Here is a 66,375-nt window from a genome sequence, read left to right on the forward strand (position 1 = left end):
GGATGCCTCCTAACTTTGCCAAGGCTGTAGTGCGCGTGGAGGTGCAGGATGTGAACGACAACGCTCCGGTCTTTGCAAAGCCATGGTACGGACTGGAGATGCCGGAGAACCAGGCCGCTGTAGAGCTTTGCTTTCTCAAGGCCACAGATCCTGACTTAGGTCCTGGGGGAGAGCTGGAGTACAAGATCACTGGTGAGAAACTGGTATTGTGTGTCTAATCCAAATATTGTATTAGAATGGTTTTAAAGAGTGATCTAGTTCACCATAATTACTGTAATTGCTGTACGAGGGTGTGTCAAATGTGGAAATAACAATATCCTGTGAGAGACAGGGAATTTCTCTTGTTTTTTCAGGCTTTTTAGCAGCTTAATCTCTTTTTTATTAGCCATCAGGTTTCCATGGACCATTTTCTGTAATATCTGAAGTTCTACTGACAGTGTTCCAGAATATATTTGGTATATAGTAGAGAGGGGATACATGCAGCATTTGGACCAATGTATTGCTTTTGACAGTGCTCTATTCCTACCATATGAAAGATCAGATCTCCGAACACTTACCCAAGACACGCTCCTGACATTATTCTGTATTATTTCAAATATAATATATTCCATAAACCTCTCTGGAGCACATTCAAACTCTGACTTAAGTGCAGAGTTGGCAGAGATGCTTTTAACACTGGATTTTTAAAGATTTTTTTTTTCTACCATATGAATCCTTCAACCAGCTGGGGACCCTGATGGAGATTTCCACCTCCACGCCAGCACGGGAGCCCTGTCCACATCACGCGGCCTAGACAGGGAGACCGGAGCTGAATATACTCTGGAGGTGGTGGCCACGGACCGAGGCAGCCCTGCTTTCAGCTCTACTGTGACAGTGGAAGTCAAAGTGCTGGATGTCAATGACAACAGCCCTGTCTTCACCAGAAGTAGTTACTCTGTGGAAGTGTCAGAGGATGCTGCAGAGGGGTCCAAAGTCCTGGAGGTAAGCGGAAATGGGAATTCAACAAAAGTCTTCATACGTCAATAGTACTCATGTAACCCTAAAAAATATATTTGTCTATTTCCAGGTGTCCGCCACAGATGCTGATGATGACCTGAATGGGAAAGTTCTGTACTTTCTAAGCCGAGAGGCGCACGGAGCGTTCGGTGTGGATGAGAGCTCTGGTGCTATCACCACATCCGCACCTCTGGACCGGGAAAAAAGGGCGTCATACAGCTTCCAGGTTTTTGCTGTTGACCTTTCACCTGCTGAACCCAGGAACACCTCTGCTCAGGTAAATGATGGGTTAGATGTTGAAGGTGTTCAGTTGACTCATTGTATTGAAAAGGTTTTGAATTTATGATTCACATGTACGATTTAGGAGATTTTAATTTTTTTAAATCTACATTGCATTGACAAGAAATTAGCAATTCATTTTGCAATTAATCCACATGTGACCTCTTTCTTCTAGGTGGCAGTCACCATCCTAGATGTGAACGACAACACTCCCTTCTTCCTCCAGGATCCGCTGGTCATCGAAGTGTCCAGCAGGCGTTCCCAGCGGGTTCTAGCCACCATGAAGGCCGAGGATAAAGACTTTGGAGCCAACGGTTCTGTTTTTTACCGTTTCGCCATGCCAGTCAAGGGCTTCAGCATCAACTCCCTGACTGGTGAGATCCAGGCCACCAAGCCACTGGGGGATCTGACCCAGGCTCAGAGGACCCTGATAGTGGAGGCCATGGACCAGGGCAGTCCAGCTCAGTCTGCCCAGGGAGTGGTGGTGATTTACGTGAAGGATGTGGAGTACAGCGGTATTCGCTTCTCTAGGAATGCCAGAGACGTCAGTCTACAGGAGAACGCCATGCAAGGTCTGACATTAATACTGTATTATTAAGGATTAGAATTATCGTCTCAGACAAATTTTCTACCTTCACACTTTACTCTCTCTGCTGTCACTGTTAAGGAAAATGTCCTCTGCTCTTCCTCAAAAATTCAGGCACTGCTGTGGCTCAGGCTCAGGCTCAACACCCGGATGGCACACGAAAGGGTATTAACTACAGCCTGTTCAGTGGGAATAGAAAGCAGGCCTTCCGCATCATCTCCTCATCAGGTGAAACTTCAAATAAAACAAAATCATTTTTAAGTATTATGTCCCATAGATGTAAATGAGATGTGGATAATAGAAAAACTATAAACACAAACAGTTAAACGAGACATTTGATTATTTCATGACGTGATGATTTTTGTCAAATCTCCAGGTGAAATCATGGTGCAGAGCTCCAAGGGTCTGGACTTTGAAGACGCCCCCAGGCTCCGTCTAGTTGTGAAGGCTGAAACGTTGTCCTCCACATCTTTCATGGCTATCAACTTGATCCTGCAGGATGTCAATGACAACCTTCCTCGCTTTCAGCTGCAGAACTATGTGGCCTACATGAGAGAGGCACAGGGATATGAGATGCCAATCATACAGGTACTTCCAAATTTGAAAACTGAACAATAAACTAGAAGGCCACTCTCAGAGCGCAAGGACGTTTTCATAAGTGAAAAATAATGTATCCGTATGTATCCGTCCTGTGGTTTGGATCCACTCCAAATTTATTGGGTTCTTCGTTCGCCCATGATACACCCTTTCACCAAGTTTCATGGAAATACGGCCAGTATTTTTTTTGTCATCCTGCTGAAAAACAGATAAACAAACTGAACTGAAAACATAACCTCCTTGGCGGAAGTAATAATGCAAAAGTCATACAGGTATTAGGCTTACTGGAGTTTTCCCAAGAGTCAAAATTCATTTTCATCATTCTCTCTTTTTTCCCTCTCCTCTACCTTCTTCCAGGTGATGGCGGAGGATGTGGATCAGGGCCAAAATGGTCAGGTGACTTACTCCATCCAGTCATCAGGCATGAGCGGCCTGTTCAAGATCGACCCGATGACAGGAAGCATCACCACAGCGGCCATCATGGACCGTGAGATCTTTACCCAGACCAAGTGAGAACAGATCTGCGGTTGAATAAACCTCTCCAACATACATTCTATGTGCACATTTTGAGGAGAGATATATATTTTAACTGCTCAATGGCGTGTGTACAGGCAAAGTCAATTTTGTATACATCATTGTATGTTTCTGTTTACATTTCCTCTGTCATCACCAATATTAGAATTCCACTTTAAGAACCACACATGTAATAAGACCCGCTTTTTTCTGTCCACCCACAGGCTTGTAGTTACAGCAACTGATAGAGGAAGTCCACGACTGGCTGGTTCGGCCACATTGACAGTGATCATTGTTGACCAGAATGACAACAGTCCCACTATTCCCTTGCCTCAGGAAATCCGGATCCCAGAGAGTAAGGACTTAAATTTGAAGGAATTTTGATCTTTAGCTTACTGCAAATACATTACGAAACAAATTCTGTCACCAGACAGGTGGGTTTATGATGAATGAACATTATAAATACTGCAAAAACATTCTTTTATCCACAGGACGTTAAACGCAGCTAACATGTTTTTGTTCAATCTCTTTCTCTACCTATCAGATATGTTGATTGGCACAGAGATCACTCTTGTGACAGGTAACGATGTCGACTCCAGTCCTGCCCTCTCCTACTCCTTGCAGCTGGACCCAACAGCCTTAGGCAAGTTTGGGATTCACCGCTACAGTGGAGGCGTATCACTCACTGCCCCTCTGGACTTTGAGGAGAAGACGTGGTACACCCTGACTGTCAGAACCACAGACAGCCAGCACCAGACTGAGGCTAACATTACAATACTGGTGGAGGATATTAATGACAATGCACCTGCATTCACCCATGATCTCTATCAGGTAACGTGGCTTATAAATCTAAAACGAATGCTCTGTTTAATTCAGGTATATTGATCATATATCAAATTTAATGCGTGTTGTAAGAAGTCTGATGTGACCATTACATCCTACTTGCTGCCTGAAATTTACAGAATACGTGTGTTTAATTTTTTTAAAAGTTTGATTGAACTCAATTCAGAAACAGTTTCTCTGCAACAGACTACAGCAGGAGGAGAGCATTGCACTTGTAGACATGTACACACACACTGTAAAAAAACACATGTACAGTCCCAAGGTGCACACAGAGGGGGTGATAAAAGTTAACTGCCTAATATTGACTGGGGAAAGGTTGCAGAGATCAGCCTCTATAATATTTACGTCTTTGTCTCAGGAAATGACTTCAACATTAACACAAGGAAAGGAAAAACAGGAATTAAAATATGAAATACAATGTTCCCCTCTGTGAGTTTAGTCCCTGTTCACTTTTGGGAAATGTATTACAGTAGTTAAGCAAACTGTTGTTGACTTATTTGTTTATTTTGCCCTGATGCTCAAATGTTGTTATTAATATCTATGTACCTCAGGTAACTCTGCCTGAGCACACACCACCAGGAAGTGTAGTCATCACCGTAACAGCGACTGACAGGGACTCTGGAGAGAATGGAAAGATCACCTACAGAGTGACTTCATCAACCCAGGGGGGTTTCTACATTGACCCCAACAACGGTAGACAGCACTGGCATCCTCCCTGATATAGTTGAAATCCCTAAGTTTCCAGTTTCAATAGAAAGTAATATGTAATTCATTACATTTTGAAAGCAACTTCCCCAGCACAATGTCTGAATCCCTCTTTTTGCCCTCTGTGTCCAGGAACCCTGTTCATCAATCACAGAGCGGAGTTCGACCCTGAACGTCCGTCAGTCAGTATTGTCATTGAAGCTCGTGATGGAGGGTCGCCTTCGCTCTCCTCCCTCACCACTGTCCAGGTCCAAATCTCTGATGTCAATGACAACGCTCCTGTGTTTCACCAATCAGATTACAAGTCAGTCTACATTTATTAGATTCTGGATGCGTTATGATTTAACCCGAAACAGCTGGCCTTACAAATGGGATGTTTTTCTGTCTTCAGGGCTACAGTTTCCGAGGATACCATCCCAGGGTCAACAGTTCTGACTTTTGAGGCCTTTGACAGCGACCTCTCACGAGAAAACTGTGGCTTTGACTTTGCTATTGCCAACGGAAATGAGGGAAATGCATTCCAGATCGAAAGCAGTGTACGGTTCCTGGAGGGGCGTGGCTTTCAGACAGTTGGGACTCTGCTGTTGGCTGAGGGGCTTGACTTTGAAACCAAGCCACTTTACAACCTCACAGTGGTGGTGTCAGACCGTGGTGTGCCCCAGAGGAGCTCTAGTGTTGCTGCGGTGATCACCATTGGCGATGTGAATGATAACCCTCCAGTGTTCAGCAGAGCAGAATATGCTGTGTCACTGAGTGAGGGAGCTGCCGCCGGGACTGAGATCATACGACTGACTGCTACAGGTGGGCAAAAGTCTTATCTTTTTGTCCAGTTATCTCTCAATTACTATTCCCTTTGCCAATATTCCTCTCTTACTTTGTCTCCCAGTTAATTCACTATACTCTGTCTTTGCCTTTTTGCCAGACCCAGACTCAACTCCCCATGCTGAGGTCCAGTACACTATCAGCTCTGGTGATGAAGTGAACTTGTTTACCATGGACCAGTGGACTGGAGCCTTACGGCTTCAACGAGCACTCGACCGTGAGCACCGGTCCACACATATTGTCATCATCCAGGCCACAGATGGGCAGGGTCACTTTGCACTAGCTCCAGTCATTGTTGAGGTCAAAGATGTAAATGACAATTATCCGTTCTTTCCTGTGGAAGTCCTGACAGTCAGTATCAAAGAAAACCAACCAGCAAACTCAGCTGTGACAGTTCTACATGCCATAGATCATGACACAGGAGTTTATGGTCAACTCAGGTACTACATCGTGGAGCGGTCTGTGGCGGGAAAAGACAGCTTCACTGTGGACCAGAACTCTGGAGAAATCAAAAGCAAAATTCCATTTGACTTTGAGAAGGTCAACTCCTTTAACTTTGTAGCAGTGGCAGTAGATTCAGGAAACTACTCAGCCACTGTAACTGTTCAGGTGTTCGTCACAGGTGAGGATGAGTATGACCCACTCTTCACATCCTCTGATTTCTCCTTTGAAGTCCCAGAGGGTGCTAAGAAAGGCCAGAGCATTGGCCAGGTCCAGGCAAATGATGAGGATGAAGGGGTGGATGGTATTGTTCTCTATTCTCTTCCCTCCAGCTCTCAGTACTTTGATGTAAACAAAACCACTGGGGTCATTTTCCTCAAGTTGGACGGCTCAGGCAGCAGCAGTAGTAGCAGCGGCTCTGGCAGGACCAAACGGGAAACCAGGCTCATGACCGTGGATGTGAAAGCTCACAGTCCTCTAGATACATCTCGCACCGCTTCAGCCCCGGTCTCCATCGATGTCACAAACACCAACTATGGCCTTGCCCCCGATGTCAACATCCTGCTGATTAGCATCATTGCTGCGTCTCTTGGTTTTATCGTGTTGCTTGTGATCATGGCTGTGGTGGTGTTCCTTGTCAAGTCACGCAGGAGGAAGAAGGCCCAGGATGCAGGAAACAGAACTGTAGCCTCAGGAACTGCTCTGCAGAAATTGGATGATTGCAACTCAGGACCAGGAGGGGAGAGGATCTACCACCAGGCCTTGCCAGGCTATGCTGGAGAACAGGGTGGGGCTGGTGGTGGACCCTACACTAGAGGGGGTTCTCTGGATCCTTCTCACTCCAGTGGAAGAGGATCAGCTGAGGCAGCGGAAGATGATGAGATCAGGATGATAAACGAGTACCCCCGTGTTGCCTCCATCACCTCGTCTATGCAGGAGCACATCTCTGCCAGAGGACCAGACTCTGGAATTCAGCAGGATGCTGATCAGCTCTCTGATATCTCCTGTGAGCCTGCTGCTTTGGAAGGCAGCACCTGGTTCAAAGGAAAGAAACTGGGAGGCAGTCTCAGTGGGACCTTGCTCTCTGGCCAACTCCCAGTCTATAGGGACGAGGGAGGAGGGTACCTAGGAGTAGGCCGCGGCCTCAACATTTCCCTCCCCAAGGATTACTCCTTCCCTGAGGATGGCAAACCTTCAGTGGGTGGTTCCCTCACAGCTATCGTTGCCAGTGACGAGGAGCTCCGCGGAAGCTATAACTGGGATTACCTACTCAACTGGTGCCCTCAGTTCCAGCCTCTGGCTAATGTCTTCACAGAGATTGCCAGGCTGAAAGATGAAACTGCCCAGCAGAGCCAGAATCCTCGCCAACCCTTCCAGCCCAAGCACAAAATGGATCCAAAACCTAGAATTGACCCTCCACCACTCATCACATCAGTGGCTCACCCAGGGGCTATGTCAGTCCCCCCCAAGGTCCCTGTCATTGGACGGACATTCCCCCACTTGGCCTCACTCCGCAGGTCCCCTATCAGTCACGAGGGATCCATTTCATCAGCAGCAATGTCCCCCAGCTTCTCCCCTTCACTGTCTCCTTTGGCAGCTCGATCTCCAGCTGTTTCTCCCTTTGGTGTCAATCAAGGGCCCTCAGCATCCATGATCAGCACCAGGGAGCCCTCACTGGACCAGAGTCCCGATCGCGAGATGAGAATATGATAGAAAAACTATTTAAGGAAGAATTTTAAGACAGACAACCTGAACAAAGAATGATGGAGCATCCTTTCGACTGTTCTTTTTCATGGAACAAAAGGAAGCAAGTGGAGACATCATTCTCAGAAACCATTGTTTTCATCATGACAATGAAGGTTTCCCAAATGTCCAGACAGAAATGTTGTGCCGTGTCCGACCATATGAATTTTGGACAATAAACACCACAAAGACATACTTAACTCTGGTCTCCTGGTAGAATATTTGCATTCTTTCAAGTACTTCCTTTGGTCTGCATTGTTACAGGAATACACAAAAGTGGAACATGTGCCTGGGTTGACAGGACCAGCCCACCCTTCCATACCAACAATGACGCAGATCTCAATGAACTGATCAGGGTTTAGAGATAAATTGACCTCTCCATGGGAATGTGCACTTACCATGCCCTGCAGTCGGAGATCCCTTAGTGTGTAGATAGTTAGATGTGTAGTTTTCATGTTACCTCGCTGGCTGGCCAGAGAGCTAAGGACCTTGTTCCTCTCTTTGTGTCTGTGGACATTTTTACACTCCAGTATTAAACTTATGTGGCCTCTTTAAAAAGGCCTTTGGACATGTATGTGAATCCCATGGACTGACAAACGGTGTGTGTTCACAAAGACACTGATTCTTTGAATTGGCAATGCGTCACACAGTGGGACAGCAATGGAGATTATTGTTTTTCTCACCAATTCAGATGACACTTTTTTTTTAAACTTTTTTTTTTATATATTTTTATATGAAATTATGATTTCAGATCCAGAAATGCCATTATTCCAACATGGAGGGGTTAGTGTTTTTGTGTATTTGCATATATGTATATTTGTATGTATGCAGGCTACGCTATGTACTGTATGTGTCTCCTAGGTTTTTAGAAACTCTTGTGACAGTTCTGATGTGAGTGAGAGGGAGACTTCTGTGTTTTTAACATTATTTATATGAAAAAAAGGACTTGCTGCCACATTTCAACAGTAGGAAACCAAGCACAGCTCACACTATGCTGCGTTGTTACCTTAAGATTTTTTTCTTTTTTTGTCAAATTGTAGATCATCACGAATCTAAAACAGCAGCTGGAAGTAAACCTGTGATCAATCTTATTGCCTGCTTCTCAAGCAGTTCATCACTCTGTCGTTATGCACAGCAGCACATTCCCTTTGTTATTCAGGGTGAACTCAATTTGCTGATCAACTCTGTCTTTGACAGAAAGTGTTTCCTAAAGTCAATTAACTTAACTAACTTAAATGCATTTTACTGTGAAGTTGTTCGTCTCAGCAGAACAAAAATAACATGCAATGTAAAGGCTGGGATTCTCATCAAGAAAGTGGCATAACTTGGAGAAATGTAGCACATGAGCCAGACAAGAAGGAAGCAAACGTCTGAATGCATGAGCCCTGATACATTTAGCAAGCGGTGTAGTAATTAATTTCCATCTTAACTCTCTTTTCTGTGCATTTTATTGGTGAGATTCGCTCATCTAGATTGTCACCGACATGATGAGGTGTTTTTTGGTTCCATGTGTTTAACTCATCATCTGCACCTTCTTTTTTTTCTCACATTGTTCAGATCCAGTTGTAGCAGTCTGCTTGTGTAGCAAAGGCTTCAAGACTGTCTTTGTCATTCTTCAATATGTATATATCCCTCTGGTCTGTTTCTAATCTTTTTAGGTAATTGGAGCATTTCAAAGGTATGGCTTCTACCTATGTTCTTTGTTCAACATGACTCTACAAATCGCCTCATGTGAAGCTGGCACCGGTTCAGCTAAAAGCTATGCCACAGACCTAGCTCCAGCACAACATGTTCTCAACTCATAATCAAGGTGTTTCAGAAACATTTCTGTGTTGGAGGACCTCCATTTGGAGTCCAGTTTGAGATGAATGCCAGTGACTGAGCAGTGGAGCAATGGCAGAAGGAAAGAGCTGTACATGTATCTAAAGCAAATAATAAATTCCTACTGATCTCTTTTGACAAACTGGAGTCAGACTCTTCTTTTTTATAATTCAAACCAAGGCTTTGAGGGAAGAACTGAAAAACAATTAAAGTTTAACAATCTTCCAGTTATCTTAGCTGTGAATGGTAACTTTGAAGAGCTGGTGTTAACTTCAGAGTTTTATGAGAGGGCTGTTACTGAAAGGAGGGGCAGACTTGGCTTTTGGGCAAAATCATAGCAGACCTTATGAGGGCAGTGGGCCAGGAGACAGAGACTTACACCCAGTATGGTCACCATCTGATCATATGATCAATTTTAAATTTGGTTTGGTTTGATTGAATCCAAGTAATCACATTTAAAAGAATGATTTCCAACATTGTTTTTAGAAACCGAGATGGACAAAAACAAAAAAGAAAACTGAAAAGAAAAAAAGACACAATACAAATATATAGATTCAATTTTTTTGCAAACTAACAATTAAATTAGTAGACATTAGGCTACAGAATGGCACCCACTGTAGTAGACTGAGGTCATCTATATCAAACCCCTGACTTGACATGATGTGTTTAACTTGGTATCACAAACATACTAATATACAATACATAAGACATTTGATTTTTATATTCTGCTAAATGTTACAATGAAATCTGAATTTACATCCTAAAAATGCTCTCCACAATGTGTTTCTATCACAAGATAGAGTAAAGTTCTTCAAACGTATCGGAGAAACCTGAGATCCAGCCAAGATCCAGTCGCCAGTGGATTCAGTTCTTCCAGCTCATATAAAGGCATATGATGTTGATGTAGCTGAATAATTGCAAAATGTTTATTCATATGGAGCACAGACGTGTTTGCATAGCTGCTGGGGATTTCTGCCTCATTTGGTGATCACACACAGCCGTGTCGTGTTTCTGTGGCTATTGTTATGTACAGAAGGAGCTGGACATGGGCTTTGACAAGGTGCAAAAGAAAATGCCAGAGACAGAAGCTCCTGTGGTAAAGTGAAACATGCACAATACTTCTTGTGAAATGAGAGGTGATGACGAATTGTGATACTAACTATATTTGAATGTTGATCATGCTATTTATATAGTGTACAAGCTTACATTTGTAGTCAGCTGAGGTTCAATTATACACTTCACAGAATAATGAACATATAACTAAAATCTTGCCTGCAAAAAAAAAAGCTTGCTGCCCTCACTTACACACTCACCTCAACACAGCTGTGTTTACAGCCTGCTGTCCCAAAACTTCCTTTGCAGCCAACTCCTTCACTAACCCCACACATCTTCGAATAATCATACGCACACACATGCACACGCACACACTTATAGGCTACTACACAGTGACACACATGGCCCACAACAATCTCCCCAGCTGATATTGGCCCAGATCCAGCTCCTACAGGCACATACTTGGCAGGTTATTTCGTCAAATCTGGGACAAATCTCTCTGGAGCAGAAGTCCTTTCCCTGGAGATATTGTTAGCCAAATTAAAAAAATTGTTGGTACAGTATGATACTTATGTGTGTGTGTGTGTGTGTGTGTGTGTGTGTGTGTGTGTGTGTGTGTCATACGGCTGTATTGTAGGCCTAATGTTAATATGTGATACCGTGGTGATCAACTGGAAAGACACAATACATACATCTCCTTCATCAGGTGTTCTAGTAATGAGCACCATGGTACTGGAAACCTATTGAACACTTGAAATGACCAAGTTATGAAATTAGTCCTTTTTTACTTAAAAAGGTAAATACATTTTGGCAAGAACATAGACTTATGTCAGTGTGACATTGTGTTTGTGTGGGTGTGTGTGTGTGTGTGTGTTTGTGGGTGTGTGTTTCGAGTGGTGCGTTTATGTGCTGTAGAAAGCTTGGAATTTCTATTCTCCAGTGATACCAGACATGTTATTGTGGACTGACGAGATACATTTCCCAGATCTTTTGAACACGACTTGCTCTTCAAGAAGGCTATTTGTTTGTTTGACTTTATTGATGAAACAGGCTACTTCGTAACAAGACAGAGTTTGGAAAACACACAGACAGTTTAAGGATTCTAAAAGCTGAAGATCCCATGTTTTCAAAACAGTAGGCTATATAAAAATGTATATGTATTTAATGGCAAATATTTTTGTAACTAGACTTGTCAATCTTAATCTGAGCAATGGGTTCCTTAAAAAAACACATTTTAACAGTATTTTATCTCAAACTTAAACTTTTGTACTTTAGTCAATAATATCTAATGTTTTAGATATATTACTATAAGTATCCCAAGTAGCCAAATACTAAGGTTTAAAACCAAGTTTGAAGGAGCTTCAATATGCTCAACATCTTTCTTCTGAGTCAGCTGAGACCTCTGACACTATCACTGTAAAATGTTGTTTTAAATGTTTAATATTTCACCTAATTTAACTTCCATTTACCTACTCTACAGGAGATTAGATCCATTTTAATTTAGCACTGTTTGCGCTTTCAAAATGGAGCACAAATACAGAATTTCAATGTAACATTCAATTGTTAAGAAAGAAAGAGAAACACAATTATGTACTAAAACGTATTCTCCACTCTCGGGAAAACATTCCAAGAAAGCACAATTTGTTAGAGACTATGTTTTTTTTCCAGTGGGTGTCTGGGTAATCTGCAGCTGCACTGCTGGAAACCAAGCCTGTAAATATCATGTTAGACTTGGCCCGTGCTGTAGTTAGCATCCAGGTGCTCTTTCATTCTGACTTCCATCAGTTCAACTTCATTAAATGATGAATCATTACATGCATATTAATGTGCAGCTACTAAAACACTAACTATACAAGCAGCTGTTACGTATAAAGTATTGTGCGCTGTATATTACAGACAATCATTGACGCACCGCAGCAGATGAGACAGTATTCATAAATGTAGGCCAGTGCACACACTGAAAGAGGTGGAAAAACAATAATAAAGAGGAACAGCTCTGAGAGTAGAAATCTTAATTGTAACGTTTAGCTGAGATTGCGGTCCTGCAGGGATTTGTTTTTCATTGAGGCATAATAATGAAAAACTGTTGTTAAAGTAAGTGCCAAATGTGGTGTCTGTTGTGCAGCAATATTGCCTGTGTTTCATGTTGTTATGAAAAAGACTAAAAGCATCTGAAAGATATTAACTATGTTGCCTGGAGTCCTCTTTCCAATGATTACACTTAATTCAGTCTGATGAAATACTGATAACAGCTGACAGCTGCTTTAAAGCCATCGAAGATGGATGGTTGGTCAACAACCTTACATGAACAAATTCTCATGCATTCAACTGATTTTTTTGTTTACTTGTCATAAGGAGTAATATACCTGAGAAAACAGTTATATATAGTATAATGTCTTCTGTGACCTCCGTGAGAAAATGTAATTCTTGGGACTTAAAGCAAGTGGGCATTTAGGAGGCAGGAAAGGTCTTGATTGTATTATGGGAAATATAGGATCGGTGTTATTGTTGCTCGACCCATAATGGGACTAAAAGTCAGGATATCTTGTCCTTGGGTGCACAGATTTTGACCACTTTTTCAAATTTGTCCATAGTGAGTCCACCAACTTTGAAGTGCAATACTAAATCACCAGAGTACCGCTAAAAAGTATTTTGGCCTTTTCATTTCTACGTTTCATGAAATCAAAAGTATCAATTTGAATTTGGCACAATAAGGAGATTGTCCATTTTGCATATCCTTTTATTTGAGTAAGCAACATACAATTTTACTTTACGGTAAGATAGGAGTACCTTAATTCAATAATCTATTCATTGTGTCCTCTTCACCCGGAAATTTCTTTGAACAGATTCCCAGAGCTACAAACAGGACCCGTGGAAGTCGGCTGAGGTAACTTCTGCTCCAAGGTCAGGCGGGCCCCTGTGAATCTGTTCCCCCTCTCTGGTATCCCCCACCCCAGGAAATGACCATGAACACATACATCCCTACACACTGACATTCAAAGGCTCTCAGCGGTACCTTTGGGGCCAAAATCCAGTTTCATGCTGTTTGTCAGTTGTTGTCTCTGCTGGTGAAGGAAAAGCTTCTCACTGTTCTCCATTGCTGTGTTTTTAGAGAGATGTGTGTGTTGAGACGCTGCGATGTCGGTGCACACGTCTATGCCTTCTTGTTGATATTGTCAAGTGGTAAACTTCCACTCATCAACGTAAAGTATATTACATCACTGCAATCCAAGACGTTCATTAACCTAAAGAACTGCAGAAATATCTCAGAATTATTTCTGCATCGCTTTTGTGCTCTTCCACTTGCGTGACTAAAAGGATTCAAGGAGGAAAAACAGTCACCGGGGCGCTCTGGCTCATGGCCTCTGAATTGCTATTTTTAGTGAGTTTTCACTTTTTTTTTTCTGTGGCGTCAAGCTTAGAAAAAAGAGACGGGAGAAAGGAGCCAGCTGAGTCAGTGTGAGCCTGGTTCTCATTTGTGCTGACCTTGCTTTACAGGACTCCCTCACTAGTGTCACTCACACCTCACACTGCAGGAGGGAGCAGGGTGAGATAGGAAAAGTTTACCCCAGTACTTGTTGGGTTTTAGAAGTACAGTCAAATTCGGTGTAATAGAGCCAAAATAACAGGCCCATAAACTCTGCTGCATTGTTAATTACTGAGAAATTACAAGAATGGAAGAGAATAATTCCGCTGAAAGTTTCGTGCCTTTTTAGCCTTTCTAATTACCATTTTGACTGTGTGTTTAATGCGCATTGTTTGTACATTGTTTAAAAATAGCAGCATTAATCAAGTTTTTAAATGTTGAAAAAATAAATTGTTCTCTGGATTGCAGCGCAGAGCAATCAGTCGGCAAAGCAAAGTCTGAATGGATGAGAAAAATACAATGTGCTTCTAAAAACTGCTCATTTCCCCACAGCTCCCGAGTGTTCCCGTGTGAGAATGTGCAGGTGTGAAAGACTCTGGTGAGAGCCCAAACATTTCAGTTTATGGTCAGTCAATCAATCTGTTGGCTTTTAGAAGGCTGGAAGTACCTCAGGCACGACATGAAATATGGACTACATATAAACATCCATGAACTCCCCTTAAATGTTGAGACTCCGTAGTATTTGCATTATTTTTCCAGTTGTTAGATACCTTGTTCTCTCTTGCGGGAATTTGAGCACAGTTTCTTTTACAAGATGATAAGATAATAAAATTTCAATATGTGAAATAATGAACCTAAATAAATTATTAGCTATCATCACAGCCACTCTCAGCGTCAATGGTCTGCTGATAATCTGACTTTCATAACTTTTTTCTCGATTGGTAGCATTTTGAATAAGTGTACTTATTTCACTGGAATAATGTCAGCAACAAAACAAAGTACAACACCAGACAGAAGAACCCCAAATAGCCTTGATTAACCTTTTGTTCTGTGTTGTAGCCCTCCACAGCTTTTAATAATAAAGAGCAGTTACACATGTATCATGAGCTCATGTTCTGTGCCTGTATGGGCCATTCAACACTGTCCAGGTGGTGGCGTTGCCAGCCAACACATTATAGGGTGGGGCATCTTTCTAATTCGTAATTCTTTATTTGCATGAATGACGAGTTCAAAGGTCGTGTGGATGGCACCCAGTTGGAAAGTACAGAGGAAAGGGAGGGAAGCTGAGTAAGCGTTTGCCAGGATTATTCAATCTTCCCTGCTCTGCAAAAGTCCTAATGGACTGCATACTGCTCTCTCTGCTCTGTTTCTCCCTGTGTTTCTACAGTAGACGACTGCGGCAGGAGAGCTGGTCGTGGTCCTACTGCCCGTCAGCCTCTTAGTCAGTGAGGATTGTCAGGATGTCAGCAGCAGCTTAGTCTGAGTTCGCAATAAGGTTCGGAGTCCTGAATTGCTTTTTTTCTTTATTCGTCTGTGTCCATGTGTCAGTTTTGAAACCTCACCGTTTCTTAGTCTACTTCTATCCATCTCACCGGCCCAATACTGTCCCCCTGTCTTGATGTCTTCCAGCCTCCTTTGTCTGCTACATTTGTGTCCAAGATGTGAGCCAAAGGTCTGAGGGAGATACCGAACTTAAGAAAACAAACACTCTTGGCCCTCAATCGGGGAGGTTAAACCAACACTATAGGCAAAAAAAAAAAAAAAAAAAAAGCAACAGGACAACAAAACCACTTCTGCTCAGTACTGCAAACAGAAAAGGGCACTTTGAAAGAGAAAGCCTTTAAAAGGGAAGAAGCTGATTGTGGTGGAGGCGAAGCATGTTTCACATTACCAGCCATTATGTTGATTTATGATTGCTAGATTGATAGACTGCCTGAGTCAAGCTTGTCCTTAAATCTATCTACAACGTTGCACCGAGTGTTTTCAGCATTTTAAAACACCACAGATCCCCATGGCTCTGCACATCACGTGCACACCTGATGTTTTTTCCACTGTGTGCAGAGCGTTTCCCAAAGCTCTGTAAGGAGGTGTAGGTCACTGACCCCTCAATGTCAAGGAAACGTCAGGCATTATCCTATGCAGGTTTCTCAAATAAAAACAATAAGGACAAGCTTTACTTGTGGGGTTACAGCCGGCATTCCATCCAGATTATTCGTCTGCTACTCAGTCCGGAGCAAAATCTCACGCATGTAAACCTTCCTAATGGATTCAATAGGAGCGGAACAAATCAACGGAGATCTCAGAGCATTCACTTGGTCGTACACAGTGAAAACAATAGCAGGAAGTAGCTGCTTTCCAAAATGTTCTCTGCAAGTGTCCTTTTCAATTGATTTCCATGACTGTCATCTGACAAGATTTATTCAGACAAAATTGCATAATTAGTTTCCTGTAGTGAATAAGCAACTTGTGTTCACTCAGTTCTGTTGTGATTCTTCACTAATTATTTGATTTATTCGCTGCCATTTTTAAACAGCTTTTGTCTTTGTGAACTTTTGCCTGTCAGTCTGAGTCTCTCCATGAGACTGTGAGAAGTACAGATGTGTTATTGCTTGGCTTAAAGGGAATGTGCTCAGACACAGAAGCACAGAAGCAGTCAAAAGTTAGATTTGCAGGGGCATCGGCAGTAGTTTACCCTGTAATCATCATCATTTACAAGTGTAATAAATATATGGACATAAGGCAGAGGAGCCCCTTTTTATTCATGTATTCTTCCTACAGAGCCACAGAGGTGCTGCTTCACATCTAACCACATGAACCTTAACATTGAAACTAACTTAAATTTTTGAGGTCATGTTTTTCTCCCTTGCTTCATGTATTGCACTTTACTGATGATTTCTCCATTCTTCTTCTTGTCTTTCTCATATGAATTCATATGCAACAATTCTTCAGCAGTGATTTACATTTGATGGCTCATTCATTGCCACATCAGGAAATACTGTGATGTTCATGGAACTGAATTTAACATTCAGAGGTTTACAGTACCACAGTAACAAAGTGAGGTAAAATGCGCAGACAAGATATCTTTGTGAAGTTGGTGAACTGACCATTTTGTCTTTCACCCATCAAAATATCTCAAGACTCTCGACATCTGAATGCAATTAAAGTCTGTTGTTTGGAATTGATTTAAAAGAACACATACTGTATGTTTCATTTTCAAAGCAGGTTATAGTACTCACTAATGTCCTTTATAACAAACTTTCACTTCCTCAGCTTGTCTCCAGACCGAAAATATCTCAGCCAACCTCCCGAGGCTGATTGTAGAAGAACCGCTTCATCTCTTCATCAGCCTTCAAGTCTCAGCTTCAGATGAGTCTGCCCAAAGAGGAGAAGTAAAACAGGGAATTAGGGAGTATTTTGTAAGGAGGAGATCAGTTGTATGGAACTTTTTGGCCAAGATGAGACGTGAATCAGGCTTATCATTGACACAAGCCAACTGCTTGTCGTTTCAGCTTAAAGCATTGGACTGCTTAAGTACTCTAGGCACAGAGAAATTTGCACTTTGTTTAGATTAACTTGGAGGGGGAGAGTATTGCTAAGCAGCAAGGCTTATAAAGCAGCAAGGCTTATAAAGCAGCAAGGCTTATATTCATATTATTTGCACTTCAATAAATTGACTCGTGTTTTTTTTTTGTCAGACACACTTACAATAGCAGCATCATCCTCCTTCGCTGAGTGACTGAGGTGACAGCTGAGGAGACCGGGAGGGATTTGACACGGCTTCCTGAATTATGATCTACTGAGCGAAATGTTACACTTTTTCAGTGGTTCAGATATCATATCATTATTCATGTGGTTTACTTTATTCAAAAGGACATAGCTTAGCATTTAGCACAATCATTGCTTATGTGTAGACAGACATTAATGCACATGTTTAGACTGGCTAATTACTCTTTTGTAAATGTATTATGTGGCTTAAGTAAAATCCCAACATGGCCATTTTGTGGCCTGCTTATCGTATTCTGTGTTGGCAACATCAGTGGAATAGTTGACAACTGGATGGCTGGTCCACATCCAGTATGTACGTGTGGTCGTGATTCACAGAACCCAGGCTCGATCTGGTGAGCATTATCAAAGCACGCAGTTATTTTTTTATATGTTGTGTCTTTGCCATTATTGTTTTGATGCAGGTAAGACTGATGATACACCAAAATGTCACACCGACTTTAATAAAAATCAGCAGGGAAACTGAATGTTCCAAGGTACCCATTATATAATAAATCATTACTGTAAATGGCAGCTAAGTGCTCCTTTGAAAGGTCTGAGTCACCGCAGCTGCCAGTAGTAGTAGTAGCTGAATCAGGATACTGTGGCTCCTGTGTTTGATTATAACCCAGAGTCTCAGGGCTCCACATCTCTCCCAGGGTGTCTCACACAGGCTGTTTTTGTGAAGAAAATAAGGAGAAAGGGACAATGTGTTTTGGCCTGCATGAGTAATCAAACCACATTTATTTTCTCTTGCACGAAAAGGAGCAAGACGGAGGGGGGATTGCAGCACTGCAGGGACGTAAAATCATAAGGATTGACAAGGCTTTTGGTTTGCTAATTACACAAAAATAGTTTTCTGGCTGATAATAACCTGGATTACGCTCACTGATTCATAACAGCGCTAAGCTTTGCGTGATACTTTCTCCGTAAGCCATTTACGTGCTTGAAAGGTCAAAAGATCCAAAACTGGATTGTTCCAGCAGCAGTGGGTGGCCTATAGTTGCAGATGTAATGAGCAACATTTCAACAAGGTTGTTTTTTTGGTTTATTCTGATAATGAATGGTTGAACTCTGGAAGAATTGGTTTGGCTTCTTAACCGATGACAGCCTCAGACCACATAATAGCGATATCAGGCACGGTGAGCTGTGAATAATAAAGAGTTATGGGGGTGCTGTGGATATCTTCGAAGTGTCCCCTATGGCTCCCATATTTTCTGTCATGTCCAGAAAGTAGACTCCCTCCATAACCTGAGCATGGAGGGAGCCTCAGCATTCACTGCCGCCTCCCCTATTGAGTATTCTGCTGCTAACTCCCATCTCCCCAAACTCTTATAGAGATTTAGATGGATGCATCCCGGTATTGCACCTTTCCAAAGCCCCTTTCTATCATACTTACAATTCACTGTTGTTTTTGAATTCTAGTTTGGAAAAAACAAGCGCTGGCTGCGTCTGGCGGCAGGGAAGGAAGGAAAAAAATGAAGGTATTTTTGCAAGTCAAGTTTTGTTAGTGTAAAAGTTCCTTGACATTGGTTCTTCTCACCCCTATTTGATTGTTGTTCGGCAAATCTTACTGGATTTGGATGTAAGCTTCGCTGGCTGAATGGTTAATAGTGAAGCGTAAACATGACTTAGAGCCAGGGGAGTGGATACACACAGTGCAAAGTGGTCCACGATATCTTTTTTTAATTTAAATATCTATATAAATATTTAAACATCTTTATCTTGATTTAACCATTGGGTCGGTCATGCTGACATGGAGAAAATTGTAATAAGTGTACTCACTTGGCAAATCAAATTCTTTATAACTCCTGTGAAGCTCCTTTTTATCCCTATTATATTGATTTAAAGGTTTATTTAGGATATTGATTTATGGTTACCGCCGTAGTCTTAAGACAGATAAAATCCTGAACAACATTGAAAAGGTTTTGCAAATGCACCAATAACTAGCAAAGGTAATAAGTAAAACTTGGTTCATGTTCAGATTTGTTTCTTCATAATCACAAGAGAAAAGTCTGCTGCTGAGCTGAGATAAAGAGATTTAAATCTTACTGATGCTCCATGGTGACATACTATGTTCCACAGAAAAATGAAGACGCCATGATCTTTAAAAAATCAATTGTCTTCACGAAGTCAGGGCACCATTTGTCTTTTGTGCAGTTTACGCTGGGTAGAGGAACATCCAGCTTTGAGACATTTCAGCTCACTTTGTTAAGTAGCAGTCAGAACACCAGCACTCAGCACTGCCGTTGCTATTTTCAGACATACCACGAAATACAAAACACTGCCTCCCCTCACATTTGTGAAGAACTACAGGGGGGATTTTTGACAGGAGGCAAGTTTTGCCTTTCGCCCCCCTCTTAACGCTGAACCTCAGTCCGCCTCTTTCTCTCGCTCCTCTTGGCCCCTGCTGCGTGAGTCGTCCAGGTTGTAAAGGATATGGGTTGTGGTTTTACATAGTTCAGATGAACTGAATTCCTGGCAGCGTGGCATGTCACTCGGAGGAACAGTAAGATGTCAAGGCCAGCGAGCCATGAATGAAGGAGGGAGAAAGAGTGGGGGGGAAAGCCCATGAGATTGTGTGTTGGAATAAGATGGATGAGGTGAGAATTCAGTTACAGTATAGAAGCCAGCCAGAATGAAAAAGTTTAGTTTTTTTTCTACTGTTTTGACATCAAGAATTTTCAGCTTACTATGAATTATTTTCCACATCTGCAGGTAGTGAACGTCTAAATGATCAGCTTTGTTTCAACATCAGGCAATTCCAGCGTTTTGTTCAACTGCAACTGAGATGTATTGTGTTCCTAAAAGGCATGACTATAGTTTAAATTGTGAGACATTTTGAATAATACTTTCTTGCCGAGTGTTATATGAGAGGATCGATACCACGCTCATATCTGTTCATTAGATATATTACCTTAGCTTAGCATAGATACTGGAAACAGGGAGAAATAGCTAGCCTGGCTCTGTCTGAAGGTAATAACTCCGCCTCGAAGCACTATAGTTAACATGTTATATCTCTTTTGTTTACTTCGTACAAAAAACAAGTAAAAAATAGTCGTTTTACATCTTTGTACATGATCACATTCGGTGTACAAGTTAAACATCCCAAGGTTAAAGGCTAATGTTAAAGTGTTTTCAAATGGCAATATAGTACAAATTTGATAGAAGTTGAGTATAAGTTTTAAAAGAACAAATCGTATAGCTTCTGGTGTAGTTAAAAGTAATAAAGTCATATCTAACTCAAATATTCAATCACAACAACCTTACTTTTTTTTTTGTTTGGGGTATATCTAAATAATTGCTCCAGGTCGTCCCTATGCTAACAAGCATACTATTCTACTCAACCACTGAACTACTCACCTTTCAAAATGGTTGAGGTGCAGGGAACAGCCATAACCAAGGTTGCCATCACTCAATTTCTGGCCCTTCGTAGGGAAAAAAGATCGAGGGCGGAGGAGGACAACGTAATCCTCGGGGCAGCAGACTCGGATTTGTGAAAAATACATATCATGGGTTTGATGCTTGAACTAGATCCAAGTCGACCAACCTCGTGAATGGTATAGTGCGTGAAAAGAGTTGAATTCATAGCAGCAGAACAACGTTATTCCTGTGCTCTTGTTTCCCACTGAATAATGGGCATACATGGGAGACTGGTCACAAAAGAATAGCTTGTGCCATTAATCACTGGCTAAAAATAAAACTCACACAAGCACAACTATAAGTGATGGAGAAGGTGACCAAAACAGAGTGAGTCGAAAACAGCTTAATCATTCCCAACGTGTGTGTGTGTGTGCATGTGACTATACGAAGCACATACAGCAACTGTTGTTCAAAGAGAGATTCACTCATGGCTCAACCTGCATGTGTTTGGAAAACCCAACGCACCACTGATTGTACTGTATTTAAAACTAGCTATAAATACATATCTTTTTACAGTCTGCTTAAAACTAAAGTCAGGCTATGAGACACTCACACACTCTTCCCTCTCAGGCCTGTCGGCGTCTCACGTGGAGGATGCAGACGGAGGACATATCATAGATACTTGTTTTCTGTTCTCTCTGAGTTGAGATCACGCAGTCGCACACTTTGCGCAGCTTGGTGCCAAAGTGCATTGTGCATTCACGCAAAGATAAATACAATGGTTGGTTATTTGCCTGACTTTGCTTCTCGGGGTCACATTACAGATGTGCGTGTTGCAAACATCATTCTTGTCATCTGAAGGGGGAAAAAAACAAAATGTCTCAGTATTGTAAGCTGTTACTGTAAGTTATTGTGTACCAGTCCGACAACACTGTCAACTGACCTCTCATGAACCTCACACGCATTGTTTAGCTGCAGCGTCGAGCCAGACATCTTATTGTTGTTGCTTTTGGGGTTTCTCTCACGCTCACCCTGTCACCGTGGAGGGTCTTTTCAATGTCACTCAGCTGACCTCACACAGCGAACTTTATGTTATGAAGCATCATGCTCCCTACACATCTTTGTACAAATGACAGGGAATTCAAATCTGTATACGAGTTCATATTCTTGTAAGCGCAGGCAGGATTTGTGTGTATGTTCTGTATCTGTGGTTCGAAACCTCTTGTTGAAGGCACAGAAACACAGGTTGAAGGAAACTGGAATGGGCTCAGAAACAGCGAGCAGAGCGAACACGAGTCCAAGACTTCAAGTGGAAACTATTCCAGACTAAAGTCCCATCTGCTTTCACTTTAGAGTCAGAGTCCTAAACTAAATAAAGATCCCTCCTGAACCCTTTTATTGCCATTTTCATTCCTTCTTTCTATCCATCCTTCTCTCTCGTAGACTTTTCTCAGTATCTCCTATTCCTAGCAGCACAGATTCTCTTTGTTACTTTGAGGGAGCTTCAGAGAGTTGAATGTGAGCAGGCTATACTGTATTATACCGCTCTCTCTCTCCCTCTGGTTGCAAATAAAAGTGTCCCGTGGTGTTAAAATGAGTTAAAAGGTCCCCAGTAAAGGCCAGATCTGATCCCTCTCATATGCAACTCTCTTTTATTGATGTGTACCTTACCTTCATGGCTTCTTGTTATTGGTGCATATCTGCTGACCGGTGTCTCTTCCTCCTGCTAAAGTTTTTAACATACTATTTTTTTGTTTATGATGTTTGAGTCACAGGGAAAAAAGAAAACATGTTCTTTGGAACAAACGCATGATTAAGCATCCCCGCCAATGAAGTGCTTTGAAGACCATTGGATCAAGAAAAGTTCTCGTCACTGTTTTCTGAGGCTGCATCACATAAATGCGTGTCTCTGAGGCCACGACGACATATATCAAAGACATCTTTTTAACTTTGTGCACTTCCCAGCAGCGCAAACAACCGCAGACTAACATTAAATATTCCAATCATTACACGAAAACAATTGTTGAGAGCAGTCTGCGCTCACAGGGCGCTATCATAACGAATAGCTGCCACACTAAACCAAGACAATCCGACCGAATCCACACCGCAAGTTTATGTCCCGTTAAAAGCTCGCATGGGATAAAAAGCACTGTAGCTCTGGTGCTGCTGGAGGTAGACCGAGAGATGTTTGAATCCATGTTTAAGTGTCTGTGTTTTCAGCGTCAACCAAGGGAGCTCCTACACAGTGAATTACATCCATCTGCTATTGTCATTCCAGCATGCTGCCTCCCCACGCCTCTCCCTGCACGATACGGTTTTGGATTGTCACACTCTGCAGCCAATGCAATCACTGGGCTAACCCCCAGGCATGCGCTGCAGCCCGTAGCCAACAGAGGCCATGTTTTTGTTTGTCAAAACAAACACTGTCCATTTTTGATGTTAGGTTTGTTTGGGTTTCAAATAACAGACACCAACGGAGGGATTGGAGTTGTTGGGCACTGAACAAAGACTTCTCCATCCATACAAATAATTCAAAAAAACGAACGAAATGCTCCTTGAGTCCACACGGATCTGAAGAGGCATGAACAAAGAGATTATGATGCATTTGTGGCTGACCGCATATCCCAAAGAGACATTTACTGTATATTTATGGGGAGGTAATTCTGTTGGCTGATGTGCAGTCTAACTGGCTGTCTCGGGCTGAGTACTTTAGGTCAGTGGAGGGCAGACTGAGCTCAGAGAGCTTCTGCCTTCTGGCTGCGTCACATGTGACCTCATGGTGCTGGAGACATCGACAGGCCTCCCATCTAATTCTTCCCATGGGACTCTAAGCAGCCACACAGGGTGCATGAATAAGTCATGGAGCATAGACGTCTTTTTATCTGAGGGGGATGCTTCTCTTTCTGACTGCGATCCCTTTTATTTCTCTGCTTCTTGCTTATTTGAAATTCAGAAAAAGAGCCACTCTTCATTAAAGCAAAATCAGCATAATGGTTCAGCACCAGGTTTCTTTTAAGATATGCACACTTGCCTTTCTCCTTCCCTCTCCTCGATTCGTCCTTTGGGTCCTCTTGTGGTGAAGAGGACAATTTATTCATCTATTGATTTACTTTACTGTGAGGGAGGAGGATTTATCTGTGGACTAAGTCTGTGTCTCGGTTGGTTACAGTGAGTGTTGTACGAATCACATCAAATAGATAACTTAGTTCCCTCGTAGAGTGAAGTGACAATTTGTATTTCATATTTGTATCTAAGTTTTATATAAAGGAACAGTGTCTAGCAGTTAGGGGAATCTACTGGCAGAAATGGAATATAATATTAATAAGTATGTCTTCTATAGTCTATAATCTCCTGAAAATAAGAATCATTGCATTTTCGTTACCGTAGAATGAGACATTTATACGGAGCAGGTCCTCTTCATGGAACCGGCAGCCGTGTTTCTACAGTAGCCCAGAACGGATTACAGAGTAAAAGCTAAAGTCCACATATCAAGTTTAAAGGTGAAATGGATACACATAGTGTCTAAAACATACAGACAAAAAGTCATCAAGAAAATGGTGAATCAATATTTAAAAGAGAGAAGAAGAAAAGGAGAGAGATATGCCTTCGTTTCTTGATCCATTTGATTATTGAGGCGCTGTCATATTGAATTGAGAATTGTTTTTCAGTGTTTTTTTTAAATTTAGTTCTTCTATCCCCCAGGGAAGAAGACCTGCATAATGTGGGTATAGAGGTCAACGGTCAAAATACAAAGTGCTTAAGAGAGGCTAGAAAGGGCACAAGGATGATTGACTGTGGGAGAAAAGAAAACTAGGATGGTAACTGGATGCCCCTTGGAACTAATTTAGGTATAAAATGTGCAGAAAATCAGAAAGAGCATTTAACCACCTTCAAGTTCAGAATGCAGCATGACTAAAGAAAAGAAATACTGCCTCAGTGAGTTCCTTTGTTTGTATGTCACATACCAGAAATGACCCCACACACCTGACTTTTCCTGTCACGTGTGCAGCAAAATCATATATTTACTTTTTTTTATCCAACTAAGCAAACAAACCAAATCAGGATATAATGAGTGACAATGATGAGTTTGTTCGATTAGTGATGTCTTTGACGTCTGAAGCCATTTCATCAAACACTAAACAGATGCACATTACCATTGGAAAGAAGAAAGAAAACCCTGTATAGCCTCTTCACTATAACCGTATCTTAAGTATTAGTAAATTAGATGTTCTATCATATCAGCTGATAAAATGTGTCCGCATTTTTTTTCAAATAATGCCGTCTTGCTTTTATTTATATGAATATTTGCTGGCTTGGTGTTATTCAACAGATAAAATTCTGCGTATAACAACAAGCAGCAAAACGTAATTTCAGGGGAAAGAAATCTAGAGCAAGCAAGAAAATATGAGCTTGGCAGGGAGAGACAAGATTGGAATATTTAATCATGGAGACAGGAGGTAGTAAATCAGGGTTATAGTAAAACGTGGAGTTTGCGTCTGGTGTTTGGTTGGTTTGAGTGTGTGTGTGTGTGTGTGTGTGTTTGTGTTTGAACACAAATGTAAGCTGGTCACAAATCTGCCCATCCTGACATGCATTTATGGCAAAAAGAGGACTCCTCAAGCAACATGTGCATGTATTTTGAGTGTAAATGTTTTGCCAAGTGTGACTCAAAAACACAATCTGTTTTTCATATTTATGACATTTGGCCAGCTGAGAAAGGAAAACTTGCGCTGGCTGGTATTTATGCCACAAATGTTGTCTCTGTCACTAACAAATACGTCACTTTGTGTGCGTGTGCGTATGTGTCTCCCATGATGCATTCATCAAACTCCAAAAGACGATACGAAATAACAGGAATAGATGGAAGTTCCCAAAGTTTATGAAAGAGTTCATAAAGGGGTTTTGAAAAAAGGACATTGAAGTTTACTTTGTGCTTCTTGGTTATAATTCAGGATAAGAAAAACCGTCTTTGCTGCATGATCTCAACGCTGGCAGTCTACTAGCTGAGCGTCAAGCAGTCAAAGGTATTAAACTGGTTCTTAAGCTTCCACAGATGGATATACAATGGGAAGGCCCTTCTCTGCTTTACCCCAGATACACTGTACATAATCTTAGATGAGGTAAATGTGAATGGGGTGCACAATAAACATTTCTTAACTGTAAAGGACAGATGTCTCCGTAGCATCAGCAGCCATTGCAGGGGTAAGATGAGCAGCTTTCACAGTAATCCACAATGAAAGGCTCTGAGGCGCCATGATGAGCAGTGCTATAAGCTGCACTCGCCCAGAATAAAGTTGAGGCTGTTTTCTTGAACTTATTTTTCTTTAGGAGGATAAGGATTTGTGAGAGAATGTGGGGATCACTCTGGTTTTATGGCTAGTTTTGATTGGTTTAGAACAGTTGATCCAGTCATGCCATCTTCGTAGGGTCTCAGAGGATGGAGAGGAAGGAAGCAAAGATCATACACTTACTTATTACAAGATCTCACCAGAAAAGTGTACCACAATGTGTACAACCATAATTCAGGGCAGAGGGAAACCTTCTTAAAAACAAAAAAAAAGTTCATCATGAGTTCAATAAGAATTCAACACAGGTTTGACCAGCTGTGCATGACTATGACCCTGGGCTGCAGTCAAGTGACACACACACGGGGAGAAAGGACCGCTTCAAGAATAAGTAAAAGAAAATCAATGAATACAAGGTGGTTTTGTTTTAATAATATAATAATAATAATAATTAAAAACGTCTGCCAATGGAACAAGCAAAAATGTGCTTGATGATATTGCTTGGAATAAGATAGAGATATTTAGGTCCCTATATCACACTGAAATGTTACTTGTGATCGTGTCTAGGTGTTATGAGAAATTTTGACTTGTAATTAGACAAATATACTTGGTAAGATTTTGCATTTGTTGCAGTAGGGCAGTTGCGCAATCATCACAGCAGCTACAAAACAAATCACTTGGAGGAACTGGAGTCTGGTGTCTTTTGTTCTCATCCAACTCAAGTTCACAGGTTTTCATACACTATCTCAACACCCTGAGATTTAGTCCAGCCAGCAGAACTGAGAGCAAAATTACACCGTGACCATATAAGGACAATATGTCTCCTGATCTGCAATCTGAAATGCAGCTGTGTTTGTGTGTGTGCGTGCGAGTGTGTGCGTGTGTCTGTGTGTGTGTGTGTGTGTGTGTGTGTGTGTGTGTGTGTGTGTGTGTGCTCAACCCTTTTAGAAAGTGAGGACATTTTCACTTCTTCAAAAGACATTCGTCTGGTTAAGACAAGGCATGAGGGTAAAGGTTAGAAATAGGATTATTTTCCGGTTTCAGGTTCGGTGTTGGGGTTAAGCATTGTGATTGTTAATGTCATGGTCAACATTATGGTTTGGGGCTATAGGGAACATGTCAGTGAGTGTCCTTACATGTGCTTGTGTGAGTGTATTTCACGATGTGTTTGTTGTGTTTATTTTCTATCTCAACAGATAGTAAATGTGTGTGATAAAGAGTAAGAGAGCAAGTGGGATTGTGTACATATACACAAGCATATACAGTATATGTAATATATGACTTTTATTTCTATTTTTCCTGTCTTGCTATTTACAATATCGTGTCACTATCCCAAAGACAACATTGGGTTAAATCCCCAGTCTCTGCCTGAGTTCCCAAAAAGGAATCAATGAAAACTCTCAGAGTAATGTAGTTTCCCCATTTTACAACATGTCAGAATCGTGCTGTAATGTTCCAAGAATGCAACAATTTCTCATCCACTAGAAGCTTTTCTGGATCCTCATGTGCACAGCGTTTCTTAAAGGGGCCCGGGGATAAAACATGGAATGGGTTTGGATGGAACACAAGAATGAGAAGAGGGAATATCAAGAAAGTGTATAATCTGCAAGTGGGAGAGAAAGCAGGTGGTTGAGTGCTCGCATCTGACCTGTAAAACTCGCTTTCAGGATAACGGCAGCCTGCTGTGCCAAATCTGACTCACTTTTGATTCAGGGTCACAAATGTGCTCAAGCCTGAAACGTATTTGGGACTGACAAGTAGACAGAGGCAGACACAGTGACATAGATACAGAGGCCAACATTTTGGAGGTAGGGGACTGTGGGATGAGTCTGCCCTCTTCGCCTCTTCATTCAACAGATTTGACAAGTAAGTTCATTTTGATGAGCAGTCTTATCCACAGCAGAGAGGCTTAGGGAGTGGTCATCATAATTAAATCCTTATGACCTCTCTATAAATTAATTATCTTGGGGAGTTTACTTCCATGTGAGCTTGTGTGTCTTCCATAGTCTGTCCCCCATCACAGGTAACCAATCATTCCAATGCTGCTGCACAAAGTCCTGTATATTTGTAGTTTTTGGCCAGTTAAGTGATAGTGATTGATTTTTCTTCTTTTAGGTCTGTTGTTTCTGTGGACTGAATGATTTTAAAACCATTAACACAGCATCCTGTGTCTGCAGATAGATGCCAGTTTCTCTTTTGCAATCACTTCAGCAGCAGCTATAAGGCTGAGGCCAACAACTGGCTTTTACTTTATGTATTATCATCATCATCTACATCGCAAATTAATGTAAGGGGAGGAAGAGCAGCAGCACAGGAAGGGAGATAAGGACAGTAAGGAAGAGCGGAAGAAATGATTTGTTTTTTTTGCACTGGGGGGAGATGGTCTTGTCATTTTAAAGGGTTTCGACGGGATGTTTGCTCACCCTCTTAATGGCTTAAAGGGACTGAAAGCATCTATCTTTCTCTCCGCGCATTTCGGATGGGGGGGGGGGGGGTCCAAGAAGAATGGACCCATTCTGCCCTGTGACTGATTATTGCACAAGCTCCAACAGATATGCCCCAGCAGCACACATGGAGAAATACCATTATTAAAGTAAATATCACAATGGAATTTCCATTACACTGACACGATTTGGGGATGGAGTGCATATTACTAAAATCCCATGAAACCAATTTACATTTTAATGCACTCATCAGAACTTCAGGAGAATGGGATTTTGTGTTTTCATAACTTAACAAGACAAAGTTCATTCCTCGAGCTGAAGAATTACTTGTTGCATGTAAGCAGACTGTGGATGTATTGTCATTACAGGGTTTAATCCAGCTACTTTACATCAATCTCTTGTGACTTTGTGCATATGTGCATGATATAAACGGCACGTATTTACAGTATAATTACATTCCTGTAAGACTAATTTGTCTCTAGAGCAAGATATAGTCCAAAGACAAGTCATTGTGGATGTATTGTGAAAGAAAGAATGAAATAAATGCTGTATAGCCAATGGAAGTCTATGCAAAGCATACTGTAGATAGAAATAGATAATAAAAATAAAAATAGATGTCGAGAGAAGGTGCATGCATCGACACACTCGCACAAATGCACACAAATCACCCTTTAAATCATTTAAGCTAGCTGCCACTGAGCGTGACCAGTGACAGCAGCCTGTCTGCCAGGCCGCCGTCATGTGGAGCCTGGCACTGGGGTTGACAGCCCGGGCCTGAAACACGAGGACCACATGGATCTGGAAATCTCTTGGGGGGCTGGGTAGGATCCTTCTGCACCTCTGTGTCCCACACATCTGGCCTGCTTGCAGTGTTGTTACGGCTGGAGGTACACAGGGGTGATAGAGGCGCATTCTGGGGCAAGAGATGAGGTCGTACACAGTACAGACCCGTGCAGCTGTTCTGTGGTTTATTGCTTTTTTTCCATGTGCAGATTTTTTAAAGACCTAATAAATACGGGAAGATTAATCTGGCATATAATAAGTGCTTCATTTATCTGTCTGAAGGAAATAAGGATCCTTGTCATTATTAATGTGTGTATGTATCCGTGCAGTTGTATTCTTGCTTGCTAATAGTTGCCTGTGATCACACCGGGCCTGTCAGTGGCCTGCTTGACATGAATTTGGACATTATGCTTGAAGACAAATGCTCCAGAAAGGCTCATATTGTGCAGTTGCTTGGTAAACAGACACATTCTTGGCATCTTGGGCATTACTTACTGCAACTTTGGATTTGACATTAAATGTGGCAACAGTGCACAAATGAGTAAATATTTTGGCAGTGTTTGCAGGAGTAAAGGTTGACTTTAAGATTTAGTTGCCACTCTTTGCTCTTGCCAAATAATTTCCTACAGATGTAATTGTTATCTTTGTGATATAGCATCAGAGCTACTCCTACTGTTGTTGAGGTCATGTATTTATATGTCTTTAGTGATGGGATGCCTTCAAGACTGAAAAACATTTAAAATGTCTCTTATACCGCAAGTACAAAAGTCCCAATCTTTACCGTTGTTCATCTGTCCTATTTCTGTCTTCTTTTCTCTTTTTTTCCTAACAAGCATCTTCCAGCTGACCAACGTAATGGAAAGCTCGAGGCCAAACCACACTGGACTCAACGCACATTGCAGTCACTGATGGGTCTCATGAATCTGAATGATGTAAATGTCACCAAGCAGCTCAGACAGAGACCACAGACAAAACCAAGAGGGACAGTGTCTGAGTGTGTGCCTGTAAAGTAATTGTATTTGAACAGAGCTGGTCGGTTCTGTGTTCAGAAGTGTATAACTCATAGAAATGTTGAGCCATGCAGCCGCACTCATTCCACCCTTATACGTACAATGTCTCAACTCATTAATTCCCTGGAATTTATTATGGTAGGTTTATCATTTTCTGTCACCAATGGGAGAAGCAAAAGTGATGCTAAAGTTTCATAGCAGTTTAAGAGAGGACAACATGACTGAAACACATTTCCAAGACAAAGACCAGCATGGAATGTCTGAGAAAAAAAAGGTGTTTCCTCTTTCATTGTTAGTGGTGGACTGCCTCATAAACCCAGTGAACACTTGGTGTTTCTGTGGCGGCTCGTTTGATTACGGTCCATTTCCCCTCTCCCACAGCCCCACCAGGTGGCTGCCCGGCTCTCCTCTGTGAAGCAAACCCACCGTGATGCCGCAGTGGTCGAACCTCCTGAAGGCCCTGAGGTTAGATCAGGGGCTTTCGGGCTCACTGGAAAAATTATGGGTTCGTCAGAACAATTTCAAAGAACAGAAAAAGATCAAAGAGGTGCCTTTAAAGTCCTGCATTTGAAAAGAGGATTCCTCAGAATACACAATGTGTTGGAGGTCCTCTAAACTCCTAAACATTGCATCGACATATTGGTTTGAAAGGGATTTTTTTTTTATGGTCCTGGTCAACTGCCTTTGCTGATCATGCCATGTTTTTTTTAACTCTGCACATGAATTCAATGTAGACATTTACGAAAATGTATGCATATATGTTTTTTTTTTTTTCAAAAGACACATTTTGTGTTTGCGCCTGGCTTCTGTAACAATGAATCCCAAATGGATTTTCATATTGAATTGGATGATTTATTGTTACTTTTGCAAGACCATAGTCACTGCTTATCGGTTTAGCAATACTTCTAAAATACATTCAACAGTTTTACGCTTTTTCCTTTTTTATTCTCATTGGAGATGATTCCAGCATGAGCTCACTTCTCTTTAAAACCTTGAGAAGTCAAATCACCTGAAGAGTCCCGTAAGATGTCACCTTCAGAAAAACAAAAGCTTAGAAAAACCTTGACTCTTATTAACTACTGATTAACTACAGCTGAAGTAAATGTTTATGAGATAGCTCTTATTTATTTTCCTTTCATATGCATTTTTTTTCTCCTTTCATGATTAGGCCTATGGATCCCCTGTTTCCTGGTGGGATTAGTGCAGTTACTTTGATGTGCGCTGTGTCCTGCTTAATGTGTGTAGGCAGGCTTCATACGCCTGTGCGTGTGGCAGGGTTGAGGTGAAAGGGTACGTGCAAGCCCCCTTTTTACTCTGGCAGTGTTTAGATGTAGTGCGTGACCTACCGTGCACCATAAAAAAGCAGATTCAGGAACAAATACAGCTGTAAAACAGCAGTCTTGGCAACTAAGGCAAACACTTCTCTGATCACAGTTCGTTCATTTGGCCACATCTGCGTCTTTGTGTGTGTGTGTGTCCCGTTATGCGAATTTATGTAGTTCATTTGTACATTAACAAGTTACGGTGTGTTCTGCCAAGTACAGGTAGCTGATTTTAAAACCAAAACAAACTCAGGAAGCATTAATAACATCTCTGGCACATGGGTACATTGAGTGTTTCCAACTTTGCAAAAGCCTCCATAAGAATGACCAATTCTTCATTGGAGAGACAAACTAAAGCGATATCATGTTCAACATGCATCAGTATTAATACCATTAATGTTTGAGTTATCAATGTTGGTAAGAAACTTTGTTATCAGACTGTCAGTTGAGGTTTAAAAGTAAAACACAACTTTGGGATAAAGCCTAAGTGTTCAGGTTAATGTTGTATTATGTGAATTTTTAGAATTACTCTAAAATGATATCTAAAATTTGGCCATATAAATATGTATAGCGTGAAAGTTTATTCTTTACCGTGGAAACATAGTTTAACAAAAAACTTACCTTCAGGTCCACTAATCACCGTTATTAGAGCTTTCAACTCAATATCATGGAATTCCTCAGCTCAGTTGTCATATTTAGGACATTTGACGACAACTGAGTTATTGCTTCTGTGACTGCTGAGGAGACTGCTGAGGCTGTGTGATGCGGTTGAAAGCTCCAGAAAAGCTAGAAGATGGGCCTTGAGTTAAGATTTTTTTTGTCAAACATGTAAATACGGTGAAACCATATTTAACCATACACATAACCAGGATTAAAAATACAGAAATCTGCAAAGTGTGGAAAGTTAGTCTGCTGAAAATGTGTTTCTAACTGTGACTGAATAACATTTCAGCCACCTATCAATGGAAGCGGAAGGAAAGGATTTACGCCACTCAGCTCAGAAAGCTCCTGTGCTAATATTACTGAACAACACACACGCTTAAAAAAAACAGCAGCACGACATCCTGCAAGGAAAAAGAAAAACCTTTAAAGCTAACGACCTGTAATATTTACCCAGGGCGACTCCTGACTGGCTCACTCACAGCTATAGAGGTCCCCGGACACATCAGGGCAGAGGCCGGTTGTTTTTTTTGCTCCTGATGCAGAACAGATGAAACTTTTTGGACATTTTCTTTTGGTTGCTATTGAAGATTGTGCGATCAGTTTTGTGGTCAGTCAAAAATATTTAGACAGTGATATGACCCTAAAAATACGGCGTGTTTGTGTGTATGTGTGGCTGCTTCACAGGAATTTGTCTACATGAATACAATATCTCAGTGGAGCACACACAGCTTCAGTGTTAAACAACCACTGAGAGGTCGAACACTTTGTTTGAAAAGAGGTTGGGGTGTCTCTCCACAATGTAAACACCTCAAACAGAAAATCAGTCTATTAGCAGCGTTTCTGATTAGCTGATGAACAAAAGCAATCAAAGGCTTGCTTGGTCCCTTGGAGAATATACATCAATGTCATTTGTTCAGGGCCTGGTAGTGATTGGCATGTTCATTAAGTGTCCTGTTTACAATGAGCTGACAAGCCCACATGTGAAGTCAGCAGATGATTCTAAGTGGCTCCGAAAGGCTGTTAGTCATCCAGCAGATCATGAAAATGATCATAAAAACTGCTGCAGTCATCATCATGTGGCCACTTCGTTTTTTCCTAAGAGAGGCTGATTTGAAAAGCCTCATCAGCTTTTGAACCGAGTCGTCTCTTTGATGAAGAGAGTTCGCGCAACTTGTTCGTCAGCAGTGGCTTATATGAAGTCTGCTCTTTGTGTATATACTGTAGACATCGTTCTTATTTGGCTGTACTGTATTTATGTTTGGGATTTGGTGCCATCATGAGGGCACATTAGGTATAGGTGGACCATCACTGATTTTTACTCTGTATTTATTGATTTTGTTGGGAGGCAGTATACTAAATGTGTGCTGCACTAAAAATGTGAAATGCAATCATTTCTGATTTGTTATGTTGCTGGTTGTGCAGAAAGTGACTGCGTGAGACTTCCCCGAAGTTTGCGTGAGTCTTTACGTGATTCAACAGGTGAGTGACGAAAACATCCCCTGATTCCAGTAACTAGTCCTGCTGAAGCCAAGCTCATGCTTCATGTGGTCGCTGACTAACTCAAACATAAAAGACTTTCTACACCACTTTCTGCAAACACGACATTTACTGGTTTATGTGAGTGTGGTTCACTACCAATCAATCCTCTATGTTCGTGCTGTCCCATAATGGTCATTTTAATTATATTAGTCACAAATGGACACACTTTCCTGTGATTTTGCAGCAAGTGAGAATTTATTTGATGTGTTTATTCCACGCACTACAGTTCCTCCACGTGTAAGCAAGCGCACATAGGACTGAGCACAGGAAGTAAGAAGTATAGCCATGAATTATGGGCCTTGATTTGAAGTTCAGGTGGTGGAGTTTTGACTGAACTGAAACTCACCTCAATAGCACATGCTGTGATAGATTGATCAAAAAAATCAGCTGTTTTCATAGCATGTCTCTTTTTTTCATCTTACCCTCCTGTTGGAGGGATTTATTTTAAGTAAAAAACGACATGCTTTTCTCCTACACCGGCCTGCAATTGAGCATGAACCTATTTAGGGTTAGGTGTCATTTGTTTAGCCATTTCTTGTATGAATTGTATTCATTTTGCCATACTTGGCTCTCTCATCTCGTGTAAAACTCATAGAACTAAAGTAATTGTTGCATGTCGAGGAGACGAGTTAATAAATCCACTCAATCCAGTAAATCAAGACTCACTGTAAAAGTGAATCGACGGCTATAATCTGGGTGGACAGCACTGCACACATCTGCAGCAGCAGCTGTGGCTAATTTTGTTTCATGTGATTATATTGTCTGCAAAACATTTGTGTTGTTTCTAAGTTGTTTAGGATAGAGAAGAAGACAAAGTTGCACAAAAACGCTCCACCGTGTACACTGGAACAGGTAGTGATCCAGGCTGGCAACCAAAGAAAACACACCAAGAGCTGGAAAATTCACACTGTTTTCAAGCACACTTCCATTAGTAAAACATTCCCATATGGCAATTCACGCCCCTTCCAAAAAATAGCATGAGAGTTTCCTTTGGCTCCACACTTCTTTGAGTGTCCAATATTCATTAATAAAACGTTCACTCTCTTCCTGGCTTTCACTTTCCACCTCCTCCCTTAAACTCTGATTGACTGCAGAGGCTGTTTGAATCCCCTCAGCCCTCCAGTGTTTGTAGGATCTCTTCCAGCACTGTTAACATCACTATGGTTCATTCATCGCTCACAGCATTGAGTAAGAAGCGTATGCTCCAAGTGCCCGCATTAGCACAGTCATTGTGTTGCATTGTTCTCTGGCATGAGATCAATATTGTGACAATGTGTACAGTGAGTTGTATATGCGGCCTGTTGCCACCCTGTTATTCAAACATGACAAATTAGCTTTTATTATTTGTTTTTGATATATGAGACTCCCTGTGAAGCAGTATTGATACTAAAATGAAGTATATGGAATCCTCGCAAAAGAAACAACGAAAATAATAAATTTAAATATGAATTCAAGTTTTGCATTTACAAATAACATTAAGGTTTCATAATATGTGTGTTTCAGTGATAAAGATCACACAGGATCTTTATGAAAATACTCAGTACACTGAGAGAAAAGTCACAAGACAGTATTGGCAGTAGTTCTCCTCAGCAAATCACATACTCACACTTACCCACAGAGGGCAGTATTATAGTTATGTTTAGCTTTCACCACAGCCTGAGGTTGGAAATATCAAGCAGTGAGGACGTGTACAACATGAGAGATGATGAGTCAGCACAGCTACTCTTAAAATTCACTGGGGGCATGTACAGTACAAGGAGAAAGAACAATATAATACTATGGAGTGAAATCAATTTCAAAATGGTCACAAATGAATGTATTACATGATCTACAAATGAAAAAAGGTTTACAAATGGGTATGACAATTTTTGCATAAATTTAAACCAGATATGAATCAAATTCTGTGTGTTCTGTATGAGGTGCATCCTCCAACAACCCTTCACTGAATATGTATCGGTCTGGCTTATAATAAAATTTATATCACACTAACCATTATATAATCATTAAGATTAATTCAGATCCTTTATTCATTTTCAAAGACAAGTTGGAAATGTCATGTCAGGCTTCAGTATCTTCATAGAGTAAAGAAACATCACAAGATGAGTTATCCCAACCTTAAACCTTTCACTTGTGAATTTTGAAACTTGAACAGACTTCAACCAGTCCAAACTAGGGAGTTTGTTCCCATACAATGGGCAGCATATTCTCCTTTTCACACAACTAATTTTCCTTTATCTGTGAGGATGAAGCAGCATAGCCCTTTGATATAAAAACATACATTCATACCCTACATAACAATTCTAAAATATGTATCTCAGACAAGCTTTAATGGGCAGGGCCTACAGGTCACTGTGTATCCCAATTATATGATCAAAGAATGTCCTTAGTTAATGTTGACATCAGCCATCAGCCAGCAGTTTGCTAAAACGTGCATACATCACCTGCAGGATGCTCTCAAAGATGGGTCATAGGCGTGTGAAGGAAAAATGAAGACCTCTCACTCAGTTCCAATTTCTAGATACAATCCCGAAGTGTGAAGGGTAAATGTGCTCAAAATCAGCTGTCAATTAATTTTGTCAATAGCATCAAACTATCAAATAAGCACATTACCCTTAATTTAAACTACTTAAATGGGTATGCAAACATATCATTTGTTGTAATCAAAATGTGTGGAAGTTCAATGTTACAGGCAATTCTATTTTAATAATGTCAATATACACTTTTTTATAATCAGGCAACTGGACTGTATTATACATTTATGTAATATGTTCATTTATACATGTATATAAAGACGCGTGGCTGGAAGGTTACCTCTATGCTCCAGAGAGCACCATGTCAGTGTTTTGCCTTTGTAACGAGTGATCCATCTTCTCCTAAATAGACGTGCTTTGGATCAGAGCGCGTCCGTCTGCAAAATGAATTGTACGGTGTCGTCAGTTCCGTAAAGCGTTCCTTCTGGTTTCATTAAAGAAAATAAGATAGATACGAAGACAAACGCAGTAAGAACAAGGCTTTACCCGACTATGGCATCAACATATTCTTAAACTAGAGCACTACGTTGTTTCCCACGGGCATTTTTTTGTTCCCCCTCGGACTGACCACAGACACAATAGTCTCCTCTAAGCCGCGCGCATAAACCGGGATGCACTGCCGTTAGCCCGTTTTATTAGCTCGCTCGCTAGCTTTCCCCCCCCAACTGCTCTGTTTTTAACGACGGGACCAAGCATACCGTAAGTCAAACCGCTTGAAAACGACAATATTAACGTTGCATTGTGTCTGTTTGTCATTTCTACATATGTTAATCAACCAGCTTATACACAGTGAATCCTAGGTTGTGTTTTTGACCAGCTTCCTCCTAACAGCTGCTCATGTGACATAGAAGCAGGCCTTTTTTCTAGAAAGCATATTCTGCTTCAGTATGACATTCATAACCGGTTATGTCTTTACTTCCCGGATAAAGCCCCTCTGTGTTGGGCAGATTGAGCCCACCGGGGGAGGCCTGCATCTAGAGTTACCTGCTGGAGAGAGAACAACTGTACACCTGTGCTGATGCACCTGTCGGGGCTCCCAGGATCTTGCAATTTAATAGTAACCTATATCTTACCTTATATAATAATGATAAAGAACATTGTCTCTGTTATAGCACGTGTTCTTCAAGTTATTTTGGAAGCTGTCCGTTCCTAATTATAGGCTGTTAATGATTAATACACAAGGTAATGCCTAAGCTCCCCCTGTTGCTGTTTCATATTGAGTCAGCCTGGTTTAGGTGGTTCGTCTAAGAGACAGAAGACAGTGGATTGAGGGACTTGGCACTGTAGCAAGATCAGGGCCTTCATGTAGATGTTATGCAAAGCAGTACTTTGTTGCTCAGTCTATGATGACCTTTGTTTCCCTGCCTGTTCTGCAAGTGAAAATTCCAGCGTATCTTTATCTCCTACTTTACCTTGAAAAGAACAATTCATATGGAGAAGATGGACATTTTTTTCCGTCCCAAATATCTGACGAGTGCAGTGAGATGTCTAGTGTTGAGTATTGTTGGGCAAGAGAACCAGTACTTCAAATGTCTTAAGTCAACAGAGATGTTGTCATTCCTCAGGATATGGACTGGGCACGGCCCACAAAAGCCCACTTACAATAGGCGAGGTCAGAGCAAATGTAAACAAGCGCTACCTCCCTTCAAACAACGTCTGGGACGTTGGTGCCAGCAAGAGATTTAACCGCCATAGAACTACCAAGAGTCAGCCACATGGTTGCAAAGCTTATTTTTAACTAATCAAATGTGTTGCCTTAGTTTACTTATATAATACACACAAACCGTACACTCATTTTGAGTTATGCTGCATATATCTGATTGCTGGATGCATCCTGTGACGGGATGCACACACACGCACACAAATACAAATACATACAGTACATTCAGTGATTGTTGGAGTGAATACACTATTTCCTTCCAAGCCCAAAAATAGGAGCTAAATTACTGCTTGTCCAGCCCTTTCATGCTTATGCGATTGCACATCTTGAATGTACGTGTTTGACCTATTAGAATGACTAATCAGTGTTGATCTAATCCTTTTGCTATCTCCCCACTAGTCTGTGTTTTTAGGGAGTGGGTTCTGCTAACATCTGGACCTTGTTAACAGACTGTAGAGTAGAGTGGCCACTTCAACAGCTCACTGTAGCGGCGGTGTTTTAGCGTGGGCCTTTCATAGGTGTGCTGTATTCATGCCGAGCGGTAGCCTTGCTCTTTGAAAACCACCTCCTCGCTTATTTGTGGCAATTATATTCCCATCTGCCTCATGATTTGGCTGTTTTGACTACGCTCTTTGCTCCGTCCTCTACAAATCAGGATTAAGGCCTCGCTGTTTTTCCATCCCTGTCTTTTTTTTTCTGACATCATTTACATATGTCAGTTTGTTGTTTCAACACGTTATCTTCCTCTCTCTCTCTCTCTCTTTCTTTCACACAGACATAGTGCATTATGACAGACAGCATTATGAGTAAAGCTGCCACAATGGAGATTCCTATCAACAGTAACGGTGACACAGGGACCCTCCCAGAAGATGACAGCCTTGAACAGGTGGGTCACAGTTATATATCGCCCTACTGTGTGTAACCTTTTGACACCAGCCTGTGTAGCTGTTGTCAACCTATTTAAAGCTATTATTACACACACTGTTAAGCATTTACCCGCTTGCAACCCCAAGCTGACAAAAGATAATGTGCACACTCAAAAGCAAACCAGTGAGACAGAGTTGTTTATTTTCTTATTCATGTACTTGTAAGTAATGTATCTTATTTGTCTGCTCAGGATAAATACAGGACTGTCTCTGCAGCTTATATCATTCACATGAGCGCACATGAAGAAAATGAACCCTACATTTAAGCCTGATGTCATTACGTGGTGGTGCGGTTGGTTTAACCCAGTCTGACGGATTAATGCGAGCCTTCCGTTGTTTGAAGTTGTGTTTCGGGGTATAGTTCTCAGCTATCAGGAGATCAGCTAAGTGAGTCGACCATTCACACTACCACAGCACTACCCTGTGATAATATGCAGAGTACAGTTTAAGACTAATCCTATTAGCAAATAGAGTCTCCAACACTGGCTGTATGGCTGTGGCCCGTCACTTGTTGTTCTCTCATATTGCTTTAATGTATCTGTATTAACCTGAGAGCAGGATGATCATTCAGGAGATTTGCTCCGGTCCTTTTGTAGTGATTTAAATGCTGTATTCTCTGCCTGGGTTTAACTATTATTGTGTTATGTGTTGCCTGTCGTACACAACCACAAGTCCTTGTATTACGTGGCTTGCTTGGATACATGTGTGGAAAGAACTGGGAAATTAGGTGTTGTAGTTTCCACTCTCCTTGGGAAGCAGTTGTTCATGTGGCCTCATGTTCAGGGTTGAGGACATACTTCTGTGCTCTATGCTCGGTGTTGAACTGAAAAGCTAAACTCTCAGATGTAGGTGCTCATTTACAGAAGAAATAAGCACTTGTTTGCCTCCTTCAATATCAAAAGAGACTGCTCTATCCCAAGTGTATATTGCCAACATCATGTTTCCATCACTTCCAGTCAGTGACAATGAAACAGATGAGTTGTAGAGTACGTTAGGTGGAACCGGTTTTTCCCTTCCCTGCGTCCTAAGGCACACCTTGTTGGACAAACAGACTGGAGATCCTGGAGGATTCAGGTTATTTGCTCACCAAACCATACGTGACTCCACTCGAGTACTAAAAGGAAAAACCCCTCTACCTTCTCACCAACATCGCACGGTGAAGCACGTATTCAACCGTTTGGTGTTGTTTACCGCGTTCCCGTATGAGAAGCGTTCGGCTGCCCTTGTTTCGGTGCTGCATATTAAACCAGTTGTCATAGCAACTCTGCAATTAATCTGAAACGGGCTGTGCTTTTGTCCTTGGGTGAAAGCCCTCCGAAATCAGATTGGTATCTGCTGTGCAGCACTCACTTTAGAGCCGCAGCAGCCTTGTGTCGCTCTCAGCACATCGAGACGAATATCGGCAGGTTGAGGACGAGCAGAAGTCTGGACTCAGATGTCGTAGCGTTGAACAGACTGCTAGCTCGACTGCTAGCAGCATCAGTGTCTACTCGGTGTCTACTCAGACAGTTAACGTTACTTTAAGATGTCCTTTTATGCTGTTATACTTCCATAAGTCTACCAAACCTCACTGCTAAGATATGACTTCCAATATTATTGTTTGATGACTTAAAGGCTCTGTAGTTTTTCCTTTCATCTCAAGGAACAGACTCTATTTAAACAAAGTGTCCAGAGAGGATCAGTGTCTGCGGCAGTGTTTCGGGCATATTGAACAGATGCCAGAAAGAAAAAGGAGAAGATGTAGTTACACAGGCTTTGTCCATCATGTTCATGTTAAGTGGCGACAGAAATTCTACTTATGCTATAATAAAGACCATTTGTCCGAAAGGTTCCACGCAACCCATAGAATTTTCTTTTCTGGCCACTCAAATTCTGTGTTTTGTGTGTGTGTACTCGGTTCCATCTTGATTGTTTTCCCCTCAGTGTTAACGTCACCTTTTAATGTCTGTAAACGTCTTGTTAAAAAACATCTTTATTTGTGCAGTGCAGAGCTCAACAATACAGATTGCCCGATTTGCCCGGGGCAAGTAAAACGGCCTGTCGTGCTAGTAAATCTGGAAACTCACTTGCCCGATCTGGCAGTGGTTAAAAAAACAATAGTGAAACGCATTGTGGAGCTGAGGATGTAAGTGGCTACGAAGTGAGCCATCTCGCTTCCTTCTCATCTCTCCACATGCGCTGTACCAACTTTAGTCTTGGCTGTTATTTAAGACCGCTAATAAATAAAACTGTTTGTATCGGGGCAAGTCAAAACTGACGTCAAGCAAGTAGATTTCTGACGTTGAAACCTGCATTGTTGTACAACACTCTGTATTTTCTTTTTCCCAGTGACAGTGATGAAATAATATCACGGCCACGCTGTGGTAAGCTACAATGTCCCAAGCGAAACACGTTCACCCCGTGGACGAGAGGATCCGCTTGAAGCTTCAACATAAACTAGCTAAACGATGAATCGTGAGCTGCTGTGACATCAGTCATCACTGCTCTCCATCTTACATCCCGGCTGTTTGTGGACATTATGATGATTTATTTTGTCATTCTATCTTGCCTCATGATTTCAGTCATGGATTTTTTCTTTTTGTCTCCTTTCTTTTTCCTATTTGTTTCTTTTTGTTGTCGTTGTTGTCGTCGTTGTTGTTTGTCGATTCCCCCTCCATCTCTGTGCAGGCTGCACAACTGCAGTGGAGCTTAGATGAGAAGGTAGGGAGCTCCAGAGGCACCAGGGTGAGCAGGCCATTCGTCCATTTGTGTGTGTTGGTGTGTAGTACTGCTCAGTGGTTTGACTTTATGCGGCGTTAAATTGCCTCACAGCACTACGTCGGTCTATTTCACAAAGTGAAGCAAACCACTGCGCAGCTTGAATTGTGCCGCCTGTTAACTCGGCTCCTACTAACTCTAGATAAAGTCTCTCAGACCTGATGTGTGTTGAGAGATATGTCCCTCAAATTGAGTAGTATTAACAAAATAGCTGGCATCTAACACTTAGGCCTCAATATTACAACCTGTTTCCGTTTGATTATTCATAATCAGCTGGTGTGTGTTGAGCTAATACAACCTAGATTCTGTGTGCACTTGATGTGTGAGTGTGAGTCCTTCATTTTAGCGGGTGTCGGGGTTGGCAACACAATAATGGCGATGTACTAATACTCATCGTGTCGTACTACTGCTGAAATAGTACCCTGAAGCAGAGCTTGGATACATTTTGCGTATCGTACTGAAGATTCCTCGTTTAACCTCCAACAGCACAAATCACAGCAGTAGAACTTTTACTTCCTTCTGGATCAGACATGTTTGGGTTTGCTTACAAAAAGGAAATAGTTCACTAGAGCTTAGAGTTTCCTTATCACAGACTTGCGTTAGAGTTTCAGGAAGTGTAATGTATGAATGTTTTGCTCCAGTTTACGTTGTCGAATGGACCATATCTTTGCCCATAGTTCAGTGCAACGTCTGTAGTGAATTAAATAAGTGGCTTGCTTACAACACAGGCAAGAGTTAAACACTCTAAAGTCTCGCGCATAGTTTTCCAAAGTGAAAAATCATTCCAGTACAGATTTTTTTTATTTTCCATAAATTCCTCACAGATGTTATTTATTTCTTTACTGGCTCATAAGATGGATCGTAACACAGTTCCCCTCCCGATCCAGAGCTTTACTGAAACCTGTGATTATTTTTGGGAAGGAGGAAATAGTTTGCAGGAGCGTTTCCTGCCGCATAGATGGTCGAAGTCACTGCTTGCGTTAGACTGTCGTAGCGGTGGTATTGTCGTCCTCTCGCTCGCTCCTATCAGGGCAGGAGATTCAGGTTAGGTTGATTATTGACTGGGTACTTTTGGTGTGTTTGCCGTCTTTCACATACTTCATAGTTTTTCCTGTTGGCTTCCAGATAAGGGGTTACATTTAGACACTGCCTTAAGAGTGTGTGTACTGACTAACCTCTAACATAGTAGTGTTTGTCCCCCTTTAGTGAATAAGCCTCTAACCCACACTGTCTGAATTTAACACTCAAGTGATAATCTCCTGTCTACGTATCCCCCCCCCCCAAACCCCTCAATCCTTCCCTTCTTCTTGTTCTTTTTTTATTTTATTTTATTTCCCCACTTAAACTTTGCAGGACCTGCAGCAGGTGATGGTATCGGGTCCCAATCTCAACGAGACAAGCATTGTATCGGGCGGTTATGGAGGAACAGCGGAGGGAATCATCCCCACCAGCTCAATCAAAGGTAGAGTCCCACTTCTCTCTTCTTCTCTCACTGATCTCTGATACCTCTTCAGTCTCCTCCCAGCTACGTCGCCGTTCCACTTTGACTCGACACTGTGCTGCGCCTCTGCCTCCGACGTTATTCAGCGAGTCTAATGACGGTGAAGTGTTTGGTTCATGGGGCCTCTCATCATTCTTCCCATGAGATCGTCCTGCGATTCATTTGTGGTCAATTTGCACTGATTCCTCCCTAGCTCGCCGTAGCCTCCACTGCATCTGAAGATGTGCCTTTGTGGTCTGTGGTACTCACTTATTTATGGTTCTTCTATGCACACATATGGGAGGGAGCAGGAGGGCCGAGTGAATGATGAGCTTTATTGATTTTAAGAACCACATGAGCACAAAAGTGTTTAGTCTGATCGTAATGTCAGCCATTTATATCTACGTATGCAGAGGGTCCTTTTTCATGGAGTCTGCTATAGTGATATAACACTATGGTTTAAGATGGCGCCATTTGTGTCAACCACCGTACATTACCTACAGGCTTGGCACACAGATAAGTTCTAGTACTCACCACTAGGTGTCCAACACACTGCACCTTTTAATGGTAAAACCAGGCTTAATAAAAAAGCAAAAACAAACCCTTTTTTGGGAGGAATAGCAGGTCATCAGGGTATTATGCCACAGAGAGCTGGTATACATCTGAAAGACTGGAACCTGAAGGTTAATGCGAGATGCAGCACTTTGTGACAATAGTCATAAATCTGATTTAAGAATTTATTAAAATAAATTGTGAAAGTGAATAAGGGTTAAGAACATTATAATGGAGGTACAGGATGGCCATCCCTATGCTCTATTATGCCTCATAGTGGTTGAAGCAATTTTGGGGTTGATACCAGCTTTTGGTCCAAAAAATGCATGGGATTAACATAAAGTGCACGTGTGTAAAGGGGTAACTCATCAGTACCCATAAAACTAATTTTTCTTCAGATATTTTGAAGTTCAGCCCCTTTCTGACAAGCTCACCTGACATGGTACCGATAGATTCCTTGGTTCCTCTAGTGATCCTCCTACAGCCTCGGCCAGGATCCTCTCGCTCTCCTCCACCAACGCAGCCCCTTGCATTGTTTTTAACAGTCTACATGTCACAACTCATGACCATTGTAAAGTTTCCGATATACTGTAACTGTACTATAATAGTAAAAGACAAGTTTATTATCAAATATGTCTAAATGTCGAGCAACGGTTTGAAGTCGTATGTCAAGAAATCCACAAGTATCCTACATCAGATCACAGTACTCCCATTAATCACACATTTCATACTAAATGATGAATCCATTACGCTGTGTCTGTGAGTTGTGTGATAGCATTGACGTCGGCAGTGTAGCTGAATAAACTGTATCAAAGGGAATTAACACTTTGAGTAGTTTTTTAAATACTAATACTTCTGCTTCTCTCTCTCTCTCTCTCTCTCTCTCTCTCTCTCTCTCTCAGGCCCTGCTGTGCACTACAATGCAGAGTTTAACAAAAGGATCCCAGTTACAGGATTAGGTGGCTCCTTAGACCGGATTATTATTTATAATCTAGAGTTTATTTCCAAAATGTGATGGAATCATTTTTTGCGACGGAGGACGTTTTTAGGATCCAGAGCCTCCAGTCTGTAAATATGTAGTACAGTACTTTTTAGTTAACTGCAACACATAATGTCATTCTGATTTTAATGTATATCGCTCACATGATGGCTATCTCATTTTGGAAAGTCTTTTTTTACATAACTGGGATCCACCTTCTCTGTCCTTTTGATCTTCAGCATTTTCTCTCTTTTTCAGAGGCGAGAGGAGCAGTACACTTCCTTCCTTCCGCCTGCTCCTCTCTTTTAAATTGTGGCTTTTTTTCTATCACAGCATTTCTTTGACATCATTTTCTTACTGGTTGTTCTGTCTTGCATGTTTGTGCTAAGACATTGAATATAGTATATGGTGAAGTAAGATGATATTGGGAGAAGCTTAGTCAACGTTTAAGTTTTGGAGGCCCTCATTTCTCTCATCTTGTCTAATCTTTTCTATTTATCATGATGAAATGAAAGGCAAATCCAGTTTATTTATCACAATGTTTAGTTCCGCTGCAATTCAAACTGCCCCCGTCTTCATCATCACTCATTTGTCTTTATTGTCACTAAATGTTGTCTTTTCATCTTTGTACTTGTCTATCTTTGTCATCCTTTTCTTCATTCCCTCCCACACATTCCTCATCATCCTCTTCTCCCTTTTGTGATTTGCACTTTTCTCTCTCTTTTCTGCATTTCCCTGCTCCTCCCCACAATCGTCCTCCTACGTTTATCGTTCCATTTTTGGCACGCTTGTTCAATAATTACGTCATGTTTTATACCCTAAATATCCAACTATCATTTTAAATCCTGATCCCGTTAAAACATTCCCATAATATACACAAAAATCCAACGTAAATCCCACTCCCACACCCTAATTCATACTGACCCTGAACCATTCCTTCATCCATACCTGCCCCCCCCCCCCCACCCCCCCCCCCCCCCCCCACCCCCACCCCACGGTCACAGACCTGCGCGCGAAGGCCAGGCGAAGTAGCGTTCCCCCAAGCAGTTCTATCCTCTGCCGCATAGCGAGCCAATCAAATGAGCACCAAGGTACTGGGGAGGGAAGGATGTGAAGTTGAATGCTAAAGGCTCGACATTGATTAATCAGATTGCAGTGACCCAGAATATCTTCTTTCTATTAAAGCGCAATACAAGTAATTTAATGTTATTTTCCTGAGCCCAATATGTCCTGTTATTTATTTACTCGTAACTCCAGCTCACTCCAGTGCATGTTTTACAGTGGTGTGAGGGATAATGGTGATGGACACGAATGCAGCACAGTTTTAATGTACTTTAAGTCGTTTTTTTTTCGATTCTCTATATGATCTATTCTTTGCTGTGCTTAATCTTGTCTACCTGCGTTTGTGTTTGTTTACTTGCGTTTGTTTTTTTTACAATGTTCCTGTGTTTCTACATTGTCTCTCAGGTTCCAACATGCACCACAGCAGCAGCAGCTCGTCAATGGTGGCAGACGACGCGACCCGCGGCGTGGCTGTGGAGAAGCTAGAAACGATGAAGAAGTGGGGTCTCAACACCTACAAGGTATCTGAGGTTCTGTAGTGTTGGAGCTTCATGATAAAATGCTACTTGGGGATTTATTTATTTGTGTCTGTTCCTGAGAATGTCCTTATGCGGTATGCGTTGTGTTCCTGATGTCTCTGTGCGTCTTCCTTTTTATTTATTTTTTCAGTGTACGAAGCAAATGATCTCAGAGCGTTTCGGTCGGGGTTCCCGGACTGTGGACCTGGAGCTCGAGGCCCAGATTGAGGTGCTGAGAGACACTAAAAAGAAATATGAGAATGTGCTGCGATTGGCCAGAGCGCTCACCAACCACTTCTACAACATGGTGCAGACCCAGCATGCACTGGGGGACACCTTTGCTGACCTCAGTCAGAAATCTCCAGAGCTGCGGGTGAGGCCTAAAAATCTCTTTGTGTGGCTTTGATGCTTTAACTCTTAAGACATCCATCTGCTTGAAAGTTGAATAACAGGTTTGTGTGTAGACAACATTGGGAAACATGAATACATTCATGTGCGTTCATTTTCTTTCACAGGATGAGTTTGGCTACAATGCAGAGACTCAAAAGTTGCTGTGTAAGAATGGGGAGACTCTACTTGGTGCCGTTAACTTCTTTGTGTCAAGCATCAACACACTGGTCAACAAGACCATGGACGACACCCTCATGACAATCAAGATGTATGAAAATGCAAGGTAAGCACATGCAGCACATCGATGATTCTTTTCATCTGAGATTATCAGACGGATAAAGACGACACTTAGGAAGGAACGGACGGATTGGGTTTAGGTTTTAATCCTTACACCGAATGAATGCATAACTATATTCATTAAATGATATGCAAGGAATTTGTTCCATCTCTCTCAGCTACGATGAGAATGTGATGCACACAATGAATTCTTTGTGCGTAGCTATTCTCGTGACATTTGAAATTTCCCATTCAGTCTGAACATTTTAAATATTCCCTCTATATCCTTTTTCTTAAAGCGCTTGAACTTGTTTTCAGTTTTCAACTTGTTTTTCTTGAACAATAAATATTTATGACTAAAAATGGTGACAACCAAGAGTTAGTGTTTGGAAATCAATATTATTTTCATACATTTTTAATAGAGTTTAACATCGGCTGTCAGTCTGAGGACAGATGAGCCTCTGGGGGCTATATTTCTGGGGTTAGGTTGAAGCCAGAGGATTTTCCTCTTCCATACTCTGCTCGTTATTTACACTCAGATTAGTAATTTGAGATGTGAGACTAGAGATGGAGTTGAGAGACGACGAGTACAATTAAGATGTTTCACAAGTAGCTAGTTGCGTTCCGCCTCGTTTGCTCTCCACAAGGACTGTTTAGCTTCAAATCGCAATTTTCTTCAAACATTGCTAAATCCTGATTGGTGCACAGAAACACAAATACAGTAGTCTATCATGTGTTATGGAATATGTGGGATCCAATTTTACAGTAAAGAGCAATGTTTTAGGGCCATTTAAAACTATTTTCTATCTTTGTTTTCTATGAACAGACTGGAGTTTGATGCCTACCGGTCAGACCTGGAGGAACTGAGTCTGGGACCGAGGGACGCTGTTGCCATGGCCCGCATAGATGCTGCTCAGGAACAGTACCAAGTCCAGAAGGACAAGTATGAACACCTCCGCTCAGACGTCATCATTAAACTCAAGTTCCTGGAGGAGAATAAGGTTAGTGGGCAGGGTAGGCCTACATCATCATCATCATCATCAGCCTTCAAAGTGAAATGTCGGATTTACTCGGTGTGTTGTCTTTGTGATGATGTGCATAATTCCCAAGCTCCCTTTGTTTCTCTCCATCAGGTGAAGGTGATGCATAAGCAGCTCCTCCTCTTCCACAACGCCATCTCGGCGTACTTTGCTGGCAACCAGCAGCAGCTGGAGCAGACGCTGAAGCAGTTCAACATAAAGTTGAGGCCTCCGGGGGCCGACAAGCCCTCCTGGTTGGAGGAGCAGTGAGAAGGTTTTTACTGGATCTCCTGCAGCCTCCTTCTCAACCACCTCCACCTGCTACCTGTCGAAACCCCCCAACTTACAGAGGACCACTACAGAGGGAAACGCATACATTGTAATTGGGTGGATTGAGATGTGAGATGAGCGTGTGGCTGGATGATTGGACAGATGGACTGCAGGGTATTATTGATGAGTGGGCAAAATGCAGCAGGGAACCAAGCGGCCAGTGTCATGAACAGTCAGGGGGCTTTCAGTGCCTCTTCCCAACTTCCTTTTTTTCCACTCTGACCTATTCTGTGTGCTTTGTTCCCAGAGGATCTGTTCACCCCCCCCCCCCCCCCTCTCTCTCTCCCTTTTGACTCCCCTTCTATGTCAGCACCATTCTGCTGTGTGAACTTGTGCTCGTCATGTTCATGGTCATTATTGTTCCCAGAGTTAAACTTCAACCCCCGCACCATCTTGGTTACAGAGACCGATGACAAAAAGGAAACATGACAAATCCATTGAAACACACGGGATGTAAGCAAACATTACGTCAAAACTCTTCCAGACCTTATCACTCTCCTCGTGTGCCTCTTTCTTTATGAGCTTACGCACTACATGAACATGTGGGCTGCAGGAAGAAAGATAAATACACATGAATGGGATTTGTATGGTACACTGGAAAAGGAATGCTTGGACATTTCAAATCAATGTACATTTCAAATGAAGTACTGTTTAAAATAAATGGTGTATGATTGTTTGTAGCTTATAAAACAAAAACACTGCTGTGTTGAGTTTAGTTCTTGCTGTTTGACTGACATCTTTTTAATTTGTAATTATTATTTCAGTACTAGTCGTGCTTCAGAGTGAAGGACAGTATACTGTTTGGGCAATGTCTGCTGGTGCTTTAGAGGGAACGTACTGTAGGACTCCGTCTGTAATCAGCAGAAATGCTACAGATTTCAATAGTAACCTTTTTGACTTCAACTCGTATATGCAACGATTGTTTAAGGAACACTGCCACAGCTTCCCAAAAAGTTCTACTGGTTGGGATCTTTACTAATTGTGTTTTATTTACCCAAAGATAATTGAGATCGATGTTTACTGTACCCTCGATGTGTTTCCATTGGTTGGTTCAGTCTCACTGGTGGACTGAGGAGGCAGGATGAGCACGTCACACAGTTAACAACAAACCTGATAATTAATTGTTTAACAGACTGAGTTTAAAAGGAATTCATTGCATATTTTTTCACATTGATACATTGAAATGTGTTTTTTTGACATCTTGGGTCATATCTTTCGGTCTCCCTGAAGCAGAATATATTTGTCTGTGGTTACCTTTCTTCACACTGAAGATTACTGTAGCTGTCTAATATTACTAATCCTAATATTTCAACACACAAGCTTGTAAGTTAGTAAATTGGGGAATGGGATAACACTACTTGTTCATCATTTGCTTCATGTTCTTTAATTGAAACACTAAGTATAATAAACAATCATCTATTGTTGACAATTAGGAGACGGTATTACCACAAAATATCGGCATGGTACTACAAATGTAATGTGTAATGTAATTTGTATGCGTCATTGTATTTATTATGTTCATTATGTCTGTTAATCTGTTGGAATCGACACATTTGTACCCTGAGACTTGTGTGCAAATTACTCAATTCATGAGTGTGACGTTTTTGCAGATGACACACTAATGTGAGAATACTCTGTAATTGATATTTCTAAACTACCCGATCAAACGTGGTTTAGTGTTCCAGGGTCAAACCTCTGACGTGAGATGAAGATAATCCAGTATAATGAATGTTTTACCGTGCTGATCAGTTAATGGGTTAGTCCTCCACCTTCTTGTCTCATCTGTATTTGCATGGCAGGCAGCGATCCAACGTTCAGGTGTGTGTGAACGCACTGATGCTCCACTCTTGGCCTTCTGCTCGCATGGACTGGCATGACGCTATGCTTACAGTTGATTCACATCTTGATACTGGCTGAAGCAAAAATCCAAAATGTGGGTTTCCTTTTAATTGTCTTAAAGACAATTGATTCATGATGAAAAGCAGATATAGGTTGTGTGATTTGGTTGGCTTGTGTTTTACTGAGCTCGTATCTGTCAGTGTGTCAAATGGGTTTGTTTTATTCTGACTGTAAGAGTCGCTCGGTTACACCTTGGCCTCACCTGCGGCTAAAATTGCAGTTCCACTGATCAGCTCCTGGTCTGTTTGATCGTCGCACAGCAATATTAAAAAACAATGTGACTCCTCTTTTCCAAACCTGCCCCTTTGAACATCCCGAACCCCAACACTGAAATGAATGGCAATAGGATATGTTTTGTTCCGTAATTGTGAAACCAGTAAATTGAGAAAAAAAAAAGGTGTGATGAGCATTTACAGTCACTCTTATAGCAGTCTTTAGATTGTTGCTGAGAAAAGAACCAAGATTTATAAAATGAGATATTTTATTTGTGTACAATCAATATTTTCTAGTCTGAGCTGGTGTACTGTACTGTATGAATGATTGCACATAATGATATTTAAGATGATAAATGAAGTTGTGTCATGGATTGATGTGATACTCTGCCTTCATTCCTCACTCAGACCTGAAAAGTCCCACCCCACCCCGAGGGAACAAATTAAAAGTGTACATTTTCAAACGGTCTAGCTGAATCTTACGTTTGCTTTCATCCCATTTAAATTGCGCTGTGGCCCAGTGTGCTTTCTTTCTGTTGCATGCAAACGGAGACGCAACCATCTGGATTTAGTCAAAACCTGATGATTACAATTGTACAAAGGTATTGTAAGAAATAATCTCCTAATCAAGCATCATTTATCCAATGTCTCTCATGTAAGTAAACTCTCCTGTTTTATAATGAAGATAACTCCAGTATGATTGATATATTTATGAAGCAGCTCTCCTCTGACACCAGCAGTTCACATATAGTTCAGATATTTATTTTCTTCACAGTATTGTATTTTACATCTATGAACAATAACTTTTCCATCTGCCTTTTTAAAATAAAAAAAACGACAAGGTATTATTCATGTACTCATACCTGCCTTTGTTTAGGTTATGAATTAGAATTTGCTAGCCAAGTAAAGATAGAGCATGTTATACATAGGCTGCATTTGTAAATTATTATTATCATGTATGTGTAATTCTTTTGTTGATCACCAAGTGGAAGTGGGTTCCCCCCATCATTTTACTTGCCTCTCCCTACAAGGGCGTTCTCGTACCTGGAAACTAACTTGAATGTGATTGGTGGAGGCGCGCCTCGCACCTGTGACTGCTGTTCGTGAGACAGACAGGCTGTAGACCGCACTTCGCGTGAGCACGAGGCACGATCAGTGACTGAGGATTTATATGACAGCTGCGTTTCAATAGCACGGTAAGTCAAACCAAAAAAAAGTCAATTGAAGCGCCACTGTGCGTTTTATTGTGTATGATGGATGATTTGTGAACGTTTTGTGCGCCCTTCACTGTGTGTGAATAACTTGACAGCGAAACACGCTTAAGAAATTGTCAAATTAATGATGCCTTGTTTGTTGAGAACGCGCGGACGTGTTTTATTAATATCCCAGCAAATAAGATATTTTTTTAGTACAATTTCCTTAATTCTAGTTGGCGCGTCTCTTAATTGCAACAGTTTCCCTCCTCGGAGATGAGCAGCGGATATGGGCAGAAAAACAGACTATTTCTGAAGTAGTAGATCTTTATGAATATATTGGTTGGCGGATGGCTGGCATGCATGCCGAATATACACCACTTGGCTCTAATAAGTGATATAAACGGTCAAGTCAGGGAATTTACCTTTGCTGTGAAGAAAGAAGCATTAAAAAGTAGGATTTTCTCAATGAAGTTTCGTGTTATATTATTACCATATGGAAGAACTATAATCAGGAGAAAACATATTTATGGAGCAATTGTTATGGTGTGTTGTATAGTTCAGGGAAGAGAAGTAGAAGGTAAAACAATGATAGCAGTTCCTCTATAAGTGAGAAAGTAATGGCACTATTGACAAACTATGTCTGCCTTTAGATAGCCTATTTTCACAGGTAATAAAAAAGCACTTCTGAAGGCTTCTCTTTGATTAAATAAATCACATTTTTTACCAAGAACTTTAAGAATTTTGCTAAAATGATATCGGCTTTTGGCAACCTTTCAGCAAAGTATCAGTTTGAGATATAGAGCAGGAAACTGATCTGTATGATATGTTGTTGATGCATAGTTTCATGTTCCAAGTCCTCTTTTTCGTCTCAAACACTGCACTCTTATGGATTTATATTCCTGTATCTCCACAGATCCGAGTGGCTAACAGCAGGACACTTCCTCCTTCCACCATCTTGGACTTACAGATGGAGGGAGTGCTGATTTTAAAATCTGCCTCTCCTCCCAACTTTTCCTCCCAAGACTCTTCTCCTCTTTCACCGGATTCTCAGGAAGATTCAGATCTGGAGTCATCTTCTCCTGCGCCTCCCCCCATGTGTGTTACTGCTGCACCAGCACCACCACCACCAGCACCACCTCCTCCTCCTCCTCCTCCACCACCCCTTCCTCCCCCTCCTTTTTCTCGTACCGGCCACCGGCGTTCCATGAAAAAGCTGAACTGGGACACCATTCCCAGCCAGCGTGTCCTTGGCAAATTGAATGTCTGGACGTCTAAACGACCTCAGAGGGATCTGGTGCTGGATATCCCGAGCATGGAGGAGTTGTTCAGTCATGTCGACAAACGGGCCTCGCTGCCCAACTTGAGGATCGTGGGTCTGAAGACCTTTGATGGCATGGACCTCTTTCCAAAGGAGCCTCAGGTGAATAGCTAGCTTTGCACTCGGGCCATATTTGAAATTCTGTCTGACATTTGATTTACAGTAATTGATGCAGACCTTCCTATGTTTCTATGGGCACAGTAATACCCGTAGAATGTTCAAACTAGGGAAGTAATGAACACACAAATAGGAACTGCTTTTTCAAAGTTCCACACTAATCATGTCATCAATGAGGAAGTGCTAAATTAAAACCATGTTGTTTTGCTTCCTTAAATATTATGTGAAATATAATGTTGAGTATAGATTTATCTTCTCATCTGAATATGGTTGAACAGAGAACAATAAATAACTTTTTTTGTTTTTCCTTTTATCGTTAGGTCACTATCCTTGACTCTAAAAAGAGTATGAATATTGGGATCTTCCTGAGACATTTCAAGAGGTAAGGATTGCCAAATTTCAATCTTAAAGAGAGGGATGTCTCTTTAAGAGTGATGATTTAGCGAATAAACCCACAAAAATGCATACACAACTAAAACCAAAGGGACTTCAAGTGGAGGAACTGCAGTTAGCAGAGGTCTGAGCAGGTTGCTCTCATGTCAGACATACTGTTAACACGCTAATCATTACCCAACCAACAGGCTCGTTATCTCAGTGGACCATATTCAAATATAGGGAAATGCCTTTTTAAACATCACTTGAGTGTTCAGTGTCAACATGGAGAACAATTATGCCTCACTTGTATTAATATTTAAATGACAGGAAAACACAGTCCTGACCCAGTGGGGGAGGGGGGAGGGGGGGGACGATACACCCAGCAGCCATGTTGGATAACCAGTGTTATGTAGCTGCATGTTTCATTCTTTCCATGTAGTTGTTTCTTATGAAATACAGTTTCATGTAACAAAAGGAACACAATTGCTTTTTGAGTCCCTACGTATCTACTAACACGGCCAGCTGTGCTCGTTGGGGCACTCAGGGCGGTGATAGGCAACAGACTTGTTGTGATCTCACTGTGAACACAACAGTTCTGCAATATCGTGCATTCATATGCATTTATACCAACCTAGCAAATTACCTCATATGATGAAATTGATTTTTTTTATTCTTTTCAAGATAATGGTAGAATAACAAAAAAAAAGAAGTGCTGTTTCAGTAATACACAAAACCTTTTTGAAATCATATTTATCTCCCTTTATACTGATACTTGCATTTCCATTATTACAGCAAAACCCATTTTGTTTGTTTTTTATTCATGTTTAAATTTTTACAAGTAATTTCAGTTTTTTGCCTCCAAATTGTAATTCTACGTAGTAAAGTTAGATTTTTGTCCCAACATATAAACATTTTATGGAGTCTCTCCTGCACTGGATCCAGTTTCTGTGTGTGAACCTCATCATCATGATGTCTCTTTCGGTCCAAGGTTCACTAAGTTCTGACTTTGAATACCAAATGCACACCAGATGCATGTCAACAGCTAAGTACTGGAATGAGCTTTAGCTTTTAAGTTAGTCAAATTCAAATTCCCTCTGCTTCCGGGTGGTAGTGACGAAAAGGCATCTGGTGATGCTATTTGAGGGCATTTGCAGGACATTAAGCAAATATCAGTTAACTTGTTTGACTGTAAAGAGGGCTCGCTCAAATCAGGCAGTGGTGTGCAACAGCAATGTCACGCTGCTGCAACTTGAAATAGAGATGTGTGATGGATAACCCGACTCAGGCAGGGTTTTAATTATCTGTAAATTGTTTGATTGGCGTGACTAATCATGTCCGATAAGTCCTGTTGATTATGGCAGGCTTTCTTATTCTTGTTATCTTTCGTCTCCCTCTACAGGCCAGTGACAGAAATGGTGCAGGATATTTGTAAAGGGAACTGGCTGAGATTTGGGACAGGAAAGCTAAAAGAGCTTTGTAAACTACTGCCAGAAGAAAGTGAGGTAACAGCAGCTCCACTCGCCGCTTCACATCGTTCCAATTAAATCCTATATGCAACAAGATAAGACGAATGAACATTTGCGTGTTGATGCTTGCAGCTTTCTTGATGACCTCTCATACAAACACCTTCTTACCTCCTACTCAACACTGCGCTTCCTTGCATCCTGAGCAATACACCTGCTATGAATTAGTTGCATCACGCACCCAAGTTGCGGCTGCTCGCATTAAAAAATACACTCTGGTTCACGGCGAAAAAAAACTCCGGAGGCAGACTTTACCGTTAAGGAAGATGCAGACAGACAGACGTGAATCAACAGATGATTCATTGCTTTATACTGAGATATCACATTTTTTTCCATTTTAAAATAATTTAATTTTTGACCTAAAGTTCATAATTCACCTTCATTATTAAAAATCTGTTTGCAATCATTTTAGTACGGATGTCCATTAATGCAAATGCTTCATATTAATCAATCATGTTACCCGAGGGCTCCATTTCCCTCTTTTCTCCAGTTTGATCTTGTAATGTATATAAGACGGAATTATAACAAATATATCCTCCATGTTTGTTGAATCAAACTTGTGTGTGTGAACAGGTGAAGCAGCTGCTGTCATTCAGTGGGAACCTCTCCGTGTTACCTGAGGCTGACCAGTTCATGGTGCAGCTGGTCAAAGTGCCGGGGTTAGTTTTCCTGCGCTAATGTTTTTGGTGATTTGTTGTTCAATTTGAAAATGTTTCCTCATACAGATATCCCTTGGCTTTAAAGGGATAATTCGGGTATTTTAAGGTTGGGTTGTATGATACTCGCCCATAGTCAGCATATTACGTATAATAGATGGCTGTCTTTTTATTGACGTCTCTTGCCTTCAGCTATGAGGAACGCCTGAAAACAATGGTGCTGAGGGAGGAATTCTTTCCTCTTATGGAGGACGTGAAGAACTCTTTTGCTGTCATGACCAAAGCAGCTAATGGTAACATTTCTCACACATCCACTAAAGCTGCTAACAATCTCAACCTGGATTGTGTTTTACACCACCAGTTCTTATTTGAGTTTTTTTTTATTATGGCTCTTTGTCTCCATCTCTTTTTTCTTCTCTCCCCTTAGAGCTGTTGGAGTGTGATGACCTCCACTCGGTCATTCGACTGGTATTAAAAGCCGGGAATTACATGAACGCGGTTGGTATTTTTCTTTTAGAATTACGTATATTTCTTATGATTGGATGTATTTTATCGGGTGCATTTAAGCTGCCCTTTGGGCTTTTTACTCAGCATTTATTGTACTGATGAATACCCCATTCAAATCATTTATTATTCAGGGTGGTTACAGTGCCAGTGCCAATGCAATTGGCTTCAGGATGACTTCTCTGCTCAAGCTGGCAGACACCAAGGCCAACAAGCCTGGCATGAACCTCATGCACTATGTTGCCAAGGTGAGGAGGAGCCCTGGGATGGACGGATGACAAAAAATATGTGAAATTATGAAAAAGTCTGTTGTCACGCTTTGTCACAAAGCTTTGTCTTCCACCCACAGCAAGCGGAGGACATCGATGCCGAGTTGCTGACGTTTCACACCCAGCTTGAACACATTGGGTTGGGCTCCAGGTGGCTATCATTAGTATACTCGCATCTATTTGGTGATTGAACTGAACATGGTTTGTTCACCAATAGTGGCTTCAAATGTTGTCTGTTTCAATCTGATACTGTATCTGGTTGGTAGTTTGCACGTTATTGTATTACTTGGAATACGTTCCGCACAATGTATAAACGTTGCTTGCTAACACAGAGTTTGCAAAGAGGAGGTCATCGCAGACTTTGAGAGGGAAGTCAAGAAAGTCAAGGAAGTGAAGTTGTACAGCAGCAGACAGCCTGGCCTCATACAACAAATGGAGACATTTCTCGTGGTAAAGTCTCCGCTTGTTGTTGAAAACCAAAATGTATAGAAAAAGCCCACGCTGAGCTTGTGAACACTTCAGTCAGTCTACAATCTAGATTCCTCTTCTTCATATCTTTCTATGTTTTCTTTCCTCAGAGGGCTGAGGCCAAGCTGGCCGATCTGGAGACCTCTCTCCGGGAGCTAAAGGCTCTGAACAACGCTGTCGCGGAGTACTTCTGTGAAGACCCAGCAACCTTCAAACTGGAGGAGTGCTGCTCCATCTTTCATTCGTTTTGCAAGCGGTTTGACACAGCTGTCCGGGTAAGAATCTCAAGAATTTACAATAATACTTCAATGTGCAAGGGAATAAACCGCATCACAGGTGAAAATGATGCTGTTGCTTTGTATTTAAGGGCCACCTTAAATAAACTTAAAATGATTTAATGTTGAGTACTTTTAATGTTTGCAAGCGCTGTCCTCCTGTCCCCTTATGGCATTAATTTGCACTGCGTTTCTATTTTACTTGAATGTATTCTCGCTGTAGGACAACCGAGAGCGAGAGGCAGCCGAGCAGAGGCGCAAGCAGAAGGAGAGTGTGCGAATTGTAGCCAAACGCCGCTCCACAGTGTCTTGCCTGGGACCTGAGCGTGATCAGGACTCCTTGTGCTTGGAGTCGGCCTTGCACAGCTTTCTCGCCAACGTTCCAGACGGAATAGTCAGATGCAGGAAGAACATACTGCCCACAATCGAAGGATCCCCGTCTGAGTGCAGCTCGCCCAATGTTCGATCTGTAGCAAAAACTGAGGCTGCGCCGCGCACAAGACAAGAGAGACCTGAGAAAAAACAACCCAAATTCCAGGAGGAGGACGGGATCATGGCGGAACTAAAAAACAAAGAAGAAGCTCAAAAGATGCGTGAGATAACTCGGAAGGTGCTTCGCTACCAAAACGGCGAAAGCAGCCTCGATGAGGACAGAGTTTCAGGCACTCCTCCTCAGTCGGAGAGCACAAGAGACACACCAGCTACCCCAAGTACCCCTCAGCCTAGAACCAGAGACTTCTTCTTTTCCGACATTGAGGGTGTGGGCTCCCCATGGACTATCCTGAGTCCCTTTACTTGCACCCAAAGAAACGGCTCCCACCGAGACAGACAATCGCACCAACGCAGACTATCCTCAGCTTCAGGTGGAGATGACCTTGATGATGGAGTCTGGGAGAGTGATGAAGGCAATTACCTCCCCTATTTCTCCAATCAGGAAAATGGGGGTTCTACATCTGCGGGTTCTACATCTCTTCCTGAGTGCCCCATTCCGAGAACTGTGTCGAAGGGTCCAATGCTCAGGGCCGTTTCCATGGATGAAACCAGGCGATCTCCAGGATCTGGTTTCCGGCTGGGAGACTTGTTCCAGAGAAGCATGTCTCAAAGGTCATCGTACTCCTCTGGATCAAGGACAGAAAACGTGAGAGAAGAAGAAGCAGCAGGAGTCAGGAGATCATTGCTTGGTAGGAAGGCAGGGAATCATGTAGAGGATCAAGGAAGCACCTCTGGGTTCATATCCTTCTTCAGACACATTGGAAGCAGAAGTAAGCCTGTTGACGTGGAAGAACAACCACGCTTCAAAGGATCTAATACTTGATTCATACGTTGATTTTATTTAGAGACAAAGGCCAAGCGTTGCCTTTTTTTGTGTTTTAGATAAAGTTAAATATGTTTGTCTTTTTTAATTGTTATGGATTTACCCTTCAGTGGACCCAAGGCAATTGAGGACTTGCTTTGAACTGTGAAGGTTTTGATGTTGTGTGAGTCAAACCACATTCAAAAATCGTATTTCTTTGTCTTTTTGTGTGCAATAAATAATTCATTCTACCTTTTTAATGTTACTTGTATATGGATTATGCACTGAACAGTATTTATTTTTTAACATGTCTCCTCTTCCACCCTTTTCATTAAATCCTTGAAAGTCTTACTGGTGCTTGTGTCTCCTTAGTGAGGCCTGCTCAGTTTCCAGTGCTTGCCTTTCACTTCACCTATTATTTCTTCTCTGTCAGTCTGGCGGGCAGACAGTTGTTCAGGTAGCAAAGGGAGCCTTATAACTTGTAGGCTTTTATCACTTGTAGGATATGAACACTGAGACAAACACAAAAGCAACCAGATTGGAAATTTAGACCGTAGGTATATTCGTTTAAATGTCTTAACTCCTCCCTGATGCTGTCATCACAACTGACAAGGAAAAAAATCTGAATAGGAAACATTGCAGCTGGTGAACCCACTCTGGTGTCCAGATGAAGTGTCCTACCACCACTGTGCCACCCGGGTCTCTCTGCTCAGCAGTAGCTGAGATTGTGGACAAAAAGAGACCTTCGGCTGTGTTACTCGGGTAACAGGTTTGTCTACAGCCATTTCATTTGAGCGCTTAGTGTAATAATACTCTCTTGAACAAACTGCTCAGTACAGGCTCCTTTCTGACTGATCTGTTGTCCTCCCACATCCATCCCACCCATTGGCAAGAACTCAGTGGGGACATTTTCAGTCGCCTAGCTTTTCAAATCAAGGGCACAATGAATAGAATGACAGGGAATATATGGGCTTGCTTTCTTTTTTTTTTAAGAGATTGACAATAGAAGTTAAGTATTTTCTCTTGGCTATATAAGCATGCAAGCTCCTTTCCAATGTCGGGGATCTTTGTTGGTCAAACAAAAGCTCAACGCATGGCCTTGTACACATGCAGATAACAGTCTGGTAGTTGGAGCCGAGTACTTTGTCAGCAGAGACTGACCTGTTTGGCGTAAAATGAGAGGGCCAGAGAACAATCGGGCCTTTGTGATAAAATGCTGAGTGCCATAAGAATCATCTGGTGTGAGTCAACTCCTGAGGACTTGGAAGTGACCTGTGTCTGTGCATGAATAGAAAAGAGAAAGGTGGGGGGGGGGAAACTAGGACCAAGTCAGAGAGGGAGGGAGACCTGCAAGTTATATTGTGAGGAAGCATTTAAGCAGATAAGAGCATGTGAGAAAGGAATGTCAATATCTTAAAGACAGCGTAAACCTAAAAGGCAAATGCACAAGAGCATAAACTCAACAGGACGTATGGATGAAAGGAAAAGCCTGTTTACTCACAGTCCTGGATGTTTTTTCACTGTGGGAACTGGCAGCTGGACCGAAAAAGGTTGCAGAACATGTTTCGTTTCGAGAATGCTTAATAACAGATCAGCTATGAGGTATGTTGTCAGGTATGTTGTCAGGTTTTATTCTGTGTAAGCCTAAAGCGTTAATCTCTGAAGCAAAGTGTCTAGCTCTTTGGAAACATGACGGAACATCACGGTGTGCAAACTTAATCCACCATAGCGGCCACGGGCATTAGACTGTTTACAAGTGTTGGAATCAGATTTGAGGTTGAAAATGAAAACCAGGACGAATCCATGCGTGAGGCCTTGAGATGCGTTTCCAGAGTTGCATTTTAAATCACATTTTGGGGTTGTAGGTGACATTCCTCACACTATTTAATGTTGAACTGTTTTGTGCTAAAAAAAAAAACATGTTCAGCCTTGAAAACAGAGGCGACTACATCTTTGATTGACAGTGATTTCAAAACCTGATTTGAACTTATTTTCGAATAATTGGAGAACACTTTCTGCGTCTCTGAGTATGTATTTGTAAAAAATGTATTTGCACAGACCAATCCCAAAAACACATTTATGAACCCGACGTGAATTGAACACGCAACGCGTTACTATTGCGCCACGAATTCCTATAAGGGAATAAATGCTCATCTGGGTGTCGTAGAATCTATTTCTATCCACTCACGTTGCTTTTGGATATCTGCGCAAAATGTTTGCCTTCTCCATCGTAAGACATCAACCCTTTCTTTGTGTTGAAGTACAAGAAAAGAAACCTATCGCTGTGCATCTCGGATACTTTGTAAAGTACAATTATACATTTTTACTTTGTTAGATCTTTTTGGACCGTAAGTATTATTTTTTTTGTCTTTTATGAGTGGCTTCATTGAATGTGCGTCTTCATTTTCAGATAAAAGAAGGGCAAAAGGTGAGATCACAGCGCTGTCTGCATGGTGTCCCTATAGTTCCATCCAGTAAAATGTTAAGTTGCTTTCGACGATGTAGTCTCCAGTCAGACACTAGATGGTGCAATTCAACAAATGTATGTTTGTTTCTGATTCGGTATGTCCACATGCAGTACAGCACAGAGCCATGAAGGTCCTCCACAAAATAATAGCTGGAAGTGAAGTAACAGATTATTGACGTTGGACTTGTGATGCCACTTGTGGAAGTATACATGTGACATCGTTGTGCATGCCCATGGTCCCATCCCTCAATCAAGAACAGGATATAAATTAATATGTGTTCATATGGAGGAAAAAAAACACAATTTGCAAAATCTGTATATGAATGTGAGCTGTTTTTCTTTGTATTTCAGATGCGTTCAGGTCTGTCTGTTAGTCCCAGCTGTTTTCGTTACTGGAAGGAAGAGGAGCATCTGTAGAATCTAGGACACTTGCCAGCTAACCTCCATTAGTGACCAGCCTGTTCGTAGCAGAATGGAAAGGTAAGTACACACAAAATATGTCTAATTTTGGCACATATTTGGTATTGTCTGTAGTTTGACACTGCTGATATACAAAGATAACATCAAGCTGAATCTGAGTGCCTTTCATAACTTACAATATTCTTTAGTTCTCCCAGAGGGGTTTGTTGTCATCAATAAAAGAGTAATCATATTCATCAGTCAACTTAAAGGGCTCAGTGCTGATATTAATGTCCTTCCTGCCCCATCTGAAGTCGCTCTGATTGGGATGCATGCTGTTTTCCGTCCGCTCTGATGAGATGAGTTTAAATGTCAGGGAGTTGGAGCGGCGCACAGCTAATTGATTGGCTGGGTAAATGTCACATCGTAGCCGAGGTGAACGGATGGTGATGATGTCAATATGTATGTCTTTTCCATCCAATTGTTTTATATCTCTGCTTTTTGGTATCACACCAAAGCCAGATTTCCTTTTTTCTCAATCAAAATATTTAGTAGGTCATCTGGAAAGAGGGATTAAAGCATGGGGCTCAGTCTGCATGTGACTTCCTCGTTTGCAAGAAGCCACTAAATTGGGGCTCTGACTGTTGTTTGTGGTTTGTCATCAGCGGTTGGTTTGCTTAAGTCAACTGTTAAAGGTCATAGGAGCTTGGCAGTAACTAAGCAAGAAGACACGTGTGCCTGTCTGTGTGCGTTTGTTCTGTAGCTGGACAACACAAGAAAGACCAGGCTTAACCAGGTTCAAGACAATTACAGTGAAAATGTGTGCTGCAGTTGATATTGAGTTTGCGACTGCAATCGGTGTGTATTCTGCATCTATACTAAGGCAGAAGATCTTCAGGCAAATTTTAATTCTTGTTCCTGCTCAATAGAAACATCCAGTTTATACAGCCTCCCCCACACACATCACTGCTGCAGCAGCCAAAGCTCCATTACCGCCTGATTCTCAGGCTGCTCTCCCACAACTAATACCCATCTGACCACATTCACAAGGGTTTCGCTGGATTATAAAATCCATCTAAGACATGCTCTACCACTTAGCTGAAAGTCCGCTCTCATCCAGCTAATAATGGATTTTTGAGTGGTGATTTGGGGGAAAGAAAGTGTACCGTTACTATCACTATTTGAGTGGTCGCATAATGGTAAACCATTTTAACTTACTCTTTAAGAAGTGTTGTTTTTCAGCATGAAGACTGGGACCAGATATTTTGAATACTACTTACCCACCCTCCAGATCCACACTGTTTTCCATTCATTCAGTGTCACGATCGGCATATGCAGACATACTGTACTTGAAACAAATATCACATCACAGTTTACTGTGAACTCTTGTACTCTTTATACATTTTTTTGTTTCTCAAGTACATTAAAACCATTTTAATGCAAGACTATTTTTCTTCCCAGTTTTACATTTCTGGCCACCTTGAATGCAATGACATGCATATAACTCTCAACTCCTGGTGTTGTCAAATCACTGAGCTCAATGTCCACTATGATGGATTCCTTACACCTGGAGTCTATCAGTCTGTCTGTCTTTTTATTGTTAAATAAACTGAGCATGTTTTATTTATGGTAACATAACTTTATTTAATTATACACAGTATAGACAAGCTGAGAAAACCAGTTGTAAGTGCTGATGTAGGGCTTTCACACAATATCTCCCACAATAGATGTTTTATGTCGATAGATCATAGAAAAATGTTTGAAAGACATTTTTAAAACGTTTTTTTATTTTCATAATGTCCTGGCTTCAAATAAAAGTTCAAATGGAAGTTTGACAGTTAATTTGAGAACGGTATGCTTTGGAAAATGGTCAACAGGACAACTGTTTACAGATATTGATTTAACCACACATCACCTTTACATCCCCTTTTCTGCTCCAGTCGTCACATTTTACTATTGTCCACACAATCCACTTTCAAGTGCAGACCATGTCCACATTACATCACAATGAAGAAGCATGTGATGATTGATCTTCACACCAATAGCGGAATGTGCCTTTAACCAAGAAGTGGTTATTCATTTAATGGATATATTATTATGCAGTTAGTGTGCTATATACATACACATTTAAATATATTAGATGATAATTTTGGGGTAAATAATCCTCTAGCGGTATTTGGCCTGTTCCCTTCATTGATGATAGTGTGCTGAGTCGAAAGCTTGTCTGTACCTGGAGGGGTTTTCAAAACCTGCACAGACACCAGGTTTTATGATTTGCTGGCCAGGGATGAGAGGCTAACTGGACTGTTTCAGGGAGAGGGAGAGAGTGATAGAGAGGGAGACAGGGGGAGAGAGAGAGAGAGAGACGGGGGGGGGGGGAGAGGGAGACAGGAGGAGGGAGAGAGGGAAACAGGAGGAGGGAGAGAGAGGGAGACGGGGAGGGAGAGAGAGAGAGAGGGAGAGAGTGATAGACAGGGGGAGAGAGAGAGAGGGAGAGAGTGATAGAGAGGGAGACAGGGGGAGAGGGAGAGAGAGAAGCCATCTGCGTGTTCTGCTGCACTGGATGCAGTCTCCATGGCAACATGGTGCTCCCGCAGTCAAAGATGGTCTGGTCCCCACCCCCTTGCGCATGCACATAAGCACACTTGCAAGGAGGATGGTGCTCATGCTGTCCACACACACACACACACACACACACACACAGATATTACAGATATTCCACTGTCACAATTTTCCTGTCCATACACTTGACTGTTACATCCTCTCTTTACCACTATTTTCTCCACTGTCCCACACTCTAAATGATAGACAGAAACTTTACTACATGGTTTGTTGTCCTTGAGAAGAACCTGAACCCTCCATTAGCCATTGCATCTCCCTTTTAAGCTGAGCTCCACCTTTTCAAGCACAGCCTTCAATTGTTTGCGTTCACAACAGGATTCAGTAATTTATTTCCCTTTCCTCTGATCCGCTACCCTCCACCTGCACTCTGTGTGCGCGAGGGAAAGAGGAAGAGTGATAGACTTGGTTGCCTTTTCTGTTTATAACACTGGCTGACTCCCATTTTCGCTTATCAAGCATCAGCGATTTTCTGTTTGATATTTTGGACTTTATTCTCTTTACACATAATCAAAAAGAGAGAGAGAGAGTCAGGAGAGGTAAAGGAGAGTGCAGACAGGAATAAAAAAGATTATGCTCCGTCTCTTTGTTGCTATCTCTCCTTCACTCTGCTCATCTCCTACACTATTGGTCAATCCAACCCCCTCCCATTTCTACTCCAGCCAGTCAGCTCATACAATCTCTCTGTATCTCTTGCCTCCTAAGAGTCTCTCTCTCTCTATCTCTGTCCCTCAGTCGTTTTCCCTCCCGCTAGCACACACATACATGAGTTAAAGCCAGTTCTTGATCCCACTCATACACACACACACATACCTGCCTCCCTCAGTAGACTCTCTGTGTGAAGTGCCTTTTTGGGCGATGTTGGATTTTGTGGAAGGATATCACTCCCTTTGGAGGAGAGCGTGCTGAAACTTCCTTGTACCTCTCCTTCATCTGTCACGAACCTGCTGTAAGTAATCTCTCTCTGCCACTCGCTCGTTCGTGCCATCCTGACTGTGTGCCAGCGCTCATTCCTTCACGCTCCACTATTTCCATCTCGCACCCTTCTCCCCTTGGCAGAGGGTGCGAGCCTTTCCTCCTCTCACGTCTCCCTCTCTCCACTCCATGCCTGTCTCCTGTTTCCCCTCCCTCCCACTGGTGGACGCATACACCCAGTGTTGTCTGTATGCAAGCCAATGCCGCAGGCCATTTGCTGGCCTATGATGGGTTTGTGCTGTGCAGCATAACCTGAGAATATGTCCTGTCTGTGTATGCGAGATACCCTCTGTGAGGCTGACCGGACTGGGATTAAAAATGATTGGCGAGACAGGCTGCAGTTATTTGTGCTGGAAATGTGGTTCGGGGATATTCTGATCTAAAAACTGGGGGACACTCAAAGTAATTATTGTTGGCTTGATGCTGCATGTTTTAAAAAAGTGTTTCTGCTCGCATTGAGCATGAAAAAACTGGGGTGAGAGCTTGTTTTATTGAATCAGTGAAACAAAAATCTGTATGTCTTTCAGAGAGCACAGTTGCTTCGTGCAACTTCGTATAATTCACAATGCTATTCCACACAATGCAATTTCTACAACCTGTCAGTCCCAGACAAACCTCTCAGAACTCCGTGGATAGTATCAAGAATCGATTGACATCATGCCTAAAGCAAGACTGCTTTTACCTGGTAAAGTTTGCCATTACTCAGTCAGTTATATTGGTTTCAGGAGGTTTAAACCTCATCTTTCACCAGCTCTACACTTTGGTCCCATGCTGTAATCTAAACATACAGTTGATGGTGTTGTGCGCAGAACCTTACTTTGTCCCCAAGCATTATAATTTGATGATGATTTGAATACAACTCCAACAAGACTGGACACCGAGGTCATCAGGAGATGACTACAACATGCCTACTTTTAAAAAAAGGTTGAAACAGTGATCTAGGGGCACTTCCTGTCGCTGTGGGGGGAGACGGAGAATGGAATGTCCAGCTGGTATGGGAGGAATGTCACTAGAGCTGCATGAGAGGGGTGAGAGTCATGAGCCAGGAGAGATATAAACTTCACCACGCACTGAATGATTAACTGAATGGCCGTCAACACTGTAACTACTGGATTTTCTGCCCCATTTGTGTCATAACTGAGGTGTTGATGTAGTCGCTGCCAGAGAGCTGTCGCTGTGCTCGCATTATCAGCTCATTTGATGCACATGCTGAAGTCCAAAACAACCAGTGCAGCAATCGATAAATGTGGAGATGTGGAGCCAATTTTGAGTGCAATTATGTTACTCTTGCATCCAAATGGCTTTTTTTTGTTATGACACTTGGTACACACACACGCACGCGGCGCACACACACACACACACACACACACACACACACACACACACACACAC

The 66,375-nt window shown here is 41.8% G+C and overlaps 4 protein-coding genes across 13 annotated transcripts in view; all 4 read left to right on the forward strand.

Moving 5' to 3' along the window:
* The window catches only part of dchs1b (dachsous cadherin-related 1b), a 77,962-nt gene extending 68,474 nt beyond the window's left edge, over window positions 1-9,488 (forward strand). The window contains exons 17-29 of the mRNA XM_031872537.1: window positions 1-192; window positions 725-981; window positions 1,067-1,273; window positions 1,451-1,847; window positions 1,976-2,089; window positions 2,238-2,449; window positions 2,816-2,967; window positions 3,196-3,326; window positions 3,516-3,802; window positions 4,366-4,507; window positions 4,652-4,823; window positions 4,911-5,320; window positions 5,442-9,488. The exon at window positions 1-192 is cut by the window's left edge and continues 18 nt beyond it. Of these exons, the coding sequence (XP_031728397.1) occupies window positions 1-192; window positions 725-981; window positions 1,067-1,273; window positions 1,451-1,847; window positions 1,976-2,089; window positions 2,238-2,449; window positions 2,816-2,967; window positions 3,196-3,326; window positions 3,516-3,802; window positions 4,366-4,507; window positions 4,652-4,823; window positions 4,911-5,320; window positions 5,442-7,492 (4,724 nt within the window). The 3' untranslated portion in view covers window positions 7,493-9,488. The remainder of the gene's footprint in view (window positions 193-724; window positions 982-1,066; window positions 1,274-1,450; window positions 1,848-1,975; window positions 2,090-2,237; window positions 2,450-2,815; window positions 2,968-3,195; window positions 3,327-3,515; window positions 3,803-4,365; window positions 4,508-4,651; window positions 4,824-4,910; window positions 5,321-5,441) is intronic.
* Window positions 9,489-36,853: 27,365 nt separating this feature from the next.
* Window positions 36,854-50,902, forward strand: arfip2b (ADP-ribosylation factor interacting protein 2b). 6 transcript variants are annotated; one of them, XM_031872671.1, is made up of 10 exons: window positions 36,854-37,167; window positions 38,904-39,014; window positions 41,722-41,778; window positions 43,165-43,273; window positions 44,746-44,802; window positions 46,290-46,405; window positions 46,554-46,775; window positions 46,918-47,075; window positions 47,895-48,069; window positions 48,202-50,902. In XM_031872671.1, the coding sequence occupies exons 2-10, from the start codon at window positions 38,916-38,918 to the stop codon at window positions 48,355-48,357; spliced, it is 1,149 nt and encodes a 382-aa protein (XP_031728531.1). In that variant the 5' UTR covers window positions 36,854-37,167; window positions 38,904-38,915; the 3' UTR covers window positions 48,358-50,902. The 6 variants fall into 6 exon arrangements, with proteins under 6 accessions (XP_031728531.1, XP_031728529.1, XP_031728530.1 ...); XM_031872669.1 differs by lacking the exon at window positions 44,746-44,802 and adding an exon at window positions 45,827-45,913; XM_031872670.1 differs by lacking the exon at window positions 44,746-44,802 and adding an exon at window positions 45,827-45,913 and having other exon boundaries at window positions 41,722-41,754.
* A 98-nt stretch (window positions 50,903-51,000) lies between these two features.
* On the forward strand, window positions 51,001-58,778 carry fhdc3 (FH2 domain containing 3). Of its 2 annotated transcripts, none has more exons than XM_031872667.1 (12): window positions 51,001-51,724; window positions 52,638-53,144; window positions 53,480-53,541; window positions 54,934-55,036; window positions 55,631-55,716; window positions 55,906-56,006; window positions 56,141-56,211; window positions 56,352-56,465; window positions 56,567-56,637; window positions 56,819-56,936; window positions 57,065-57,229; window positions 57,453-58,778. In XM_031872667.1, the coding sequence occupies exons 2-12, from the start codon at window positions 52,692-52,694 to the stop codon at window positions 58,542-58,544; spliced, it is 2,436 nt and encodes an 811-aa protein (XP_031728527.1). In that variant the 5' UTR covers window positions 51,001-51,724; window positions 52,638-52,691; the 3' UTR covers window positions 58,545-58,778. The 2 variants fall into 2 exon arrangements, with proteins under 2 accessions (XP_031728527.1, XP_031728528.1); XM_031872668.1 differs by lacking the exon at window positions 51,001-51,724 and adding an exon at window positions 52,074-52,175.
* A 5,922-nt stretch (window positions 58,779-64,700) lies between these two features.
* Window positions 64,701-66,375, forward strand: part of trim3b (tripartite motif containing 3b) — a 27,055-nt gene continuing 25,380 nt past the window's right edge. For 2 of the 4 annotated variants that reach the window (XM_031872541.1, XM_031872543.1), the window contains exon 1: window positions 64,703-64,957. The gene's annotated coding sequence lies outside the window, so the exon portion shown is untranslated. Of the gene's footprint in view, window positions 64,958-66,375 lie in introns of all 4 variants that reach the window. The other 2 variants (XM_031872539.1, XM_031872542.1) reach the window with 2 other exon arrangements.

Source organism: Anarrhichthys ocellatus, unplaced genomic scaffold (genome assembly GCF_004355925.1).
Source record: "Anarrhichthys ocellatus isolate YVR2014 unplaced genomic scaffold, GSC_Weel_1.0 scaffold65, whole genome shotgun sequence".
NCBI classification, from domain to species: Eukaryota; Metazoa; Chordata; class Actinopteri; order Perciformes; family Anarhichadidae; genus Anarrhichthys; species Anarrhichthys ocellatus.

Coding starts and splice junctions, on each gene's coding strand:
- arfip2b (XM_031872669.1), top strand. CDS start 38,916: ATGACAGACAGCATTATGAGTAAAGCTGCCACAATGGAGATTCCTATC. Junction 43,274..45,826: donor CCCCACCAGCTCAATCAAAG/GTAGAGTCCCAC, acceptor CCACGGTCACAG/ACCTGCGCGCGAAGGCCAGG. Junction 46,406..46,553: donor GGGGTCTCAACACCTACAAG/GTATCTGAGGTT, acceptor TTATTTTTTCAG/TGTACGAAGCAAATGATCTC.
- fhdc3 (XM_031872667.1), top strand. CDS start 52,692: ATGGAGGGAGTGCTGATTTTAAAATCTGCCTCTCCTCCCAACTTTTCC. Junction 56,466..56,566: donor TCATGCACTATGTTGCCAAG/GTGAGGAGGAGC, acceptor TTCCACCCACAG/CAAGCGGAGGACATCGATGC. Junction 56,937..57,064: donor AAATGGAGACATTTCTCGTG/GTAAAGTCTCCG, acceptor TTCTTTCCTCAG/AGGGCTGAGGCCAAGCTGGC.